The 72084-nt window shown below is 37.5% G+C and overlaps 1 protein-coding gene across 6 annotated transcripts; it reads left to right on the top strand.

Annotated features, from left to right (window-relative positions):
- Positions 1 to 30640: 30640 nt before the first annotated feature.
- Positions 30641 to 61009, top strand: LOC136326088 (membrane cofactor protein-like). 6 transcript variants are annotated; one of them, XM_066261483.1, is made up of 10 exons: positions 30641 to 30702; positions 33661 to 33846; positions 34581 to 34680; positions 39835 to 39920; positions 41926 to 42123; positions 50325 to 50507; positions 54303 to 54353; positions 59014 to 59049; positions 59542 to 59602; positions 60537 to 61009. In XM_066261483.1, exons 2-10 carry the CDS (start codon positions 33693 to 33695, stop codon positions 60892 to 60894), a joined length of 1227 nt encoding a protein of 408 aa, XP_066117580.1. In that variant the 5' UTR covers positions 30641 to 30702; positions 33661 to 33692; the 3' UTR covers positions 60895 to 61009. The 6 variants fall into 6 exon arrangements, with proteins under 6 accessions (XP_066117580.1, XP_066117578.1, XP_066117577.1 ...); XM_066261481.1 differs by lacking the exon at positions 30641 to 30702 and adding an exon at positions 30762 to 30902; XM_066261480.1 differs by lacking the exon at positions 30641 to 30702 and adding an exon at positions 30762 to 30917.
- The last annotated feature ends 11075 nt before the right edge of the window (positions 61010 to 72084 follow it).

The raw sequence follows: 72084 nt of genomic DNA, 5'->3' as shown, positions 1-72084 counted from the left end.
TGTTTTGTTTTGTTCTTTGTATCTGGTTGGAAAACCCCCTTTAGTAACTCCTGGAGTGGGGGTTTTCTGATGATAAATTGCCTCATCTTTTCTGTTTCTGTGAATGTTTTTATTTCTCCTTCGTATTTGAAGGATAGCTTTTATGGGTATAGTATTCTTGGCTGAAAGTTTCTCTCTTTCAGGACTTTAAATATTGGGATCCACTCTCTTCTAGCTTGTAGAGTTTCTGTTGAGAAATCTGATGATAATCTAATAGGCCTTCCTTTATGTGTTGTATTCTTCTTTTCCCTGGCTGCCTTGAGAATTTTTTCTTTGTCGTTGGTTTGTGCCAATTTCATTATGATGTGCCTTGGAGTAGGTTTGTTGGGGTTAAGAAAATTTGGTGTTCTGTTTGCTCCTTGAATTTGAGGCTTTAGTTCTTTCCACAGGCTTGGGAAGTTCTCCTCTATTATTTGTTTGAATATGTTCTCCATTCCATTTTCTCTCTCTTCTCCCTCTGATATACCTATTATTCTTATGTTAGTCTTTTTTATGGAGTCAGACAATACCTGAAGGGCTTTCTCATTTTTTTAAATTTTTGAGTCTCTTTCTTCTTCTCTCTGTTATGCCTCAGGTCGCTTGTCTTCTATTTCACTAATTCTATCTTCTATCTGGCCTGTTCTATTAGCTAAGCTTGTTACCTCGATTTACAGGTTGTGAATTGAGATTTTCATCTCTGTTTTATTTGTTTTTATACTTTCATTTTCCTTGGTGATCTATTCTTTGTGAGAGGTTATCTTCTTGCTTTTTCTTTTTCTCCCTCTTCCTGGTTGGTGACTCTGTACCCCAGGTTCTGCCCCTGTGGCATGCTTAGGTAGAGGTTTGCAGTGTATAAGTCTCTATGGCAATGTCATATATTAGGTTTCAGTCTCGTTAGCAGTCGAGGCTCATTAACATTTGCAGGCTCTGCCAATGAGAGAGTCCGTCTCCCTGGAGCCTCTCTCCTAGTCTTTCCTTCCTGAATTAGCAGCCTGATGATCCAGCTATGGGGTTGCTGCTGCCTCTGCCTGGAGAGTAAGAGGCTCAAAGAGCTGGCAGATCCCCACTCTATCCCCACTCAGTGCAGGGCTCTGGGTAAGGCTTAATCAGTCAGAGCCCCTAGCATAATCAGGAGGGGTGGGAGCCAATTGTTTTCCAGGTGCCTTTCTATGTGCCTCTAGGTGTGTCCCGAATGCCTCAGCACTCTGTGGGACCACTTTCCCCAGGTTTTTGGCACTTTGTAAGCTGTTTTGGCTGGGTACAAGATATCCTAGTCGCTGTTTGCAAAGTAGGAGGACTTACAAGCTGCTGAGTCCCTCTTTTTAACATATAGCCCTGAGTATGAAACCTCTGCCAATCAGAGGTTGCCCCCACCCCTACGTGCATAGCATAACAAGAGGCACTAAAAAAATATCACCCCTCTTGTCTTAGATCACTGACCTGAGAGAGATCTTGTCAGTTAGGGTCACGTATGTCAGTTGGGAGGCGAGCAGACTGTGGGTTAAGCTAATCCTTCACGGGTCTGTTAGCTTGTATGGCTGGGTGAGGCGCCTCACCCACCCAAAGAAGTTTGAGCATAGGGAAGCTTGTTTTTATGGCTGCTCTTCAGGGTGCAAGGATGACACTGAGACACCAGTCTCAGCCCATGCAAAGGCCTCTGACTCTGCTCCAGGAACATGGGCGCCCACTCCCGGGGCACTTGGAGGAATCTCTTGCCCACTATCCATGCTTGCTGACCAGGATATCGGGCCAGCTGCTTCTCACCCTGGGTGAGGTGTCCCACCTGCCCAGAGAAGTTCGACCTTAGGGAATTTCATTCCTGTGCATTCCCCATGTGCCACTCTTCAGGGTACAGGGGTGGCACCAAGACTCTGATTACAACCCATGCAAAGGCCTCAGACTCTGCCCCTCTGCCTGGGAACTCAGGTGCCCACTCCTGGGCTGCTCAGAGGAATCTCTTGTCCACTATCCATGTGTGCCGACCAGGAGATCGGGGCTGATGGCTGCCTCACTTACCTTTCTTTGTTTGGGTTTGGCATGAGTGTTAGCTTGTGTTGACTGGGTTTCCACAAGCACAGTTTTTCCTTGGCTTGGATGTCCATGCCACAGCCTGGCTCAGAAGTTTGTGCCGTAACCTAGTTCTGTTCACACCCTTTGCCTGCCTTAGTTCCTATACTCTCAGTTCCCAATGAAAGCAGCTCTTATATAGGTTAGTGAGGAAGGTGAAGTGTTCCTTTCTCTGTCTTTTCCTTCAGGGTTGATTACATATTTAGTCAATTTTTCACTCAATCATACCTTTGCATTCAGTGTGGGACTTCTGGAGGCTCCAAGAATAGATTTTTCTGTCTCTGGTTGAAGATCTTGTTGAAATTTTGAGATTTATCGGTATCACTCTTTACGGTGCCATTTCTCTCTTAAGTCTATGACATTTCAATGAAATTCTGTCTTTAACATTATAATGGGAAATAAATTAAAAGATTTTATCTTTCAAATCTATTTATGGAATGTCATCTGTAATACATTTTCTTGTGAAAACCATAAAAAGCCAAGACAGAACAAAATGAATATGTGTTTCTTCTGAGAAATGTTTTCCTTTATGCATTTGATTGGATTCAGCATCCCTGAGTTGGTTACAGCATACCACAGTACATATAGCTTTTGCTGGTATAAGACAAATATGAAAGTCAACTGGGTGGTAGGTGTTTACCAGGTGCAAATGGAGAGGCATAGCTCCCAGGGCCAATTTCAAAGAGTGGCTTAACTATCCTCTGCTTAGACCTTCTCACAAATCCTAGTGCATAATTCACCTTTTCTGAGAACATGCACAGGTCCATTCATGCTGCTACCTCCACCTATGAAGAGCTTTATTTAAGATTCAAAGAATCAACTAACATTAAGTTTTATTTTAGAGAAGTTGCACTTGGTTTAGTGACATCCTTCCATACCTAAACCTACCCTACTGGCATTCATAAAGCCTTAAAAGATATCCACCACACAGTTCAAAATCTGGCCCTCAAACATACATATTCTCCAATTACTTCTCATCTTCTCTGTGGCAATTTGACAAAATCTTTAGATAAAGAACCACTAGTTCTGATTCCCTTACCTCACTCAAAGCCTTGACTCTCTTGAGTTCTTTTCCTGTGAGGACCTTAGGGCATTCACTGTCAATACTCTCCTGTGAACCCAGCCACTTAAGTGATGTCAAGGCTAAGGGACAGACATTAGCTCCACTTCAGAGGTCAGCTTGCTTGTCTAATTTAGAAGGGGTTTCAGTGCAGACAGCTGTTGTTCATTCTTTTTTAGAGGCAAATCCAGCTTTGTCCTTAGTGTCTAATTATTATTATAATCAAAATACCTTAGATATTTCCCAGAAATATGTAAATCCAAGCTGGAGTAGAATTGGGATAGACATCTTAAAAGCAATTGACAGTATCATCCTTTTATTTATTGTGTTCTGTACTTAATACATATTTATTATACACCTGTTACACACCTAGAACCATTGGTAGGATTCAATCAGTTTGTACCAGTTCAGCAGAACCAATACCTAATTGTTTGTTGAGTTCAGAGAACTGGCTGTTAACATGGCACTTGTAATCAGGGTTCTCTCTAACATGAGGGTTTTCAAAGATGACCATAATATGTTCAGAGAACAGAAGTTGCCTGTTTCTAATACATCAAACACAATGACTGTTAGTCTAATCGTCCTACTCCTAAAGGAATGGGATCCTAGCAGGCGTCCCCAAACTACGGCCCACGGGCCGCAATGCGGCCCCCTGAGGCCATTTATCCAGCCCCCACTGTACTTCTGGAAGGGGCAACTCTTTCATTGGTGGTCAGTGAGAGGACCACTGTATTTGGCAGCCCTCCAATGGTCTGAGGGACAGTGAACTGGCCCCCTAGGTAAAAAGTTTGGAGACCCCTGTCAGTGAAAAGATGGTTAAGGATAAATCACACAGCTGATGATGCTCAGATAAAAGTGAAGAAAATTGCAAGTGAGGATGCCTATTAAGAAGCCATATGGAAATATCTTAACAGTTTTATTGTTTTTTGTCAGGTATTATTTAATATTTTTTCACTAATTTTTTAAAACTCTTATAACAAAAATCTAGTTTTGAGTACCTTTTTTATTGTTCTTATTCAAGTATTAAATGCATGAAATAATAAACTACCTTTCAGTATATTGGTTTTTTATACTTATAATGGTCATTAGAGCAAAGAACCAATTGTTAAATTATTTAAGTCCCACCACTGCCTAGAACTGTCTGAGCACGGGTGATACAGCAAGAAAACTCTATTCCTCCCCATGAGCTTGTCCAGAAAAGCAGAGAACAAGATTCAGAAAATTTCAAGTGAAGCCTCAGTTGAGTCAAATCAAAATAAGTTAAAGAAACCAACATGAAAATCTTCAATGATATTAAAAATGCCTTAATGACCCTTAGGTGTAAAAATTTCACTGATTGAAAGAAAGTGACAGTAAAGCCCAAATCATTGAATATAATTTAATACCTATAACTAAGAAACCAAACACTAGCCATACCTTTTCCTACCTTTTAAGTTACCTCATAAAAAAAGCTCACTTCCAAGCCTAGAAATAAATTGGAAAGTTTTTTCAGCTTCATTGAGATATAATTGATATGTCACATTTTGTAGAATGCTTGCAGAGAAGAATAAATTCTGTTTTCACAAGTAAGTTCCAACACTGAGACACAGACATTTCTGTTATATCACTTTCATAACTGTAAGAATGAAGAGAAATGATAACTCCCCCTCACTGAGTTTCCCATTCACTATCTCCTTAATTATACCTTCTATAATTAAGTGTCATATGGAGTGCCTGGGTTTCATAATCAAAGATACTGTGGTGTCATTTTGTTGACAGAGATAATCATGACCAAGTCAATGCCAACAGAACTCCCCAGTTTGAGGTGCGGTGAGGGGAAGGAATTTATTCAGTGAAAACTGCTCAATCCTGAAACAGCACAGCTGTGGAACAGCACAGCTGTGAGATAGTTCAATCGTGAAATAGCGGGACTACATAACAGCTCAACTGCTGGACAGCAGGACTGTGGGACAGCAGGACTGGGAGAAGGCCCACAATGTGACCCTGGCAACCTCGATCCAAGTGCTTCAGCTCCAACAGGAAAAAGGAAGTCTTCAGTGGAAACTGAAAATGTCCTTCCCCAAAATAGGGGTGAAGCTGGCTTATGTAGGAAGACTTCACTCCCTGACCTGGATTGCTATGTTCCCAAGAAAATGAGGGCTCCAAATCCACAGTTTGGTTGGTTGAAAACACACTGTCTTGATTAGTCAGAATTTAGCCACTCTGATTGATCAAGAAATGCAAATGAGGATAAACCTGCACAGATCCAATTAGGCTGGGAAAGTCTCAGTTCTATTGAACCTCTCTTATGGTCAAGATGGCAGGCTAAGATAGAATTGACATATAATATGGTGTACAGATATTTGTAGAAAACAGTAAATAGATTCTCTGTTTTCACAAATAAGTCCAACATAGAGCCACTAAATGTTTGTTATGTAACTCTTTCACAACTATAAGAGTGAACAGAAATTATAATTTCTCCTCACTGAATTTCTTATTCACTGCCCCCTTTTTTTTTTGGATCAATTTGGAGATAATTGACATCTTTATAATGTTGCCTCTTTCCATCCATGAACATGACTTATCCCTCCTCTTATTAATAATTATTAATTAGTAATAATATTTTATAGTTTATATGTAGAAAAATTTCTTTCTTTCTTTATTTAATAAATAAATGTTTATTTTAATGAGGTGACATCAATAAATCAGGGTACATATATTCAAAGAAAACATGTCCAGGTTATCTTGTCATTCAATTATGTTGCATACCAATCACCCAAAGTCAGATTGTCCTCCGTCACCTTGTATCTAGTTTTCTTTGTGCCCTTCCCCAACCCCCTCCCCCTCTCCCTTCTTCCCTCCCCCCACCCCCCATAACCACCATACTCTGGTCCATGTCTCTTTGTCTTGTTTTTATGTCCCACCAATGTATGGAATCCTGCAGTTCTTGTTTTTTTCTGATTTCCTTATTTCACTCCATATAATGTTATCAAGATCCCACCATTTTGTTGTAAGTGATCCGATGTCATCATTTCTTATGGCTGAATAGTATACCATGGTGTATATGTGCCACATCTTCTTTATCCAGTCTTCTATTTTTTTTACAGTGATTAAAGCCTTTAAGCAAACTCTTGGCCAATACAGCAAGAATCCATAAAAGAGTAGTGTCCTTAACATGTTCACCAAGTCCAAGTTGGCCCCAACACTGTGCCAAATCCCTGAAAAATGCAACCCAACCCCAGTTCAGTCTGTTATGAGCTGTCAAAAGGAGCAGGAGACCAGGAAAAGTCCACATCCAGGAAAAGTCCGCATGGCACTAGAATTGTTGTCACAGTTCTATACTTTGCAGCTCACATCCAAGTCCCAATGACCGCTGCTTCTAACTGGTAATGATTCAGGTAGACTGGAAAAGCCATCTGCAGCATGTGTGGAGATGGAGCTTCTGTTCTCCTCTGCCTGGAGAGATGAGACCAGGTTGCTTTTCCCTGGAGCTCTGCGACTGTGGCTTGGTAAAGAGAACCTTGGAATACACTAAGCTGGGTGGCAAAGGTAGATTCATAATAGAAGTTGGCAAAAGGGGGAAAGAGAGCTCTAAATTAGGAGTAGGTCCCAGCCTGAAATATGAGTGGGGCATTGAGGTAGGAGGAAAAAAGGAAACACTATATATTAAAAAAAGCCACAGAAAATAGGACTATCAACACCCACAACAGAGATCTTTGAGGGAAGAATAAAAAATCTGACTATTCAGGCAAGACATAGTTAAGTGGCCCTTGTGCAAATGAGATCAGTTTACCTGCTTCTTGGAAGAAATACCCTAGGCTCATCTACAGTGTCATAGATGGGGCCGATGGCCCTGGGCACCTTCAGCCTTCAGTGGCAAACCCCAGCATTCTGGGCAAGGTTAGGTTATAGGTGGCTGGAGCAGGGCTGGAAGAGACTGAACCCTCCCTTAGAGGAGCAAGGGAGAAGCCTACCTTCCAGTGTCCCTGTTTCCTCACAGCAGAGGCATGTAAGTCTGGCAGGCATTAGCTCAATGACCTTCCTTTCCATTATTGAAGCAGGACCCAGATGGCATTCTATGAGACCCCTTTGGGGCATTGGAGCCTTTAAGGGCGTATCCTAAAAGCTGGTAGTTCCCCTGATCTCTATTGGGCTTTTTCTGCCTCTTGGTATCTTAAAGGCCATGCTCAGAAGATCTCGCTGAGGGGTTTAAGGATCCCCATCTGCCTATATAAATCTTTCCCATATATCTGGAGCTATTTGGAAAAAGTCAAAAGTGTTATTAGCTGGATCAAATAAAGAAGGTAGTAGTTTGCAGGAGAAAAAGATTTGGCATCTCCTGTTCATCAGCATTCAAAAGAAATTAAATAAAAATTTAAGTAAAAAGCATGATATAGTAGACCCGTAGGAGTTCCAGGATATGACTCCCCCCTTTTAAGTTTTTTTAAAATTGACCTTAAAATATTTGCTGGGTACACTTTAATAATACCTTGATTTTAAAGATTGTAAGAATGACAAAATACAGTAAATGCTTTTGCTCCATATGCAGGAGCATTTTCAGTTTAACCAGTTTAGGAAATCCAATAATAGAACAGTGCATACAGACAATGAGCTATAACATGCTTAGCAGCCTCTCTTGTTCTGACAGAGGTTACTATAAATCCAGAATATGTATCCACTGTAACGTGGACATAGAACTGTTTGCAAATGAAGGTATATAAGTAACATCCATTTGCCAAAGTTGTCCTGGTATTGATCCTTGAGGGTTAACTCCAAATGAAGGGACAGATTGTAGTATAGGACCCTTTGGACAGGATTTCCCAATCTGCCATGCTGCTTCCCGAGAAAGTTGAAACTGTTTACACAGGGCTGCAGCGTTCTTGTGATGAATAGTATGAGACTGAATTGCTCGTTCTGTCATGGTTGCTCCAAATAATTTTGTTTTGGGTAGCTTGATCAACAAGGGCATTCCTAGGCCCTGGCTGGTTTTCTCAGTGGTAGAGTTTCGGCCTGGCGTGCAGGAGTCCCGGATTCACTTCCTGGCCAGAGCACACAGGAGAAGCACCCATCTGCTTCTCCACCCCTCCCCCTCTCCTTCCCCTCTGTCTCTCTCTTCCCCTCCGGCAGCCAAGGCTCTATTGGAGCAAAGTTGGCCCGGGCACTGAGGATGGCTCTGCCTCTTTTTAATTCTACCTCATTTAATCTGTGTCATCAAGATTTTATAATCCAAGAAATTTAGGTATTTATTTTATACATCATCTCCACACTTAGTGACTTCCATGATCTTCCAAGAATCCAAATATTACACTGGTCTGAGAGGAAGAGGAATTTCCATGGTTAGTTGAACCAAGCAGTCTTTAATATAAATACATCTCAGATGCAGACTTGTTTAAATACATGTGAATTTTGTAATTATAGAAAAAGAATTTGAGGTTTGTTCTGAGAGCTTCCATTTCCTCATTATCCTTTCATTCTTTAACCCTGTGCAATACAGATTCAATCCTCACCACTGTATGAACAAAATAAATATTGATATATGTGTCATATTGCTCATTTTCTTCTTTACTTGACCCAAATGTAACATAAAGTCAGTCAATATAGAAAACTGAAAATCACAAAGAAAATTAAATATAATTGTGCTATATATCTAATTTCTTTTCATGTATATATTTATACTGCTTTTATTTCAATAAAATGAATATCAAAATGTATATACTGATTGGATTCTGCCTTTTCCTCTTACAAATAATTATAGTTTCTCACATTGATTTTTTTACACTGCTTCCTGTATAGAATTCCACCCCACAAAGGTACCTATCATCAATTCCTTATTCCTATTACTAGATACTTATGGTTGACATTTTTTCCAAAAGTATACTCTATGCTCAGAGCTCTGATGATTTCTTTGGGATTAGCCCTAAATGGAACTGGTGGTTTAGAATTAATCTGCATTTATGAACATTTCACTTTTGGAAACGTTATGTTAAAATTAAAAGTTTCAAGGTTTTGATCCCCTCAAAATGTTTACCCACATTGGTTGATGCTTTTATTCTTTGGCAACTAATAGGAATAAAATTTTGTTTGCTCTTTAATACCCATCATGTTACCCCCTTTTTATTTCCGTTTACTAATCATACAGGTTTACTCACAACCCTACAAATAAATCCTTCTCATTCTTAATTATACAACATTGAGACATTGTTTCACCAGAAAAGTTCTCTTTATCTACTTCATCTAACCAAATCCTCCCTTTTCTGACTATAACAACATTCATTACTCCCAAGAACGTGCCAATTAATACACTGTCCTTACCTCGTCCGTGCATGTATACTTTATCTTCAGTGAAACATTTAGTTCTGCATGGGCAAGGGTTAAAATGCTTAATGGCATAGTGTTGCTTAATAATTTTTCTTCCCAGAATCTCTTCAAGAGAGTAGGGGAAAGAATAATTTACATTGCTCCTTGGAAGTGCAAAGCCAGGGTCCTGCCCTTTCTCATTCAGTCTTAAAGCACCACCCCTGTGCGAGGTCCCGCCTTTCAAGAAGCCGATTGGCCCTGCCATGTCCCGTCCTCATTTTCCCCAGCCCATGACACGCCCACCTGCGGGTCTGCACCTGCCCGTTGGAATCTGGGGTTTGCACATCTGAACTGGACTCAGTGAGGTATCTGCTCCTCAGCCCTCCGGTTTCCCGATTATATCTTCGAAAATGTTGGCGTCTGGCGGGACCCAAGCGACAGGTCCCCGCCTCCCCAAGAGTCTCCTTTCTTCTTGGAGCTTCGTTGGGATTCTTTTGGTGGCCCTAATGCTCTAGTTACCCACAGCCTTCGGTAGGAGATTGGAGAAGGTGTGCACTCCAGGAGAACTGGAGCAGGTCGGGGAGCAAGCTGTCCTGAACCCAGGGCGGGCCAACTTCGTTAGGTGGATCGGGTTGGAGGCCGGGACTGGATCCACCCGGTTGGTGCAGAGTGGGCGGTGAAGGCGTGGCCAGAGATGCCCCATACTTTCTTTGAGCAGAGAGGGACGCAGCAATGACGGGGCGAACGTTGTTGCTTCGTGGTCGCACTAAGCCGTGCATGGTGCTGGGCACGGCAGGTGTTTGCCTGGCTAAGTTGTGTCCCTAGCACCGGCTTGCAAGTGTTTTGGAACAGAATCAATCAGAATGAGAAGTGCAGACCCTGTGCTCAAAGTGAGGGCTTACTTTTCAGTGCCCTGGTGCCTGGGGATGTTGCTAGTGCCCGTGGTGCACCTATGGGGAGGGTTTACGCTGTGTTCCCTGGGCGGGGTGACGCGCTGGTGAGTGGGCTGTTGTGCCCTTTTGGATTGGGCTAGGGATTCAGGGTGGGCGTTGCCTGCACTGTGTTTTGTGGAAGTGTCCAGGGCAGCAGTGGGACACTGTATAGAGACATTTGTATGGAGGATAGGGAGTGCATGTTGTGCCCGTAGCGCTTTGGTGAGAGAAGGCTCTGGGGTTTAGAGGGCTTGGGAAGGGCGCACAGTACTGTTGTACATGAAGGTAACAAGCTGCTTGTTGGCCAATATCAGGCTGATTTTGTTTGTTTGTTTTTGCCATGGAGTCACCTTTGTGTTCCTATCCTATATAGGAAGTATCCTATTCTATTACCAAATGTCTTTTTGACATTGTTTCTTTTCTTCAATCTGTTGGGTCCTATCTGAGGGGAGATGCAAAGCAACCTAAAAAAACATTGGCAGCCAAACTTAATAAGAAATGACTATCCATATGATTTCCCCTTACCGCTCAGAAACTAAAGCTAAAGGCCATTCACTACATTTATTTCGTGTTTCACTGAATGGAATATGTACTTTAAAATATATCTGTCACAAGAGGCATGCTTATTTATAAAATGTACACAGTCAAAGAACAACCATTTTTAACACTTGGGTGTATATCTTTCTTTCTGTCTTTATATGTACCCGTGTTTCTATGCCCCAGTTATTTGTAGGATCCTGTTACATACAGTTTGTATGCTGCATTCTGTTCTTAGCAGAATTCATTGCTGTTGTTTATATAAGAAAACTTTTCTTCTTTCCCTGTAGAGTGCCCAGCCCCCCTCAAATCCTCAACAGGCAAAAAGAAGAGAGACACGGGATTCACATTGAGCCCAGACTAGCTATAAAATACAGCTGTGACCCTGGCTGTGTGCTGTGGGAGAAGAATCCGTAAGTTGTACCTCTGAGGGGTGTGGGCACCCACTGCCCCCAAATGCAAAGGTGTGTCTCTTTTTTAATGGCAGAATGTGAACCAATAAGAAAGCATCTCTATAGAAAACTCCAGGATCAATTTATTAGACCAGATGTTAACTCTTCTTGTGACAAAGGTGAGTGCAGCCTCAGCATGAACTAGGTCTGGCTTCTCAGTGCACATTGCAAGCTCTGTGTAAGTTTCCCTCAAAGACCCTTCCTGCCACGTGCTCATGGTATTCAATAGCTTATGCTATTTTTATATATATGTACTATGCTTATTCAAGGGGTGATGTAGATGATGCTGGCTACATTTTTGTCCTGTTGCTTTTTGTTCTGAAAGTGTTGTGTCTGCTTTTGAGTGAATAGCTCTTACTTAGGTTAGAGGTCACTAGATGGCAAAATGCCACAACTCTACCTGTAGGTATGGGTTAGGTGAGAGTGTTTATGAACAATGTCAAGGCACAATTCCTTAGTTTATGGAGATTTGTTTTTGTAAAGTTGAGTAGGAAAATTAACGGAACACCTGAAATAATGTGAGACCTATGCATGTCCTGGGAGATTTCTGTTTCAGGCTATATTGTGTGAGTTAGAATATTAAACTTTGTTTTATTAACTTTTTCAACAGTTTTGCTGTCTTTCTCCTGTCATGTCTATCTACTTCAAAGGATAGAAAACACTTAATTGAAATGTATTCAGTTACTGATCCTCTTTTTTGATTTAGGAGTATAAGATGATGTAAGCGATCCTCTTTTTTGATTTAGGAGTATAAGATGATGTAAGCAGTGACTATATGGTCCACCATGCTTAACTGAGGGTATACTGTGCTTAGTGGGAAGGAGATTGGTGTGGGATCTGAACTTAAATTCTGTATCTACTGCTTCATATGATCTTGGGCACTTTATATAACTTCTAAGAAACTCTCGCTCCTCATTTGTAATGTCAGTAAAAGTCTGCAGACTTCAAAGTTATTTATTACATTTAAGTGGTACTAGCTCTACTTTGTAAATGAAACAATTGCCTGTGAAAAGTAGATTCTCAATCAACAATAAATATTCTTAGCTAAACAATCATATCACCTCAGCATACAGATGGCACTCAGAAAAGCTTAATTTTTCCTGGCCAGATAGCTGAGTTGGTTAGAGCATCATCCCAAAGCACAGAGGTTGTTAGTTTGATCCATGGGTATGTACAGGAACAGAATGATATTCCTCTCTGTCTCTCTCTTTCTCTCCCTCTTCTCTCTCTCAGATCAATAAATTAATAAAAAACATTTGAATAGCTTTATTTTATGCTTCTGTACTTTTTACTCACTTATTGTTTATTAAAGAATTACTCTTTTATTTCTTTTATTTTTTATTAATTTTAATGTGTTTACATAGATTCTTGTGTTGCCCTGAATGCATGCCCCCTCCCCCGTATTCCTCTCAACATCTCCCATACCCCATCCCCATAGCGCCCTCCCCCTTTCGCTTCAGGTTTATCCCATCCTATCATCCCCTTTTCCTCTGTTCTCTTTTCCTCTGGTCCCTTTGATCCCTCCTCTGTCTCAATCCCGTTCCTCAGTTCACATTGTTCATTGGATTCCTCAAATGAGTGAGGTCATATGATATTTTTCTTTCTCTGCCTGGCTTATTTCACTTAACATAATAGTTTCCAGGTCCATCCATGATGTTGCAAAAGGTATTACCCTTTTAATTAATAATGCACTCTGGGTACTTTACTGCCTCACAATATGATATTGCTGTGTATGTTAACTTTTAATGAAGATTTCCATTACAAAATCTGTTTAAACACAGTATGAGCTTTGGTATACCTCATATCATCAAAACTCGCCCATATCCTCCAGGAAATGTGATAACAACAGGTTCATAACCAGCTTCATGTCTCTTCTTTGGTGTCTAACAGTGAAGTAGAATTATGTAATCACGTCTCACCTCTCCAGAAATCACCTGCCCACCGCCCCCTATTATCTGCAATGGGACACACACAGGGAGTTCCTCAGAAGATGTTCCATATGGAACCACAGTCACTTATACATGTAACCCTGGGCCAGAGAAAGGAGTACAATTCAACCTCATTGGGGAGCGCACCATCCGTTGTACAGGCAACAATCAAGAGCGGCCCTGCTCCTCTCTGCAAACTTTCCCTCCCTGCTGTTCAGTGCTCACATGTGCATGTTGAAAATGGATACAAGATATTGGGCAAGGAAGCCCCATATTTCTACAATGACAGTATGACATTCCGGAATTACTTTGCAGAGCAGCAGTCAGATTTACTGCAAAGACAACTGAAATACCAGTTGTGAAAAGGTAAAAGCCCAATGGGGGAAGATGCAGTATTTTCCTTTATCATTCTTATTTCCGTCCCTAAACTAGAGTCATGAAAAAAGTCAATGGGCACAGATTACTAGCCCATTTCTTCCATCTGTAACAGACTATTTTGTGTGTTGCTTATGTTCTTTATGTAAATGTCTCTTGTGTCCAGAATATACTCGTTAGATAATAAAAGCTAGATGCCTAGAATTAGAGCTTTATGATCATTGGCTTAAATGTTAAAGACAGTCTGTTGTCAAATTTTGTACACTTAAGTTCTTGAGTATTAATTCCTCTTTTGTTGGTATTTATGTGGGGAGTTTTCTCTTCAGGCTGTCAGCCACCCTCTGGGCTCCACCACGGTCGGCACACAGGTGGAAATAGGGTCCTCTTTGTCTCTGGGATGACTGTAGACTACACCTGTGACCCTGGCTACTTGCTATTCACTGGCAACCTCCCCCAAAGCTTGACCATTGGAGGCACATGGTGTGATGGCAAAATACTTTCAATATCAAATTGAAATTTCTTATGAATGTGACCAATGATATTAACTTTTCTGGGAAAGGAAAATATATGACACATAAGTGACCCTAAAGGATATGGGTCTTGGAGTGGACCTCTCCCTCAGTGTTTAAAATCTTCTCCTAACATACTCAAACAAATAATACATGAGAACTTCCCAAGCCTGTGGAAAGAACTAAAGCCTCAAATTCAAGAAGCAAACAGAACTCCGAGTTTTTTGAACCCCAACAAACCTACCCCAAGGCATATCATAATGAAATTGGCACAAACCAACAGCAAAGAAAAAATTCTCAACGCAGCCAGGGAAAAGAAGAATACAACATATAAAGGAAGGCCCATTAGATTATCATCAGATTTCTCAGCAGAAACTCTACAAGCTAGAAGAGAGTGGACCCCAATATTTAAAGTCCTGAAAGAGAGGAACTTTCAGCCACGAATACTATACCCATCAAAGCTATCCTTCAAATATGAAGGAGAAATAAAAACATTCACAGATACAGAAAAGATGAGGGAATTTATCATCAGAAAACCCCCACTCCAGGAATTACTAAAGGGGGTTCTCCAATCAGATACAAAGAACAAAAAAAAAACAGAGCCACAAGTAAAAGCTCCAAGAAGAACACAATAAAACCAAATTTAAACTGTGACAACAACAAAAAGAAAGGGGGGGAGAAGATGTAGATTAACAGTAGCAAAGGACGATGGAGTGCAAAAGTACTCACAAAATAGTTCACTACAATGAACAGGGTAGGAACCTTTTTCATTACTTAAAGGTAACCACCATTGAAAGAACCACCACAGAAGCACATGAGATAAAAAAGATAGCAACAGAGGAAAGATGTATGGAATACAACCAAATAAAAACAAAAGATAGAAAAACGAAAGAGAAAGATCAAACAAGACAGAAAACTAACAGAAAGCAAGATATAAAATTGCAATAGGGAACACACAAGTGTCAATAATTACACTAAATATAAATGGATTAAACTCACCAATAAAAAGGCACAGAGTAGCAGAATGGATTAAAAAAGAAAAGCCAACTGTATGCTGCCTACAGGATACTCATCTAAGTAACAAGGACAAAAACAAATTCAAAGTGAAAGGCTGGAAAACAATACTCCAAGCAAATAACATCCAAAAAAAAGCAGGCATAGCAATACTCATATCTGATAATGCTGACTACAAGACAGCAAAAGTACTCAGAGACAAAAATGGCCATTTCATAATGGCTAAGGGGACACTGAATCAAGAAGACATAACAATTCTTAATATATATGCACCAATCCAAGGAGCACCAAAATATATAAGACAGCTACTTATTGACCTTAAAACAGAAACTGACAAAAATACAATCATACTTGGAGACCTCAATACACCGCTGATGGCTCTAGATCGGTCATCCAAACAGAGAATCAACAAAGACATAGAGGCCTTAAACAAAACACTAGAGCACCTGGATATGATAGACATCTACAGGACATTTCATCCCAAAGTGACTGAGTATACATTTTTCTCCAGTGTACATGGATCATTCTCAAGAATTCACCATATGTTGGGCCACAAAAACAACATCAGCAAATTCAGAAAAATCAAAGTTGTACCAAGCATATTTTCTGATCATAAAGCCTTGAAACTAGAATTCAACTGCAAAAAAGAGGAAAAAAAATCCCACAAAAATGTGGAAACTAAACAACATACTTTTAAAAAATGAATGGGTCAAAGAAATAAGTGCAGAGATCAAAAGTTATATACAGACTAATGAAAATGACAATACGACATATCAGAATCTCTGGGATGCAGCAAAAGCAGTGATAAGAGGGAAGTTCATATCACTTCAGGCATATATGAACAAACAAGAGAGAGCCCAAGTGAACAACTTAACTTCACACCTTAAGGAACTAGAAAAAGAAGAACAAAGACAACCCAAAACCAGCCGAAGAAAGGAGATAATAAAAATCAGAGCAGAAATAAATGAATTAGAGAACAGAAAAACTATAGAAAAAATTAATAGAACAAGGAGCTGGTTCTTTGAAAAGATCAACAAAATTGACAAACCCTTGGCAAGACTTACCAAGGAAAAAAGAGAAAGAACTCATATAAACAAAATCCAAGAGAGCAATCCAAGATGGCTGACTTGGAGGATCGTGTGTCGGATGATGAGAAGATGATTCTGGATCGCCTGTAGCTCCAAGAAGGTTGCTGAGGGCCAGTCAAAAGCGGTGACTCCCACTGGTCTTCGCCAGTTTCCGGCCTGTGAGTTCCAGGGCCGGTACATCCAGCGGCCAGATACAGAGCATCAGCTCAAGACCTAACAACCATAGTTAGAGTGGTATCTTAAGGAAAGGCTTTTCACACCTGACCCAGCTAAGGCAAAGAAAATGTTGTCACAGACAAGTAGCCCACAGTGGATTACAAACAGCTGAAGCCATCCCAGGAAGATTTAGAAATTACACAACTGAAAGCTGGAGTCAGACAACACCAACCCTATACTCAACTACACAAACAACATATTTGAAGGAACAGTCTATATTTAGCCAAAATGGGAAGACAGGGAAGTGCAATTCAAATGAATCAACTAGAGGAATTCCCAGAAAAAGAATTGAATGAAATGGAAATAACTAAAATGCCGGATGCAGAGTTTAGAATAATGATTGTGAGGATGCTCAAGGATCTTAGAGGAAACAACATAGATAGACAACACGAGTACCTAAACAATGAGATATCTGGCATCAAAAAGGACATTGAAATCATAAAAAAGGATCAGACAGAGATGATAAACACAATATCAGAAATGAAGACTACACTACAAGGAATGAAAAGCAGGCAGGATGAAAAAGAGGATCGAATCAGCAATTTAGAGGACAAGATAAGCAAAAGCATGGAAGCAGAACAGCAAAAGAAAAAGAGGATCAAAATGTCTGAGAAAACTTGAAGAGAGTTCTGTTACAATAGGAAGAGAAACAACATCTGCATCATAGGAGTTCCTGAAGGAGAAGAGAAAGAACAAGGGATAGAGAACCTGATTGAAGAAATCATAGCTGAAAATGTCCCAGAATTGATGCAGGAAAAAGTCACACAAGTTCAAGAAGCACAGAGAATCCCATTAAAAAGGAACCCAAATAAACCTAAGCGAAGACACATCATAATTAAAAAACCAAAGCTAAGAAATAAAGAAAGAATACTAAAAGCTGCAAGAGAAAAGCAGTCAATCACCTACAAAGGAGACCCCAAAAGGATGACATCCGACTTCTCAACAAAAACACTTGAGGCAAGAAGGGAATGACAAGAGATATTCAAATTAATGCAGAACAGTTTCCTACAACCAAGACTTCTTTATCCATCAAGGCTATCTTTTAAAATAGAAGGAGAAATAAAAAGCTTCCCATACAAAAATAAAAAAAAAACCCTCAAGGAATTTATTACATGCAAACCAATGATGTAAGAAGTGTTAACGGTCCTGTTGTAAACAGAACAAAAGTAAAGAGGAATGTAGATTTAAGATTTTAGAAATGCATCCAAATTGAAAAAGAAGTAAAATTATCATTATTTGCTGATGATATGATATTGTACATAGAAAACACTAAAATCTCAGTAAAATAACTAGTGGACCTAATAAATGAATTCAGCAAGGTGGCAGGATATAAAATTAATATTCAAAAACCAGTGGCATTTTTATACACCAACAATGAACTGTCCAAAAGAGAAATTAAGAAAACAATCCCCTTCACTACTGCAACAACAACAAAGAAAGTACCTAGCTGTAAATTTATCCAAGGAGGTTAAAGACTTGTACTCAGAAAATTATAAAACATTGATAAGAGAAATCAAGGAACATAATCAAATCAAAAATGGGCAAAAGAAATGAATAGACACTTCAAAGAGGACATTCAGATGGCCAATAGGCAAAAGAAAAAATGTTCAACATCACTAATCATTAGAGAAATACAAATTAAAACCACAATGAGATATCACCTCACACCAGTCAGAATGACACATTAACAAAACAATAAGTGCTGATGAGGATGTAGAGTAAAGGGAATCCTCCTGCACTGCTGGTGGGAATGCAGACTGCTGCAACCAATGTGGAAAATGGTATGGAGATTCCTCAAAAAATTAAAAATGGAACTGCCTTTTGACCCAGCCATCCCACTTTTATTATAGGAATATATCCCAAGGACACCAAATCACTGGTTCAAAAGAAGAAATGCATCCCCATGTTTATGGTAGCATTGATTACAATAATGAAGATCTGGATACAGCCCAAGTGTCCTTCAGTGGACGAGTGGATTAAAAAGCTGTACTACATATACACATGGAGTACTATGGGGCCATGTAAAAGAAGAAAATACATTTTGCAACAACAGGGATGGACCTAGAAACTATTATGTTAAGTGACATAAGCCAGACAAGAAATACAAATATTATATGACTTCACTCATATGAGGAATCCAATGAACAATGTGAACTGAGGAACAGAATAGAGGCAGAGGAGGGATCAAAGGGACCAGTGGGCAAGCGGACAGAGGGAAAGGGGATGAGAGGATGAGATCAGAGAAGGGAAAGAGCTTGGTGAAATTATATATACATAACAGCATTATAGAGAGCAGAAGAGCAAATCCTGGAGGAAAGCGGGGAGGGTTTTGGGGGAGGGGGCAAGAAGGATGTTGAGGGGAATTCGGGGGTGCAGGAGGATGTATTCGGTGGGGCACTTGAATCTATGTAAACAATAAATTTAAATCAATAAAAAAATAAGAAATAAAAAAAAATCCAAAATGAGAGAGGAGAAATCACCACGGACACCGTAGATATACAAAAAATTATTGTAGAATACTATGAAAAACTTTATGCCACTAAATTCAACAACCTAGAAGAAATGGATAAATTCCTAGAACAATACAACCTTCCTAGACTGAGTCAAGAAGAAGCAGAAAGCCTAAACAGACCTATTAGTAGAGGAGAAATAGAAAAAACCATTAAAAACCTCCCCAAAAATAAAAGTCCAGGCCCTGACAGCTATACCAGCGAATTTTATCAAACATTCAAAGAAGACTTGGTTCCTATTCTACTCAAAGTCTTCCAAAAAAACGGAAGAAGAAGCAATACTTCCAAACACATTTTATGAGGCCAACATAACCCTCATACCAAAACCAGGCAAGGATGGCACAAAAAAAGAAAACTACAGACCAATATCTAATGAATACAGATGCTAAAATACTAAACAAAATACTAGCAAATCGAATACAACAACATATTAAAAAAATAATACATCATGATCAAGTGGGATTCATCCCAGAATCTCAAGGATGGTTCAACATACGTAAAACGGTTAACACAATACACCATATCAAAAAAACAAAGAACAAAAACCACATGATCTTATCAATAGACGCAGAAAAGGCTTTCAATAAAATACAACACAATTTTATGTTTAAGACTCTCAACAAAATTGGTATAGAAGGAAAATATCTCAACATGATAAAGGCCATATATGATAAACCATCAGCTAACATCATATTAAATGTCACTAAACTGAAGGCTTTCCCCCTTAAATCAGGAACAAGACAGGGTTGTCCACTCTCTCCACTCTTATTTAATGTGGTACTAGAGGTTCTAGCCAGAGCAATCAGACAAGACAAAGAAATAAAAGGCATCCATATCGGAAAAGAAGTAAAGGTATCACTTTTTGCAGATGATATAATCCTATACATCGAAAACCCCAAAGAATCCACAAAAAGACTACTAGAAACAATAAGCCAATACAGTAAGGTCGCAGGATATAAAATTAACATACAGAAATCAATAGCCTTTCTATATGCCAACAATAAAACAATTGAGAGCGAACTCAAAAGAATAATCCCCTTCACGATTGCAACAAAAAAAAATAAAATACTTAGGAATAAACATAACAAAGAATGTAAAGGACTTATATAATGAAAAGTATAAATCATTATTAAGGGAAATCGAAAAAGATATAATGAGATGGAAGAATATACCTTGTTCTTGGTTAGGAAGAATAAATATAATCAAGATGGCTATATTACCCAAAGCAATATACAAATTTAATGCAATTCCCATCAAACTTACAATGACATTTTTTAAAGAAATGGAGCAAAAAATCATCAGATTTATATGGAACTACAAAAAACCCCGAATAGCCAAAGGAATCCTAAAGAAAAAGAATGAAGCTGGGGGCATTACAATACCTGACTTCAAACTATATTATAGGGCCATGACAATCAAAACAGCATGGTATTGGCAGAAAAATAGACACTCAGACCAATGGAACAGAATAGAAAGCCCAGAAATAAAACCACATATATATAGTCAAATAATTTTTGATAAAGGGGCCAACAACACACAATGGAGAAAAGAAAGCCTCTTCAGCAAATGGTGCTGGGAAAACTGAAAAGCCACATGCAGAAGAATGAAACTGGACTACAGTTTGTCCCCCTGTACTAAAATTAACTCAAAATGGATCAAAGATCTAAACATAAGATCTGAAACAATTAAGTACATAGAAGAAGACATAGGTACTCAACTCATGGACCTGGGTTTTAAAGAGCATTTTATGAATTTGACTCCAATGGCAAGAGAAGTGAAGGCAAAAATTAATGAATGGGACTACATCAGACTAAGAAGTTTTTGCTCAGCAAGAGAAACTGATAACAAAATAAACAGAAAGCCAACTAAATGGGAAATGATATTTTCAAACAACAGCTCAGATAAGGGCCTAATATCCAAAATATACAAAGAACTCATAAAACTCAACAACAAACAAACAAACAATCCAATAAAAAAATGGGAAGAGGATATGAACAGACACTTCTCCCAGGAAGAAATACAAATGGCCAACAGATATATGAAAAGATGCTCATCTTCTTTAGCTGTTAGAGAAATGCAAATCAAAACTGCAATGAGATATCACCTCACACCAGTTCGATTAGCTATTATTAGCAAGACAGGTAATAGCAGATGTTGGAGAGGCTGTGGAGAAAAAGGAACCCTCATCCACTGTTGGTGGGAATGTAAAGTAGTACAACCATTATGGAAGAAAGTATGGTGGTTCCTCAAAAATCTGAAAATAGAACTACCTTATGACCCAGTAATCCCTTTACTGGGTATATACCCCAAAAACTCAGAAACATTGATACGTAAAGACACATGCAGCCCCATGTTTATTGCAGCATTGTTCACAGTGGCCAGGACATGGAAACAACCAAAAAGCTCATCAATAGATGACTGGATAAAGAAGATGTGGCACATATACACTATGGAATACTACTCAGCCATAAGAAATGATGACATCGGATCATTTACAGCAAAATGGTGGGATCTTGATAATATAATACGAAGTGAAATAAGTAAATCAGAAAAAACCAGGAACTGCATTATTCCATACGTAGGTGGGACATAAAAGTGAAACTAAGAGACATTGATAAGAGTGTGGTGGTTACTGGGGGAGGAGGGAAAGGGAAAGGGAAAGGGGGAGGGGGAGGGGGAGGGGCACAAAGAAAACTAGATAGAAGGTGACAGAGGACAATCTGACTTTGGGTGATGGGTATGCAACATAATTGAAAGACAAGATATCCTGGACTTGTTATCTTTGAATATATGTATCCTGATTTATTGATGTTGCCCCATTAAAAAAATAAAATTATTTAAAAAAAAAATCTTCTCCTGTGATCCAGTGCTCCAACACAGAAGCCAGACTTGGATACAAGCTAAATAAAACCTGTCCAGCATATTCCCACAGGGACATTGTATATGTTGTTTGCAACCCTGGTTTCATGATGAATGGCAGTGACTTAATTAGTGTCATGCCAGTAACAAACAGGTACCAGGTATACCTGCTTGTATCAAAAAGGGTAAAGTTATTTTCAGAAATTAGCACAGGGATTTTTCTCAGAATAAGAGAAAGTGTTTTTGAATATGCACTTGCCTTGAAAAAGCTAAAGCAACCTCATTGTTTTATAAGATATGTGCTTTATCTTCTCACCAGATTCTTTTCTTTCCCCTTTCCTTTCTAAGTAGGGTGAGCAAAAGTACATGAAAGGGAATTTTTTTTTATTAATGTGGAACAAGAAAATGCACCTACCTTATTTAGGAGCAAATGCTGACAATAGTATTGGTTGGTAATTTGATATTTAAAGCCAAAATATCATCCAGAAGGAGAAGTGGATGTTCTGAAGAGTAAAACTGACTTTTAAACTCATTGAGTAATCTTTTATAATATTAGTTATCATTTGGCACTTTTATAAGTCTTCTAAGTGCTTACCACTTTCACTGGGGCCTCTAAAACTGTTACAGTCTTAGAACATAAAACTGTTATAACAGTTAATATCTGCATTCTAAACTGAGAATTTCCTGATTATACTGAGTATTATTGGGATTTTTTTAGTTGATGAACTACTGCAACTTACTTAAAGTGAAATTTTTTTGAAGGTCCAACGAGTTGTTACATAAGAGAAGAAAGAAGAATTGGTAGATACCAGGGTTCCCATACATCTTTTTGAGTAGACTTTGAGAGATGGGAGCTTGTGTTAACTTCTGGAACACTGCTATGGGACTCCGAGTTACATTGAATCATGTAGCTAGACTTGCTCACTTGTTCCTTTTCTGGGTGGTAAGTTTTACTAAATATTTTAAGTTCAATAAGCTTGAGTGTGTGTGTGTGTGTGTGTGTGTGTGCGCGCGCGCGCGTGTGTGTGTATGTGTGATTTGAGGCCCTATATCACACTCTTCAGTATAACTCATAGGGAATTATCACTTCTCAAGAATGTTTTAATGTGCCTTTCACATTACAAATTGTCACTTTTAGATAATTTAAATAAATGTTCTGAACAGCCAGCCCTTTCTAATTTTTAAATTGAAAGTTTGGATTACATTTACCCTTGGTCTTGTCCATCATTTGGCATTGTCAAAGTAAGCTGGCTTATTATGCAGTAGCAAAATCTTTCACAACTGACAGTGAAATGTTTTTATGCAAAGTCATGTGAGTCTGGTGTCCTGAGATCCTGATTTTACCCCAGTGACTAGAATAATACTAATAAAACTGGGAAGGACAGAAAAGCCCAGCAGAACTTGACTGTAATCCTGTGGTCAAATGCTTGGTGTTTTAGATTAAATGAAGACTAGATTAAATTAGAAAAACCTTAAACCCAAGTATGATTATTTAAGAATTCAATACTAATTTGGCTCAGAAAAGACAAGTATAAAAGTAACATGCCACTTTACCCACCACTAGGAATAGGCTCCAAAATCACTTCAAAACTATATAAGTGATATTTTTCTGGCATTGGATCCTCTCTACTTTCTTTTTAGGTCTTTCTGCAGATTTCATCATTTGTATCTTCTTGGTTAGTGTCACCTTACACATGATATTAAAACACAGAAAACAGTAAGTTTAATTCTTGTTTGAAATTAAACACAGAAACATAAGTTATATTAAAGTAATATAACAATGAGGTAACAGGACCAGGAACATGGTATCTTACATGTCAATTAATGGTCATTGATGCCAAATCAACGCCAACAGGAATCCCTAATTTGGTACCCGTAAAGGAGGAAACTATTCACTGCCGAACAGCTCAATTGTAATAAAGCATGACAGTGAAAATAGCACAGCTGTGAGGCAGCCCTGGAGCCAGTAGGCAGTGGAGCCCTGGAGACCCTCTCCACCTCAATAGCTCAGCTCGGCTCCTTGCTGTTCTGCTCTGCTTCCTGCCAGTCTGCTTTGTGCTGCACTGGTCTTTTCTGACGTGTGTTGGTTTGCTCCATCCTGTTCTGGTGAGACTTCTTTGGTGTTTCAGCTCAGCCAGGTTAATGCAGCCTTCAGCCTTTTGTTAAAAGGGAAAGTAAGCTTGAATCAGAAAGAAGCTGGCTCACATAGGCAGAATTCTCCACCCCTGGTCCTTGACTAGTCCATCCTCATGCAAATGAAAATTCCAAATCCTCACAATTTGAGTGATCCAAAAGGCACTGTCCTGGTTGGCCAGAAATGAGCTGCTCTGATTGGTGGGTGAAGATGTTAATGGGGATATAACTGTACAGGTCTGATTGGATGGAAAAAGCCTTAGTCCTAGAGGATGAAATAGGATTCTAGGAACTTTTTTATAAGGGTTAGCTCAGATAGCAGAAACACAGGGGAGATAACCAAGTCCGATGATTCTAACATGTCAACCACAAACTCCAGCAAAATTTCTTTAAAATACTATATTACCTGGTGCCATCTGAATACATTGTTCACAGTTGTACAATGCCTAATGTAGGTATTCAACATGGAGGGGTTGCACTGAAACTGTGTAATGATGGCATCTATGAACCTGAGTAGCTTCTTTGAAGCCTGAGAGGGCCTGAGCAAGGCAAGTCTGGCAAGGGTCTACAGTTGGGATGTATGTTCGACTGTCATGTTCACCAGAGGATGGTGTTTAAATGACTTGACTTCAGGAAAGAGCATTTTGTGACCAAATGAGATAAGGAAATAGTGCATACTATATTTTTCTCATGAAGATTCATAATCATCATGGGAATAAAATCCTATTATAAAGAACCCAGTTTAATGTTTAAACCAGTGTTTCCCAAACTAATTGGATTACACATTTTTTTTTTCACATAATGCGTTTACCTTCTTTTGGATCTAATGTTCCATTTAACAGACATTTAGGGAATCTAGAAAGATGGTCAGGAGGTAGATCATCAAAAGCTTTCGGGCCATAACAAGGAGTTGGGGCTTATCCTATAGAAACCTAGGCAAGCAAAAAATATGTTCAGATTTGCATTTTCACAAAAGGGCAGGAACGGGCCATCAGCCAATGCAGCTGTGGCGGGATCAAAAGGATGGAACAGATGCAAGAGGTGTCTTCACTATTAAGAATGTAGGATTTTCAGGATTTAATGTCCACTTGAAAGTAGGAAGAAGGAGACACAAAGACAGAGTCAAGTAGAGGTCACTGGGTGGTCCTCATGTTTTACTAAAAGAAGAGAGGGGCAGTTTTGTAAGGAAAGATTATGAGTTCAGTTCTGACTATACCACTTTGTGGCACCTGTGATGTGGGACTCAAGGGAGGGGCCTGGATTCAGGTAGGTTACATTTAAATCACAATTGAAGTTTTTGGACCAAAGAGAACATAACATGTAAAAATAGGGGTTAACAGCTATCCCACTTTTAGGAATATACTCCAAGAACACCATAGCACTGTTTCAAAAGAAGAAATGCACCCCCATGTTTATGGCAGCATTGTTCACAATAGCAAAGATCTGGAAACAGCCCAAGTGTCCGTCAGTGGACAAGTGGATTAAAAAGCTTTGGTACATATATACAATGAAGCACTACTCAGCCATAAGAAATGATGACATCAGATCATTTACAACAACATGGATGGACCTTGATAACATTATACTGAGCGAAATAAGTAAATAAAAAAAAAAACACTGAGAACTATATGATTCCATACATAGGTGGGACATAAAAATGAGACTCAGAGACATGGACAAGAGTGTGGGGGTTACGGGGTGGGGAGGAGGAGAGGGAAGGGGTTGGTGGAGGGGAGGGGCACAAAGAAAACCAGTTAGAAGGTGACGGAAGACAATTTGACTTTGGGTGATGGGAATGCAGCATAATCAAATGTCAAAGTAACCTGGAGATGTTCTCTCTGAACATATGTACCCTGATTTATCAATGTCACCTCATTAAAATTAATTAAAAAAAGAAAAAATATATGAATTAAAACCAATCTCAGAAGGACAGTAAGGCTTAAAAGGCAAGAGGGGAAAGAACAGTCAAGGGTGGAAGAAAGCTAAGAGACAGTAGCTTTGAAGAATTCAACAGAGTAAAAGGTCTCAAGAAGGAAAAATGGGGGGGGGTGTCATTTGTGTGGCTTTCCTCACAGGAAGTTAGAGGATAATTTTAGTAATTATAAAATTAAATTAAAAAAGTGTGGTTTCTGTGTCTTTTCTTCATGCTCCTAAATTTGCTTTCAGAACATTGCATATGTAGGAATATTTACAAACTTTGGGAATGCCTACAAGCTCAAATAATTCAAATTGTTTCTATTAATTATTAAGTTTATTAACATGATTATACCAATACTATATATAAATGCCTATAATGGCATGAACCAAATATATTACATTAAATTGCTTAGCATCACTCTTGTTTTATTTCTATTTTCTATACAGCTCCATTTTATTTTTTGATAGTTGATATAGCAGTTGAACTCCCTTAACTACTTTTTGTAAATAACATAAGTAATCATTTAAAAATGGATATCCAGTAACAAAATTAAATATTTTAAAAGCCATCTAACATTTGAAGAAATAACTATGCTAATTTTTTCTAGTCAACTAAGATATTTTGATGAGATATAAATATTATCATAACTGAAAAACTACCATTTTATACTATTCTTAATGTATCTTTTATAAGCTGACCTCTTAAATATGGTACTTAATGGCATGCTATAAGGAACCTCAGAAGTAATCTTTCTTTCCCAGTAATTTTGTAATACTTTATTTCAGAGTTCTACATGGTTGTATAATCACATTTTCTTGTCCTTTGTTAAGTTCAGCAAAGTAGTTGTAGAAGCACGGTGAGATGTATGTACTTTCAAGAAGGAAATTAAATATGTTCTCTAAAAAGTCATTTAAAGTTTTAGTGCTGTGTGACCATGTAAGGATTTTGAATTAAACATCAAATATAAAAGTTTCTTTCAAGTTAGATTGGAAAATTTTGTTCCAAATAGGTAAATATATATGATCACATTTTAAGATAAATGCTTCTTTTGATTTTTTTTCAAACTGAGGGTCGCATTTATCAGTCATTTAGAGTACTGGATCTGAGGTAAAGCAGCCTAATGTCAACTTCTAACCTGGATCCTTATCAGCCAAACAAATTATTTATTTTTATGGACCTTTCCAAAAACAGGGATTATAGTGATTATTTCATAGGCTACTTCGGATAATAAAATGGAATCATCCATGGAAAGTACTTACCATGTGTTGTGAATTGTGGAAAGAGAACAACTGTTACATCTTTATAGAAATTGTGGCCATGAATAAAACTTTTACTTTTTTCTTTCTTCTTCCACTTGGCAATTATTATACAAATACAAGCCCTACAGAGGGAGATCTTTATTTAGAAACACAGGAAGTATATTCTACAGATCCAAACAACCCAGCAACCTAATTAGGAGATAAACGAGTATTCAATTATATTGAGATATTTTCATTAATTTCTATAGCAGCATTTCCTTCTGTTTCTCAATAAATATAATACTAAATATATATGGTTCTATTGCACAGTTCTTTGAATCATGCAGAGAAATTGTTAACTTACCTATGTCATATTGCCAAATGATGTCCCCATTTTTTTAAACTCATTCATGCATTCAACAAATATTTGAATAAATAGTAAAATGTTAAGAATAAAATAAATAAGATGATAAGTATTATGAAATGAAATAAAGAAGGAATGGGGGATAGAGAGGGCAGGGTGGTGAAAAGAAGTCCTCACTGAGAAAACAGCAAGGAACCAGACCCGTGGGGTAAGATCATTCCAGGAAGAAAGATCAGCAAGTGCAATGACTAGAAGGTGTGTGCATGCTGTGGCCAGTGTGGCTTAGTAGGGACTGACTGAGGGAGAACGTGGTAGAGAAGAAGTCAGAGAGATAAGGGAAGGAGGGTGAGGATGAGTGATCACGTAGAGTATGCCAAGTCACTGAATAAACTTGATGTTTATTCTGAGATGGAAACCATTGGAAGGATTAAGTGGAGGAGTAAATGGTCACCTTAACTACTGTGTTAAGAACAGAGGTTAGAAAGCCAAGGTTGGCAGATGGAGAATCGGTGAGGACTCTCTGACAATGATCCAGGCAAGAAGCTGTGAGGGCTACCACCAAGTTGGTGAGAAGAGGTCAAGTTCCACATGCATTTTAAAAATATTGACAATAGGCTTTTTAAAAAACAGTTTGTATCAGAATATGAGAATATAAAGCACTGTCAATGACAATGTCAGCATATTTTGCCCTGAGAAACTGGAAGGGTAAAATTGCTGTTAAGTAACACTCCTGCGAATGTAAAAACAGGATCAAGGAAATAAACCAGGAGTTCCACTGTGGAGATATGTGAAGTATGAAGTATCAAATAGACATCCAAGTAGAAATGTCAAGAAGGCAGCTGGATTTACAAAATAAGTCCAGCCTTGAGATACAAATTTGGGCCTTGTCAGTGTGTGGGAGTACATAATATCAAGATTAAATAAGGTCACTAAAGGTGAAAAAGAGGCTAGTGGAAAAAAAATGTCCAAGTGCTGAGCCTTGGGTCCTCCAACATTAGGAGTCCTGGTTTGAGAAGGAACCAACAAAGAAGTAAAGACGCACCCTTGACAGAAGGGGGAAGAAAAACACCCTGAGTGTGGTGGTCCAGAAGTCATATGAAGAAAGAAATTTAAGATGAAGAGAGGAATCAACTCTTTCAAATACTGCTGATAGATCAAGAAAGATGAGTAGTAAAAACTGTCCATTGTATTTAGCAGCACAAAACTTGTTAGTGAACTCAACAAGAATAGTTTTGGTGGAGAGTAAGGGAACAAGACCCTGACTGAAGTGAGCTTAAGAGAAAAATTAGAGACATCAACTATACACAACTCTTTCAAGGAGACTTGTTATGAGGAGGAGCAGATAAGTAGAATAATGGCAAAACCAAGAAACAAATCAAAGGAAATATTTTTTTTACCTTATTTCACATATAACATAGGGTCAATATAGAAAACTAAAGGCACAAAGAAAAGAAAATATCCACAATCCTATCAACTATTACTTAGTGGTGGTATATTACCAACTAATCTCTTTTACATGTATCACTATACTATTTTTTTAATAAAAGAAATATCATAAGGTATGTACTGATCTGGAGTCGGCGTTTTCCACTTAGCAAATAGAGCAGTTTCTCACACTGATATTTTTTTATACTGCTTGTTGCATAGAATTCCATCCCATGAAGTTGCCTACCATTGATTCCTTAAGACTTTTACTAGACACTTTGGGTTTATATTTTTTCCAAAATTATACACCTTGGCTCACAGCTCAAATAGTTTCTATGGGATAAACTTTAAATGAAACGGGTAGTTTGAAAGCTATATCCATTTTAAGTCTTTTCACATACAGAATAGTTATGTTAAAACTAAAATTTTGAGGGCTCTGGTCCATCAAAATGTTCACTCACATTGGTTGTCGTTTTCATTGTTTGCCAACTATTGTGAAAAAAAATGTTAGTTCCTTTTGTTTGCTCTTTTATGACTGTCATGTGACTTTTATTCTTTTAACAACTCTACCCCCCCAAAAAAAATAGTCTTGCTCATTCGTAATTTCTTAGTGTTGTTTGAGATCCTTTAACCAGAAACGATCTACTTCTCTTAACTGTTTTCTAACCATCCTATCACTAATGACATTCCTCTCTTTTAAGCATTTGCCATTGCCTGACAGGGCGGTGGCGCAGTGGATAGAGCCTCTGACTGGGATGCAGAGGATCCAGTTTCGAGACCCCGAGGTTGCCAGCTTGAGTGCGGGCTCATCTGGCTTGAGCTAAAAGCTCACCAGCTTGGACCCAAGGTCTCTGGCTCGAGCAAGGGGTTACTCAGTCTGCTGAAGGCCTGCGGTCAAGGCACATATGAGAAAGCAATCAATGAACAACTAAGGTGTCACAACAAAGAGTAATTAATGATTGATGCTTCTCATCTCTCTCCATTCCTGCCTGTCTATCCCTCTCTCTGACTCTCTCTCTCTCTCTTTCTCTCTCTGTCCCTGTAAAAAAAAAAAAAAAAGAATTTGCCATTTAGTAAACCCTTGTCCTTACCTTTCTCAAGTTTATGCATTTTTTTCAATAAAATATTTTATTACTAAAAGGCAAGGGCCCCATAGGTTGAAGCCCAATATGCTTAATGGCACAGTGTTTAATAATTTACCTTCCCAGGGGTCCTCTGGAAGGATTAGGGGGTAGAGTCATTACATTAGGGATTGGGAGTGCAATGGCCAAAGTATCTTGGTGATTTTGAAAGCTAGCCGTCTTTGACAGGATTCTGTGGCAGGCATTCAACCACGGAAATCTCAAACACTGTCCCTAATTATGCCTGATTAATGTCAATTTTGAGCAAGGACTCTGGCACTACTGACAGTCTGGGGCCCCTAGGACAAAAGTGGAACCCGAGGGGGGTATTTGCCCTTCGGTGACCCACTGTCTACTAGGCTCTGGGCTTGTGTTTTCAGGTCAGTGTGCTTTGTTCTTATATCCAGGGTTAGAGGAAAGGCACCGTGAAGACTTGGCCAGCTCTAGTTTCCTGTCCAGAGCTGCCAACAGAACTTGAGGTGTTAGAACCCGGTAAAGACAAGCCAGAGTTGCTACTTTGCCAACTCCCGCGCGGGCCCCGCCTTTCTTCTCTGGGATTGGCCCCGCCCACCCCAGTCGGAGGCGCAGGTCACACCCACCTGCTGTCACTTAACCCTTTGTGAGTCTGGGGATTGTTGCGTCTGGTACCCGCGTTCGAAAAGGTAACATATTTATATAAATGCTCACTGTCCCTTCGGTTTCCGGCTGATGTCCAGAAAAATGACGGCGTCTTGCGGGATGCGCAGGACTCCTCCCCGCCGCCCTGAGAGTGTCTCTTTTTCGTGCTGCTTTGTGGGGATCAGTTTGGTGGCCCTAGTGCTCCAGTTACCAACATCCTTCGGTAGACGGATCGTTGGGGAAGGTGTGCACTTCAGAGGTGGACTGGAGCGGGCGGGGGAGCAGGCAAACCAGAGCCCAGGGCGGGGGATTCGTTCGGCCGGTGGGGTCGGAGGCACGGGGCTTGGTCGACCCGGGCGGTGCGGGGCTGGGGCGCAAGGCTCAGCCACGGATCCTCAGGGCTGTCCTGTGGCGGATCCGGGTCGTGGGGACCCGGTGGTGCCCGCGGTTAGAGCTGCTTGACGGTCCGCACTGAGCCTCGCGGGACGTCGGACGCCGCGGGGTGTTCACCAGGGTGAATCTTTGTCTCCAGCAAAGGCTTGCAGGTTTTAGGGGACTGAGTCAATCAGGATGGGAAGCCCTAAAAGTCAGGGCTGGCTCTGGAGTGCCCTTTGCTTGGGGATGTTGCTAGGGCCAGTGCTGTGCCGGTAGGGAGTGTTCGCGCTGTGTTTCCTGCGCCGGGGATGCCTTGGTGAGCGGGGTGTTTGTGCCCCATTGGGTTTGGTTGGGGGACTGGGGGTCAGGTGTTACGCGGTGTGTGCGCTTTATGGAAGTGTCCAGGCCAGAGGTGTGGAGTGTAGGGCAAGAAAAATCACTATTTGCCTTGTACGGGATGTGGGGAGCGCATTTTGTTCGTGGAACCCTTAAGTGAGAGCTCCTGTCTGGGCGCTGAGATTTAGAAGAATTAGAAAGGTAGCGCAGTGTGTTTTGTACATAAAGGTAACGGGTTGCTTGTTTCCCTCAAATAGTATTGCCAATTCGTTTGCGGGCTGTTGCTTTTTTATTTTTTATTTTTTAAGCCATGGATTTGCCTTTCTATTTCCATACAATATAAACCATATTTTCTTCTATTCCCAAATGTCTTTTGGACAATGTTTTTCTTGTGTTCATTAGGTTGGGTTTTCTTTAAGGGAAGAGCTGAAACGCCCTGAAAGATACTGGTAGCCAAACCAAGTGAGAAATGAGAATCGTAAGAAATTAGTAATAAGTAATAGTAATATGGGTTTTCCCCTACAGCTCATAAATCAAAAGGCTGCATCCACTAAATTTGATATCTGTTTCATTGAATGGAATGAGTAATATATATATATACATTTACCATATATTAAAAGTATGTTATTGTATGGAAAGTCATATTAGCAATCCTCTTTTCTCTGTGCTTTCAGGATAGTTTCTGAGATTGAGTGCATAAAGCAAAGAATACTTACATAATTTAATCACAGACTCTCTGTTATATGATTTCCTTCTTGATGGTTCGAGGAAATTCTAGAATGATGATGTGCATTTGTATCTGAACAGAATTGCATAGAATGTATAGCTCATGTTTGTTTTCCTATTGTAAGTATGAATGTCTAGCTCAAGGTGTTCAGTAAATATAATGTTAATAAAACTCACCTCTATACTAATCCCCTTTTAAACAATGCTGTTAATTACTAGGGCTTTGGGTTGCTTTTTGCTTTTGTTTTGTCTTGGACAGCTGTTTGAGGAACATTTAGATATCAAGGTCAGTATAGTGGGAATGCTGAAAACATTTTGCCAGTAAGTCGATTTTAGGGTATCGTGGAAAAGAAATGTTGGACTGTGTAAAGATAAAAAATTTTCCAATTTAGACTGTCGTGTAAAAGAAGAATAGAATTTTACTTTTTTATAGAGGTCTTATGATTTGTCTCACTATTAAGACTAGTCCAGGGAGTAAGAAATGAAAAATTCCTTGGGAATCAAAATAGATCTATCTCCTTTCTCCTTACTTCTTTAACCATATAGGAAGGGCCTGTGCATTTTTTTTTTACTTGGTGTAGCTCCACCACATTGCTTTACATAATTATTCTAATAGTGTTTGGTTTTGAAATAATTTAAAAGAAGAGGAATTGCTGAAATAAAAATTATACCAGGGAGCACAAGAGCTACAAAAAATAAGTAAAAAAATCTAAAAGCATAACAATGTAGTAGCTTTATTGTAGGGATATATTGGATCTACCTCAGGGAGCTTCTGAGGGAATGCATGATTCATTGATCAGTGAAGGGAGATTATATCAATATTATATTTAAAATAATGTCCAAAAAAGCAGGGTTTTTTTTTCCTGTTGTGCAATTTAATGTAGTTAATTGTGATATTTACATGGCATATATTTACTTATATAAAATGCTCATTTCACTAATACAAAATCTATGAAGTGAATTCTTATATTTCAAAATACTTTAATCTGTATTTATTTCCACCTATGAAATACAGAATGCTTATTTAATCATCACCCCTTACCCTAGCATTTCTTGAGTACTGGGTAGAGTATAGTAGTAGAAGTAGGCATATGACCCCTGACTTCAAGGAATTTGCCTCTTGAGAAGAGATTGAGCCTGAAGTACAAGTGATCATAAATTTGTTTCAAACTGTGAAAGGGTAATTTGAGCAGTGTGCTGTATACTATAGAAGACTTTTGAGGAGAAAAGTAAATTTTGAAATGAATTTAGAACAAGGGACATGGTGCATACATCTATATAAATACTTTCAAGACCTAAGACATTGATTTTGTTTCTTAAATTTACTGTGGAATAAAAATTGAACTTATTCCCCAACAAACCAAATGCTAATAGAATGTTACTCAAAGCACATGTGGCACATTATCCACTACTAAGAACTTGGATAAAAGCAGGGAACAATTATTTAATATCATGCCAAAGACCTTTCTATTTATTCTGTACTACCTGCCTGCTGCCAGGCCACAGTCCCTGCTGGTCAAAAGAGTGCATATTTTATTTTTATGTTTTTGTTTTCTTATTTTTAGGTACATGTTTTACTATACCAACATATAAAACTATGCAACTCAGGGGAAACGCTAAACGTTCATATAATACTGGGGAGAGAATATATTTTGATTGTAAACCAGGATACTATTATACAGTACTTTTGCCCCGCAATACATTTTGTAAGGCAGATGGCACATGGTACCAAATTGAAGAGGCTTGTCAACGTAAGTAATGGAAAACTTTCTATTGTTTATTTATTTATTTATTTATTTTCTTTTTTTTGTATTTCTCTGAAGTTGGAAACGGGGATGCAGTCAGACAGACTCCCACATGTGCCCCACCGGGATCCACCAGGCACGCCCACTAGGGGGCGATGCTCTGCCCATCTGGGGCGTCGCTCTGTTGCAACCAGAGCCACTCTAGCACCTGAGGCAGAGGCCACAGAGCCATCCTCAGCACCCAGGCCAACTTTGCTCCAATGGAGCTTTGGCTGTGGGAGGGGAAGAGAGAGACAGAGAGGAAGGAGAGGGGGAGGGGTGGAGAAGCAGATGGGTGCTTCTCCTGTGTGCCCTGGCCAGGAATCAAACCCAGGACTCCTGCACGCCAGGCCAATGCTCTACCACTGAGCCAACCAGCCAGGGCCAAAAAACTTTCTTTTGTATGCATATATGCTTATTTTAGCATTTAAAAAAAATACATGGTAAGGCAATGATGATTTTCTCATCTGAAAATAGATGTTAGGTAGCCACACAGATTTTCAGGATTTGACAAATCTCCCAGGAGTTTCTTTGTAGGCAGTTGGTTGATTGGGTAAAGGTGAATTTTATATTTTTCCTTATAATAGTTAGCTGAGGAAAATAATGTTGTATGAATTGAAAAAAAAAAGTATAGAATTTTGATTTTGATTTAAAACTGTTTTGAAATTTGTATAAAAAATAAATTTGAAATATCTTTTTAGAAGGTGGATGTGTTGCTCTACTAATCGAAAATGGTCTAGTAACTTACCCACAAGGTGGCACTGAATTTGGTAAAGACATTCACTTTTATTGTGATTATGGGTAAGTTGTTTCTTAAAGAAAAAGAGGTAAATGTTACTAGCTCTATATTGTTTTTCTCTCTTAAGCATGTCCATAATGTCGATTTTATTTTGCTTTCTGTGTGTCAAGTTGTACTTGTAGCCAATCAACTTGGTGCTTTTTATGGAGAGTGAAAAGATATGTACTTAATAGAAAGAAATTTAACGTGATGAAAGCCAAATTATATAAGCCTTTTTATATGTAATAATAAGCTTATTGTAAGCATCACAAATGTAATCATTGTGACTATTCTTGACAACAAAGTATACTTTATTTTTAAAAATAATAATTCTCAGAGTTGAAGGAGGGTTAACAGAAATGTTGTGTTGTTGAAGTTCTCTAATAATTCCTAACATATCTTCTGTCTGGTGTTCTATCCTTTATTGTGAGTAAAGTATTAAAGTCTTATTATTGTAGAAATGAGTGTTATGTATCAATATGTGTTTCTTTAATTTTGTTTGTTGCACATATTTTAATGGTCTGTCATTAGCTGTCATAAATACTTATAACTGTTATATCTCCTTGTTATGTGTACTTTTAATTAATAATATTTAAAGTTCTTTGTCTCTTGTAAACTATTTAGATTTTAAATCTGTTTTATCTGATGTTAGTATAACCACCCTTGCTCTTTTGGGGATAACTGTTTGCATGGGATAGCTCTTTCTAACCATTCATTTCAACTTAATTTTCTCTTTGGATCTCAAATCAGTCTCTTGTAGACAGCATTAGTAGAATCATATGTTTTGATCCATTATGCCAACATTTTTCTTTTTATTGAGAGTTTGTTACTTAAGTGTAAACAAGTTAGTAATAAGGAGGAACATTTGTCTTTGTGCTACTTGCTTTCCATATGCCTGATATCTTTTTTGTCCACTTCCTGCATTGCTATGGTCTTTTTTTGTTGTTGTTTGTCTTTTTGTAATAAAGTATTTGAATTCTTTTCTCATTTTCTTTTGTGTATATTTGATGGCTGTTTTCTTTATGATTACTGTGGGGATTACATTTAAAAGCCTAAAGTTACATCAATGTAAATTAAAATGTATACCAGTTTAAGACACAAAAGGCTAACTCCTTTATAGCTCTGTAACTACCTCATTTCATTGTTACTTCACAAATTACATCTTTTTATGCTTGTTCCAAAGCATAAGAGCATAAGTTGACAGTTCTTTTAAATTCATTAGCTCTTAACTTATATAGAAAACAAGATTTGCAGTTAAAAAAAAAGTTATAGCCCTAACTGTTTTTTGCTCAGTGGTAGAGTGTTGGCCCAGCACGTGGATATCCCGGTTTGAGTCCTAGTCAGGGCACACAGGAGAAGCGACCATTTACTTCTCTACCCATCCCCCTCCCCCTTCTCTCTCTGTATCTCTCTTTCCCTACCACAGCCATGGCTTGATTGGTCCAAGCACATCAGCACCGAGCAGGCGAGCAGGCCCTGATGATGGCTCCTTGGAATCTGCCTCAGGTGCTAAAAGAGAATGGCCCAAGAAGAGCAGCAGGCAGGGCATAGGCCCCAGAAGGGGGTTGTGAGGGTGGATCCCAGTCAGGATGCTGGCAGGAATCTGTCTCTCTCCTCTCCTTTCACTTGGGGAAAAAAAGGTTACAGTAATATGATACTAGTTTTTATGCTCATAATAGTTTTCTTTAAATGTATTTTTTTCTTAAGTTGTACAGAACACAAAAATTAGTTACAAACAATTGTAACAATAATACAACCTTTTATAATTGCCCATGTATTTACCTTTAGTGATGTTTATTTCTCCATATGGGTCAGAATTAATTTTAGTGTCCTTTTATTTGATCTTGGAGGACTCTTAGAAATTCTTGCAGGAAAGTTCTAGTGGCTACACACTCCCTCAGCTTTTGTTTACCTGAGACTGTCTTTTTCTCCCTCACACTTTTGAGGGCAGTTTTACTGGATAGAGTATTTTTGGTTTCAAGTGTAGTTTTTTTTTTTTCTTTTAGTGCTTTTAGTATATCAGCCCACTGTCTCCTGGGTTCCAAAGTTTCTGAGTTTCTGATGATCTACTAATTATCTGATTAAGGGTCTCTTGTGTGTGATGACTCATTTCTCTCTTCCTAGTTTCAAGATTCTCTCTTTGTCTTAGGTTTTTGAAAGTTTAATTACAATAGTTTCTAGGTATCAATGGGGGATTATTCCCAACACTCCCCATACCCACCCTGTGGTTAACAACCTAAGTCTCTTTTATTAAAGGGCATAGTGTTTGCATATAACCTATAGACATCCTCCAATACACTTTGAATCACCTCTACATTACTTGTAATACCTAATATAATGTAAACACTATAGAAATAGTTGTTACACTATTTTATTTATGGAAAAAATGAATTTTTTCTTTTTAAGAATATTTTCAATTCTTGGTTGGTTAAATCCACAGATATGAGACATGCACATTTGGAGAATCAACTGTTCTCCAAATGTTGTGGCTTAGTGTGGATCACTTTGAAATCATTTTACCTGTAGGTCACTTTGCTCTTGGATGTTTATATTCATGTCTTTTATCAAATTTGGGAGTTGTCAGATAAGGTTTCTTCAAATATATATATATATTTTTTTCCCCATTTCTTTCTCCTTTAGATGTTTTCATAATGAAAATGTTGATTTGCTTGATGGAACCCCACAGCTCCCTTAGGCTCTGTTAAGTTTTTTTCACTCTTGCTTCTTTCTGTTCTTTAGACAGAATAATTTTCATTATCCTGACTTCATGTTCACTTATTTTTTCTCCTACCTGATCAAATCTGTTTTTTATCTCTCTAGCGAATTTTTAATTGCAGTTGTACTTTTGAACCGAGAATATCTTCTTTTTTTTCTTTTTTAGGTTTATGTCTCATTGATATTTTAATTCTTTCACACATCATTTTCTTGACTTTCTTCATTTCCTCATTTAGTTCTTTGAGCATCTTTAATATAGTTAATTAAAGTCTTTGTCTAGTAAATCAGCCATGAGGACTTTACCAGGAACAGTTTCTGTTGATTTTTTTTAATGGACCATACATTCCTCTTTCTTTGTATGTCTTGTGATTTTTTTGATAGAATACTGTATTTCAATTTAATAATGTGATCATTCTTTTCCACTACCTTAAACCTTGCTGGGTTTTGTTATTGTTTCTGTGTTTTTTATTGTTGTAGGGTGTCTCTGTGTTGAAGAACAGCCTGAGATGTAAATTGAAGGTCTTCTCAGGTTGTTTCTGAGCCTTTTCTTGAGTACATGCACTCAGTTTCTAATCTTTCATATATTTGCAGTAATTTTGAAGATCTGTGTTTTTAATGTCTGGCTCCTGAGAGAGGAAAGGAAAAACATGAAGTAGGAAAAAAAAGGGTGCAGGATCTTTAAGTCCCCAGAAAGTCATTTCAGCTAGAGAGAAATGGCTGGCTAAAGAGGGAGGAGATGTCACGACAATGGCTGCCCATCTTTTTGTCCATTTCCTTGTGATCAGAAGCAGTTATCAGAGCACAGAGCCCTGAGATTGGTAAGACAGGGCTTTTTTGCCCATCTGGCTGCTATAAGCTGCTCCAAGAACATACATACAGCTTCCTGCTACATTGTCAACAGTGAGAATGTGTAACTGCTGTTTTCCTAAAAGCTGAAATTATATTCACTGTTGGAGTCTTCCTGGAAGTCACAAGCCTTCAATAGTTTCCAGAGTTCCAAAACAGTTACATCAAGCAGATTCTGCCATTGAAATTGTTGTCTACTTGGAGAGTCAGAGTCCTAGTGCTTCCCACTCAACTTTTCAGAAGTCTTTCTTTCAACAATCAAATATGGAGAAAATGAACCTTGATGTAATAACCAATTGGAACTATGTACAAGCAGTTTCACTATTTTTAACTTAATCAAATAAAAATAATGGAACATCTGTTTAATAGTTACAGAGAGAGACTGCTAAAGGATTTTGAGGGATATGATATATTTAAGACATAAATTCTTCTCAAAGAAATTATAACATTATTGAGAAACATAATATGTACAGAGAAATGTCAAAGCAAAATAGTAAATAGAAAGTACCAAATATACTGCTCACAAAACTTAGGAGATATTTCAAAATGAATATGAAGCTATAAAATATCTGCTAATTTTTGTGAGCAGTATAGTTATTCATGATTACTGCAAGGAGAATCCAGAATAAGAAAGAACTGTGAATTTAAACCATCAGAGAAGATTTTATTAAGTAGGATGCATCAGCTATTCCTAAAAATAATCCTGATTTAAAGACTACATGCATACCTCATTTTATTGTTCTTTGCTTTGTTGCACTTCACAGATATTGCATTTTCATCAATATCAAGGCTTAACTCTCCACTAGCAAAAATATTACAACTCAGCTAAAGGCTCAAATGTTCGTTAGCATTTTTTTTTTTGCAATAAAGTATGTTTTAATTAATGTATAAACATTGTTTCTTTAGATGTAATGATATTGTACACTTAATAGACTACAGGATAGTGTACATAAAACTTTGTATGCATGGGTATACCAAAACATTTGTATGACTCGATTTTTTGTGATATTCACTTTATTGTCGTGGTCTAGAATCAAACCCATAACATCTCTTGAGGTATGGCTGTATTAATAAAAACTAAAACTTACCTACACTCTCTATGTGTCAGATACTAACTCATCTAATACTAAAACAACACCATGAGATATATACTGTTATCTTCTTTTTACAGATAAGGAAAGGAAAAAAGAGAAGCATTTAAGGGACTTGCCCAAGCTCAAATAACAAGTCAGTTGTGGAGCTGGGTCTCAAATGCAGTCAGGCAGGCTCTAGGGCCTGGTCTCTGTTTGTTGTCCTGACTAAGCAGAATACAAGGAACAAAGATAGATATATATTGATAAATTAATGTGCATGCAATTACCAGAAATAGCAAGGAGGCCAGACTGTCAGGCATAACAGATTTAGATATCTTTGGTCTTAGCCAGCAAGTGTTCAAATGCAAAAAAGGATCAAATTCTAGATCTAGTTAGAATTTTCATTATATTATGTCAATTAAGAAAATGCCCCTGCAAATTAATGTAGTGTGGAAAAACAACTATGTGAAATTTTCCTCTTTTTATATATATCTGGTTAACTGAGGGAAAAAAAGTAACCTTTTCTTTATTTTTTTCATTTAGTTATCAATTAGTTGGTAAACAAATTCTGAACTGTAAATTTAATGGAACAAAAGTGTTTTGGGATGGTGATGCCCCCAAATGTGAAAGTAAGTAAATTTTCACTTTAGAATTTAGATCAGCAATTCCAAATCATTGTAACCTTGAGACATATTTATGCTAACTTTTTTGAAATTAAAGTATAGTTGACATACAATAGTATATTAGTTTCAGATGTACAACATAGTATTAAATATTTATGGGCCTTACAATGTAATGACTACAATAAGTCTGGGAAACATTTGTCACAATACAAATTTATTCCATTACTATTGAATATATTCCCTGGGCTGTACATTACATCATCCTGGTGACTTATCTCTTATAACTGAAAGTCTGTACCTCTAATTCCCCTTCACCTTATTTACTCACCCTCCCAGCCCCCTTTACTTGAAATCATGATTTTGTTCTCTCTATCTATGAGTTTATTTCTGTTTTGTTTGGTTTCTTATAGTAGATCCCACATAAAAGTGAAATCATATGGTAGTTACTTCTGTGTCTGCTTTACTCTACTTAGCATAATACCTTCTAGGTGCCTCTATGCTGTTGGAAATGACAGTGTTTCGTTTTTATTTATGGCTGAATAATATTCCATTATATGTGTATGTAGTTTTGTATATTATATATGTATACATATATACACATAGATAAATATCTCACATCTTTTTTTATCCATTTATCTATTGATGGAAGCCTTGGTTGCTTCCGTATCTTGGAAATTTTAATAATGCTACCAAGATCCTAGGAGTGTGTCTATCTTTTGAATTCATATTTTTGTTTTTTTCCCATAAATACCCATAAGTGGAATTTCTGGATCATATGATACTTCTATATTTAATATTTTGAAGACCCTCACAACCGTTTTTCATAGTGGCTGCATCAATTTACATTCTCACCAACAGTGCAGGAGGGCTCCTTTTTCTCCACATTCTTACCAACATTTGTTTGCCCTTAATGTTTTTGAATTAACAAAGACCCCAAAGAGCTTTGCTTTATGTGGATTATGCCAATTGACATTCATTATACTAGAATTAAAACTGAGAAATTTCTAAAGTAATTATTTGTCAATTTATTTTTTAAAATAGTAAACTCAATACATTGTAAAATATTCCAAGGGTTTTCTACACAAAATAAAAAAAATCCCAAAACAAATACGGAGAATAGTGGCATTGTTTTACATTTTTATAAATCTCTTCATAATCTGGCTAAAGGAAGACATATAGATTCAATCTGTTCTGAAGTAACACAATTTATAGCTTCTGGTAAATTGCACTGTACTTTACAAGGATAAAAGTGAAGGCAATTTCTTAATATTATTGTGAACCAATGTGTTAGTAAATGGATATATTTATAAATTATAAAGCATTTCTTAATTAGCAGTGAATTTTATCTTTAATCACAAGCATATTTTCTCATTAAATTTCCAGCAACTTTTTTTTTTTTTTTTTTTTTTTTTTGGCAGAGACAGAGAGAGTCAGAGAGAGGGACAGATGGGGACAAACAGACAGGAAGGGAGAGAGATGAGAAACATCAATCCTTTGTTGCGGTTCCTTAGTTATTCATTGATTGATTTCTCATATGTGCCTTGCCTGGGGGGCTACAACAGACCAAGTGACCCTTTGCTCGAGCCAGCAACCTTGGGCTCAAGCTGGTGGGCCTTGCTCAAACCAGATGAGCCCGCGCTCAAGCTGGCGACCTCGGGATCTCAAACCTGGGTCCTCCGCATCCCAGTCCGACGCTCCTCCATGGCGCCACTGCCTGTTCAGGCTCCAGCAACTTTTATAATGACTAGAACAAAACTTAGCATGACCTTATAGGTAAATATAGGTATTTCATATAGATAGTAAAGAAAATGAGTTTTCTTTTGAACATTTATTTCTACATGGTTTGACGTTGGGGTGATATATAGAAACTTAAATGATTGGATTCACAAGTAGACCATAGAAATCATATGTCAATAATTTTATTGAAGGTGGTTCATAGGATTTTACTAATGTTGTCTTAATCTTTCATCTTTCCTTTTTCCTCTTATTTCTTCTTTGATCTCTTTTTAAGAGGTTTTCTGTAAAACACCTGAAAAAATAAAAAATGGAAACTACACCAATGGCCACAAGGATACATTTGTATTTAATGAAGAAATAACTTATAGTTGTGATTCTCCAAATGGAACAGAGAAATATATGCTTATTGGAGAGAGCACACTTACTTGTATGGCAACTGGCCTTTGGAGTTCTATGCCTCCTCAATGTAAAGGTATTTTCATTTATTTCCTTCTTCATTTGTAAATACTGTGGGAATACTTTGTAAATAGTTTTACCTATATAACTAAACAAATAGTTGTATGTTCTTCTTCCTCCTGTTAAATTGACTTCTTAGTTAATTTAGTATATGTCAACTTGAATCAAAAATAGTTCTAGCCTGACCAGGCAGTGGCGCAATGGAGAGAGCATCGGACTGGGATGCAGAGGACCCAGGTTCGAGACCCCAAGGTCGCCAGCTTGAGCACGGGCTCATCTGGTTTGAGCAAGGCTCAACAGCTTGGACCCAAGGTTGCTGACTTGAGCAAGGGGTTACTCGGTCTGCTGAAGGCCCACGATCAAGGCACATATGAGAAAGCAATCAATGAACAATTAAGGTCTTGCAACGTGCAACAAAAAACTAATAATTGATGCTTCTCATCTCTCCGTTCCTGTCTGTCTGTCCCTGTCTATCCCTCTCTCTGACTCTCTGTAAAAAAAGAAAAAATAGTTCTAGTTGTAGAATTCCCCACCACCAACGTAGTCTTGACATTCCAGTTTATACAACATGAACCACTGTGTGTACATGTATAAGTTATCACTTTTTGCTTTAAAGAAACAAAAACTCAACATACACTGGCTAAAAAATAAAGTTGTTTTTATAAAACATCTGAGAGACATAGCTATAGCTAATGCTGAAGTGAGTTGTAAAAGACTACCTCTCTTACCAATAACAATAATTAACTCTGGACATACATATTTAAAAAACAATGTTTAAGGCACTAGAGAATAACCAAAAGCAGGGATACACTGAAGGATATTTGATTCTTGGGAGAAAGGAATCACTCAATAACAACAAAATATTTTCTTTTTACATGTGCATATGGAATGTTCTATATGATAGACCATATTCTGAACAATAAAATAACTTTTTTTAATTTCAAAGAATTGAAATCAGGGTACATTATATAGTCATAATGGAATGAATTTAGAAATCAAAAGCAGATAATTTTTAAATCTTCAAATTCTGCCTTGCATCTCATAGTGATGTTTCAGTCAGTGATGGATTGTATATACGATGGTGGTCCCATAAGATTATTATGGAGCTGCTATCACCTAGAAATTTCCTATCATAGCTATCATAATGCTATAACACAATGCAGTACTCATGAGTTTGTGATGATACTGGTGTAAACAAACCTACTGTGTTGTCAGTTATATAAAAATACAGCACAGCACTTACAGTTACAATAGTATGCTATACCATCAAGGGATCTATAAATATACTCTATTATGTTCACACAATGATGCAACCGCCTAATGACACATTCCTCAGAATGTATCCCTGCTGTCAAGCAGCTCATGATCGGTATTTAACAACCATGTAAGACACTTCTCACTACCCAATAAATCAAAAAAGAAGTCACAAGATACAGTAGAAATGTTTTGAATTCAAAAAGAATGAAAATGCAATGTATGAAAGAATCAAAATTTGTGTAATACAATAAAAGCACTGCTTAGAGAAAAATTTATAGCATAAAATACATCATAAAAAATTGTAAGTCAATAATCTGGAACTTTCACCTTAAGAAAGTAAAAAGGAAGAGCAAATTAAACTCAAAACATAGAGGTGATAATAAAGATAGAAATCAATGAAACTGAAGAGATAATAATAGAGAAAAATCAATAAAATTAGCACCTGGTTCTTGGAGAAGATTGATAAAATTGATAAACCTATAGCTAGAATGACAAGTAAAAAAGATGATATTTATTACCAATATCAAGAATGAAAAGAAGATGACACTAAATATCCTGCAGATGTAAGGAATAATAAGGGAACATTACAAGAAAAAAATTTATGCCTAAAAATTAAACAACTTAAATGAAATTGACAAGTTCCTTGAAAGAAACAAATTACTTGTGTCTATTGATAGATGACTGGATAAAGAAAGTGTGATATATATATGTATATATATATATATATAGAGAGAGAGAGAGAGAGAGAGACTTTATACATACATAAACACATACACACACAAAATGTAATATCACTTAGCAATAAACAGGTATAAAATCTTGCCATTTGTGACAACATGGTTGAGACCAGACAGTATTATGCTAAGTGAAATAAAAATGAAAGACAAATATTGCATGATTTCACTTACATGTGAAATCAAAAACAACAAAACAAATTAACAAACCAAACAGAAAAAGACCCATGGCTACAGAAAAGAAGCTGATGGTTGCCAAAGGGGAAGGGAGTGGAGAGGTGGATGAAAAGAAAATATTGAGTGCAATGACATCGACCTTAAACCTTCACCCAACATTTTAATAAAACACTTTTTTAAATTATTTTTTTTATTTATTCACTTTTAGAGAGGAGAGAGAGAGAGAGACAGAGAGGGATAGAGAGGAGAGAGAGACAGAGAGAGAGAGAAGGGGGGAGGAGCTGGAAGCATCAACTCCCATATGTGCCTTGACCAGGCAAGCCCAGGGTTTCGAACCGGCAACCTCAGCATTTCCAGGTCGACGCTTTATCCACTGCGCCACCACAGGTCAATAAAACACTTTTAACCATGGGAGCATATTTAAAAACAACAAACAGCCAAAAACCTCTTTAACTTCCAAACCGTGCTTTGCCACTTAGTTGGGTTACCTTGGCTAAGTTTATTAATCTCTCTAAGGCTCATTTTTCTTGTTAGTAAAATGGTAGTAGCCCATCAAGGTAGTCATACAATCAAAAAGAAAAAAATTTTAAAACATACAAAATACCAAAACTATTTTAAAAAGTAGGTGACCTATATAGTCCTATATTTATTAAACAGACTTAAAACCTTCCCACAATAAGAACTACAGATCCAGATGGCCTACCTGGGGAATTCTACCAAACATTTTACAAATAAATAATAGCATCTTTACAAAAACTCTTCAAGAAATAAAAATGGAGGGAATATTTCTCAACTTGTTTTATGAAGACATTTATGTGATATCAAAACCAGAGACAAAAATATTGCAAGACTATTATAAACAATACTTTAATATTATAGAAACTTCTAACCAAAAGATCAACAAATTAAATCCCACCATATATAATAATGCATTATAACTAATTAGGATTTATTGCATAAATGTAAAGTTGTTTCAAATTCAAAATCTAATCAATATAATTTACAATATCAAGAGACTATAGCCTGACCAGTTGGTGGCACAGTGGATGGAGAGTCGGACTGGAATGAGGAAGACCCAGGTTTGAAACCCCGAAGTCACCAATGTGAGCGGGGTCTCATCTGGTTTGAGCAAAGCTCACCAGCTTGGACCCAAGGTCACTGGCTTGAGCTAAGGGTTACTTGGTCTGCTGAAGGCCTACAGTCAAGGCACATATGAGAGGGCAATCGGTGAACAGCTAAGGTGTTGCCACGAAAAACTGATGATTGATGCTTCTCATCTCTCTCCACTCCTGCCTGTCTGTTCCTCTCTGACTCTGTCTCTGTAAAAAAAAAAAAAAAAGAGAGAGAGAGAGAGAGAGAGAGAGAGAGACTATAAAAAAAGAAAACAATGTGAGATCTTACTAGATGTTTCCCAAAAGCAATTGATAGAACTCATCATCTTGTCATAACACTTAAGAGCAAACTAGGAATAAAAGGAAAAAAACATCTCAACCTGATAAAAGGCATTTACAAAAATCTTACAGCTTACATTATTCTTAATGGTGTAAAAACTTACTTGTTTTCTGCCAAAGTAGGAGCAAGGAAAGTGTCATTCCCTCTTACCACTCTGTTCAACATTGTACTGGAGCTCCTACAACAAGGCAACTAAAGAAATGGGCGTATAAATCAAAATGAAAAGAAGCAATAAGATAATTTCTTCGCTTATGACACGATCATCTGTGTAGAAATTTTCAAAGATTTTAGTTTTATCAAGGTTGCAAAAAATAAGATCAACCTATGGAAATCAAATGTATGTTTATATACTAGCAGCAAACCACTAGAAATTGACATTTTAAAATTACTGTTACTCCAAAACATCTCCAAACATAAAATACTTTCATATAAATCTGTGTGAAAAATTTGAATCCTAAAAAAAATACTAAGTATTAATAAAGGAAATTCAGGAAGACCTCAATACAGGGTGAGGCAAAAATAGGTTTACAGTTGTTCATATAGAAAATAATATAATAATTAATAAATAATATGACAAGAATAAAGTCTATGTTTTATGCACTCAACAAGAAACCTACTTTTGCCCCACACTGCACATGAAGGGATATATATTGGTCATCAAATGGAAGACTCGGTATAATAAAGACATCAATTCTATGTATTTGACCTATAAATTCAGGACAATCCCAATAAAAATTCCAACAAAACATTTTGTAAATTGATAAACTGACTCTAAAAGTTATGTAGAATGACAAAAGAACTAGAATAGTTATATAGTTGGATGCACTCTACCTGATGCCAAGTTTATAAAAAGCATAATATAAGGCATATAATTAAGACAGTGTGACATTTATAAAAGGATAACAATATAGAGCAATGGAACTAAATACTGAATCCAGATTTAAACCTTTGTATATATACCTCATTGATTTTCACCTCAGGTTTACAATCAATTTAGTGGGAAAAAATGATTATTTTGTCAAAAATGGTGCAGGGAAAAAAAAATCAGAACTATGTTAGTTCCATACACAAACATTTACTCAGAATGGGTCATAGACTTATCATGTAAAACTAAAACTGTAAGACCTTTTTTTTTACAAAAAGTCAAGAAATATCTTTGACCTAACCAAAGACTTTTTAAATACAACCCATAAATCATGATTCTTCAAAACATGTTAATAAATTGGATATTCCAGACTCAAAACCTCTGGTCTGCAAAACTGTTAAGAAAATGAAAATAAAACAATAGGGAGAAAACATTTGCAAAGCACCACATCTTATAATGGACTTTTATGTACAATAAATAAAGAACTCTCAAAGCTCAACAATAAGAGAATAATCCAAAACTTTTAAATAGGCAAAAGATTTTAATATACCTATTCACCAAACATAATATACAGATGACAAAAAAGTAAATGAAAATGAAAATTTGCTCAATAACATTAGTAATTACAAACATGTCATTAAAACCACAAAGAGATGCCACTAAAAATCTTCTAAAATGTCTGCCATGAACAAAAACAAAAGTCTAGCAATGGCATATACTTGCAAGGATATGGAACAAATAAAACTATTATACATTGCTGGTAAGAATGCAAAGTGGTATGACCACTGGAACTCAGTTTTACAATCTCTTACAAAGTTTGACATACACTCACTGCACACTTGGAAATCCAAATAAAGTGAAAACATATTCACCTATAAGCCTGTATGAAAATATGTACATTCACTTTAGTTGTAATCATACCCCTCTGGAAACTACCCACATGTTCTTTAACTGGTGAATAGAGGAACAAATCTGATACATCTATACAATGGTAAAATACATAGCAATAAAAAGAAAAGAGCTCCTGAATGATGCAGCCACAGAAATAAAACCAAATGTATTTTTCTTAGTGAAAAAAGCCATTCTCAGAAGAATAAGATCCCATTCATGATATTCTGGAAAAATAATACAATAGAGATTGAAAACAGAGCCGTGGTTGGCTGATTAGTGCAGGACTAGAGTTTGATCACACAGTGGCATGAGGAAATGTTAGGAGATAATGGCACTTTTACATGTCTTTATTTATTTATTTATTTATTTATTTATTTTTATTTTATTTTTTTTTTTTTCATTTTTCTGAAGCTGGAAACAGGGAGAGACAGTCAGACAGACTCCCGCATGCGCCCGACCGGGATCCACCCCGCACGCCCACCAGGGGCGGTGCTCTGCCCCCCAGGGGGCGATGCTCTGCCCATCCTGGGCGTCGCCATATTGCGACCAGAGCCACTCTAGCGCCTGAGGCAGAGGCCACAGAGCCATGCCCAGCGCCTGGGCCATCTTTGCTCCAATGGAGCCTTGGCTGCGGGAGGGGAAGAGAGAGACAGAGAGGAAAGCGCGGCAGAGGGGTGGAGAAGCAAATGGGCGCTTCTCCTATGTGCCCTGGCCGGGAATCGAACCCGGGTTCTCCGCACGCTAGGCCGACGCTCTACCGCTGAGCCAACCGGCCAGGGCTATTTATTTATTTTTTAATAAATCATCTTGTGTGGTAGTTAAACTTTTTTTTAAGACTTTATTTATTCATTTTAGAGAGGGGAGAGAAAGAGAAAGAAGGGGGGAGGAGCAGAAAGCATCAATTTCCATAGGTTCCTTGACCAGGCAAGCCCAGGGTTTTGAACCGGTGACCTTAGCCATTCCAGGTCAACGCTTTATCCACTGAGCCACCACAGGTCAATCTACATGTCTTTATTATTGTGGTAATTTCACAGTTACTTGTATTTATCAAAACTAATACAGCTGTGCAATTAAAAGGGTGAATTCTACTGGATGTAAATTATATCCTGTAAACCCAATTTCAAAGCAAATACTTGGTGGAATTGACAGCAGACGGGCACAACAGTGAAAAGGTCATGATAAAGCAGATCTAACACGATTTGAAAAGAGAGGTTGTAATGAGAAAATCCCAGAACTGTGGGAGAGTAGCAAGCAGTTAAACATACTTTTAATTGGAGTTTCAGAAAAAAAAGAAAGAGAAACATGTAGAAAATTATTTGAAGAAATACAGGCCAAAAATATTGAAATTTTATCTAAAACAACAACCCCACTAGTCCAGGAAATTTAATAAACCTAGCAAGATAAATATATTTTTTAACTGAAAAAAAATAACCCCACTGAACTAAACAGATCATGGAAAAACTATTGAAAACAAAATATGAAAGAAAAAGCAGCTAATGTGACAGAAATCTCTATTGTATTACTATTCCAGAATATCATGAATGGGATCATATTGTTCTGAGTATGGCTTATTTTACTAAGCAAAGTACATTTGAATTTCATTCCTGTGGCTGCATAATTCAGCAGCTTGGTTTTCTTTATTGCTGTGTTTTTATACCATTCTGTGGGCGTACCATACATTGCTCCACCCCTTGAAGTAAAAATGACTGCTGATTTACCTTAAGGAACTGTGGAGACTAAAAGACAATACTATTGCTAATATGCTGAAAGGAAAATAAAACACTTAACCAAGATATAGCTGTCAAGGCAAAATCTTCAAAACTGAAGGTGAAATAAAAACACTTTCAGGAAAAAAGTAAATCTGAGAGAATTGTCATTACCTAACCTGCACTGCGAGAATTGCAAAAGGAAGTACTTCAGGCTGAAGGGAAAGACACCTGATGGAAATTCAGATCCAAATGCAGGGAGGAAGAGCACTCTCCTGGTTTAAAGCTCGGTGCATTGTGGGCCCTTATCTTTGCTCAGATTTAATCTCATAAGAAGCTCTCTTGTGCTTTCTACCCTCACCAGTGTTTTTTGTTTTTTCCCAAATTCTTCCAAACCCATTACTGGATTCTGAAATCAATCTAGAAGGTCATAACCAGGATTTTACTTCTTGAGAAGAAGAGTAGATTGGGAAATACCAGAGTTTGATGTCTAAATATTAACTTGCAACAACAATATCAGCCTTGTGTGTTTATGTAATGGTTTACAATCTAAACTTTGTTCTTTTTTTTTTAATCTCTGGGTTGCAGTCTAAAATGGTTGGAAAACAAGACCTTAACTTTGTTGGCCTTTCTGTTTCTTGAAGAGCCCAGTTCATATGTGTTGCTGATACCTAAAACTTTTTCTTTGCATGTCTTTGCATGGCTACCTTCTTGTCAACGGTTAAGTTTCAGCCTTCCCACAAGAGTCTTCTGCCTTTCTAAAAGGGCAGCATATTGTGATCAGTGTGGGCATGAAATTTTAAAACTCTCTAGAGCCAAAAAGTATCAAAAGTTGCATTTGAACTTACCCAGAAATTGTATCTGGTAGACTTTTCTTAAAATTTGCAATAAAATAAAAAATGTATGAAACCAATAAATTATAATAACTGTTTGTTCTATGTGGAAAAGAAGTTATCAGATTTCTCTAAATCTGTTTAACTAGAATTAAAATGCACAAAAAATGTATTTTTCTTTTTTTAAAATAAACATCATTCCTCGTCTCTTTCCACTGGAAATGGCTACTTTGCACTATTTTTTTTCTGGTACTATGTTAAAGCAACTTTCTATTAATTCTGGGTATTTCTCTGCTTCTTAGAGATCACATGTGACATTCCAGTACTCAAACATGGAAGATCAGTATCAGAAAGGAAAGAGAAATATTTCTACCAAGATGTGATTGAATTTGAATGCCTCGAAGGTTTCCTCCTTAATGGCAGCAAGTCAATATCATGTGGTAGAAACAATACTTGGGAGCCTAAGATGCCAACATGTATTAAAGGTACATACTCTATCATTTTCCTCCTTGTGTTTTAAGTTTTTATTTCTTTGTCATTAACTATCAATGATACAGACCATTGAAAAGAAGCAATTTGTCTGTTGTGATTTTGTATGTGTTCATAGAGCACTTTATAAATGTCACATAGCAACAATTTTTTGGGATAAATTGAATTCTGGGAATATTTACCTTCATAAGTAAAGAATGAAAGGCACCATTTATAGAAATGAAAAAATGATAATACCCAAGGGATTTACCCTACATTACTATATTTTTCAATGTTAGTTCTTGTCGATACAAAAGCTCTTATTTTGAGTCATTCAAATTTAGTAACATCCTACTTACATTTTACAAAATTCCTTTAAATTCATGATATTGACAATCATTCATCACTGTTAGTAATAAAAGGAGGAAGAATCTATGTACAGCTATTTTAGTTTATTCTTAGTGATTCTAAAATTATTTGCCATAGTCAGATATAAACAAGTATGTAAACTTGGGCAAGTTAAACTTCCAATGTATTTACTTACAAGGAAAATGGTTTAATGCCTTTCTCACTGGGTGATTAAGAAAGATTAAATTGTTTGAACTTACACCACTTAGCACAATTCCTGACATATAGTAACCTCTGAAAGGAAGCTCACATATGACTTATAGAAGCGCTCCAATTGATGTTAGTGAAAGCAAGGTCTATGATGTTTGTTTTCCAATATGCATGCTTTTGTTTTGTTTTGTTTTGTCACCAATTTTGCTATTTATATTTATTTCAAAAGTGATTTTTTTTTGGCCCTGGTCCATTGCCTAGTGGTAGAGCGTCAACCTGGCATGTGGAAGTCCCAGGTTCAATTCCCAGTCAGGCCACACAGGAGAAGCAACCATCTGCTTCTCCAACCTTCCCCCTTCCCTCTCTCTTCTTCTCCTGCAGCCATGGCTCAATTGGTTTGAGTGCATTGGCCCCTGGCACTGAGGATGGCTCCATGGCCTTGCTTCAGGTGATAAAGTAGCTCCATTGCCAAGCAATGGACCCAGAGCATTGCCTGGTAGGAGCTTGCTGGGTGGATTCCGGTTGGGGCACATGTGGGAGTATGTCTCTCTGCCTCCCCGCCTCTCACTTAATTTTTAAAAAGTGATTTGTTGACACATTTAAAGGCATCATCCCAGCCCAGAATTGTGTTTCAATTCCCAGACTGCCAGTTCAATTCTTTGTATATAGTACAATTTGAACTGGCAAATTCCTGTCTCTAGAACAAGACTTGTATTTCTACAACCCCCACTGCAATTACCCCTCATCATACAATTATTCTTTTCCTCTTTTCTGAGCATTTCTATTTGGCAACAGGAACTAAATTTCATACCAATTGAAAGGCAAAAAAAGTTGTTATTTATTGCAATGAAATGGAGGACTTTTTGCATGGACTACTCATCAGCTGCTCTGCTGAAGTCTTGAGAGATTATTTTGGTATAGTGGAAGGAATTGTTGAGGGTTTTGAACTTAAATCTTAATTATTGTCTTCTAATCTGCTTGTATATTTTCTGTTGTCCTAATACTTTATGGGACTGAGGGGAGTTGTGCATGTTGACATGGTAATTAAAACACCTTTTTAATAATTTCTGTACGCCAGGTCCTGGTAGCCTCCTTGATTATCTTAGTTGAGTGCTCTGAGGTTTGAGGGGGAAGAGATGGTTTTTTGTTGAACTGATATGTAAAATTGCATGTGAAGCTTGTACTCGTTGACCCATCCGTATTTACTCACATGATCCTAGTGGATATATGCACTGTGGAATACTATGTTTGTTGATATCCTCTTTTGACTATGAAAATTTATAAAGGATATATAAAACACTGATACAATTTACTGTTTAAAAGTAGAGGTGAGAATTGATTGTGAGGAAAAGCTTAGGAAGAAGAAAAATGACAAGGATACTTTATTTTTTTAATTTTTATTTAGTTATTTATTTGTTTATTCATTTTAGAGAGGAGAGAGAGTGAGAGAGAGAGGGAGAAAGGGAGGAGGAGCAGAAAGCATCAACTTCCATATATGCCTTGACCAGACAAGTGCAGGGTTTTGAATCGGTGACCTCAGCGTTCCAGGTAGTCGCTTTTTCCACTGCGTCACCACAGGTTAGGCCAACAGGGATACCTTTTAAAAATCAGAACTCCTCATGGTATTATTAATCAATTTTTTATTATTAGTTTGAAAAAACTATACAAAGGACCAATAGCAACATATAATAGTGATAAAGTAGATCTGATTGTGCTAATATAAAAAATGCTTATGAAATACTAGAAAGCCCGGCTGTCATACAAAATGACTGCTGTTCTAGATATTATAAATTGTAATTAAAATGATTTGTGCAAAGGTGTCTGCTAATTCAAACTGAATTACCCAGGGCAGGCAGCGAGGATGCCCCTTTGCTTAGTGCCCCATGGGGTTTCCCCCTTCTACTTGCTTAATTGCTTAAAGTAGAATGCAATGAAGGAAACCACTGGTGGTACATTTCTTAAGAGCCACTGATAGCTCAATAAATAAAGGTGATTTAAATAAGAAAATGTTAATTCACATGTCAAAGAAAACTGTTTTAATCCTTTTTGCGTTTCGGTCAGCATTACTCTTTTTTTTGCATTTCTCTCCTGCCTTTGTTCAAGGGATTCATTTTGTCAAGACAGGCTTTTTTGTCTTGCATCTGAGGCAAGCATTGTTTCTCTATATGCTCATCAGTCTCATTTTGCCGAGAAGGACACATTTGCTCTGTGACTGAAGCAAGCCTTGTCTTTCTCTGCTCAGTGGTTTCTTTTTGTGGAGAAAGCCATTTTTGTGCAGCTTTAGCTCCTTTTCTCTCCTCTTCAGTGCTGTATTTTCTAGGAGGCATTCTTAAAAGAAATTACGTTAAGACGTAGTTTTTATGTAAAACAGATGATTGCCAATGCAAACAAATGTTCACCTTCCCCCTGACCTGCTCAATTTGCGTTCAGCCGTGGCAACTTCACCCCATTGGCTAGTACAGTTATGCAAGCAACCAATAAGCTATCAGCAACAAACAGACACTTATGCCGCATATAATAAAGATTAAGCTGAAAAGGATACAAATTATTTGATATAATACTACTTGGATGTTATATTTTAAATATATATATTTACTCTGATCATATTATTATTATTATTTAACTTCTAGGGTTTCCATTATAAAATATAAAATTGTAGTGAACATTCTTATGTATAAGAATGCACATATATCCTGTGCACCTGTGTAAACATATATTTAAGTCATATTCTCAGAAGTAGAAATGCAAGTTCAGAAAGTATGCCTATTTTTAATTTTTTTCTTTTTTTTCTGAAGCTGGAAATGGGGAGGCAGTCAGACAGACTCCCACATGCACCCAACCGGGATCCACCCAGCACGCCCACCAGGGGGGATGCTCTGCCCATGTGGGGCGTCACTCTGTTGCGACCAGAGCCAGTCTAGTGCCTGAGGCAGAGGCCATGGAGCCATCCCCAGCGCCCTGGCCATCTTTGCTCCAATGGAGCCTTGGCCACGGGAGGGGAAGAGAGAGATAGAGAGGAAGGAGAAGGGGAGGAGAGGAGAAGCAGATGGGCGCTTCTCCTGTGTGCCCTGGCCGGGAATCAAACCCAGGACTCCTGCACTCCAGGCCGACGCTCTACCACTGAGCCAACCGGCCAGGGCTGCCTATTTTCAATTTTGAGGAATAATTAATCTTTCTAAAAAATAAAAATTCAAATTAAGTCCATAATTTTTTATTGATAACACTGATGAAAGGAATCTAATTTATTTTTTCAGATATCAGGCCTACTACTCATCCCACCATGCCTCCAGCTTCAAAATATCCAGGTACAGTAACTCTTTATCCTACTTATATTCAAAATTTTGTAAGCTGATGGATGAAAAGGCATTTCTTGTTTTAATCTTAATTTCTTTCATTATAAATGAGGCTGAACCTTTTTTTGTTTATTTATTTATTTGTACATTTATTTATGTCCTTTGCTCTGTTTTCTGTTAGATTTCTAAAATATTATTTTTCATGATTGTGCAAGCTTATTATAAATTAAAAACCTTTTAATATATAATGAACATTCTGTCCAGAGTTTCTGTTTTCTTTTCTTTTGTTTTGCCTTAATTTTACTAGTTCATTTTCTTTTAAATTTTTGTATTATATCATTGGATGTAGATTTGTTTCTATAACTTTTGCTACATGAGTAGTATACAAATGTATTTTTTTAAATTTTCAAACATTACAAAAGTATACAGATAAATTATTAGTTCTTCATTTCTTTCTCTGTTCATTATCTGAATTTGTCACTTTTAGGTGTCCTTTTATTCGTTTCTGATGTAAAAGATACATCAATATCCTTATATAGGTAGTTATGCATATTTTGTCATTGCAGCTTGGACCCTAAGACTCACTACTGTAGACCCAAAACCTCCCTCTTTCTATGCGACTCTGCTCTGAGTGCCGCGGGGGAGCTTGTTTGGCTGCTCTCCTGCTTCCCTTTGCTGGTATTGCTATTTCCGGGGGAAATATTCACTTCAGCTTTGGGAAGTGACTCGTCTCAGGGGTTAGGGTGGCTATCTCCCAAAATTTTTCTCCCTGTGCCTCCTAGATTACACTCTCTCTTCCTGTCACTCTGGTCCTCTCCTCTCTCCCCCCACCCCCAGGAGCCCCGGATGAGAGATGTTCTGTGCGGTCCCTTTAAGAAGGATCCTGGGTCTGAGAAATCAGACTCTTTCTCACAAACAGTATCCTGACTTGTTTCCAGATAAATATTGTCCTTATGCCTCTTCTGGGCTCTGGGGCTGCAGGCTGGGGCTTTGTTCCTGGGGCTCAGGACCCTTTCCCCTCTGCTAAACTCACTTCCTGCCATGCAAGTCTCTCCCTGCTGCGTTCGCTCTGGGGAGCTGGGCAGCCCTCTCCGTGTTTCCACTTTTCCTACCAGTCTCGGTGTGGCTTCTTCAGTGTTCCTTGGTTTTAGTCCAAAGTTTGTTTTTCCAGATGATAGTTCTTAAAATTAGTTTGTAATCCACTTTGGTTCTGGGAGGTAGATGTTGGTACGTCGCCTACTCCAGCGTCATCTTTAAACTGTTGATGCACAAAAGTTTTTAATATTGATGAAATCCGGTTTATCTATTTTTCTTTGTTGCCTGTGTTTTTTGGTGTTACATCCAAGAAATCATTGCCAGAGCCAACATCATGAAGCTTTTCTTCTATGCATTCTTCTAAGACTTTAATAGTTTTAACTTTTATATTTAGAGTTTTTTATCTCTTTTGAAATAATTTTTGTATATGATGTAAGGTAAGTATCAAATTTCATTCTTTTGCTTATGGATTTACAGTTTTCCAGGAATCATTTGTTGAAAATACTACACTTTTCCCACTGACTGTTCTTAGAAACATATTGTGGACAATCATTTGACCATATATGTTAGGCTCTCTATTCTATTCTATTGGTCTGTATTTCTTTAATGTGAGTTCCATTCAGTTTTAATTATTATAGCTTTGTAATCAGTTTTGAAATCAGAAAGCATGAGTCCTCTCAACTTCACTCTTCTTCCTCAAGATTGCCTTGAATATTCCAAGGACTTTACAGTCCATATAAATTTTAGGCTGGATTTTTTTTTTAATTCCTGCAAAAATCACCCTCAGGATTTTGGTAGAGCTGATAGTTCATCTGTAGGTTTGATTTTGCAGTATCTACATCTTAACAATGTTAGGTCTTCTAATCCATAAATAAGGATGTGTTTTTATTTATTTAGGTGTTCTTTAATTTTTTTTCCAAAATATTTTCTTGTTTTGTTGTTGTATGAGTCTTTTACCTCCTTGGTTATTCTAATGTTTTTTATTCTTTCTGACATTATAAGTGAAATCGTTTTTAAAATTTTATTTTTGGATTATTTATTTGGATGTATATAAATGCACCTGATGGCCCTGGCCACTTGTCGCAGTTGTAGAGTGTTGGCTGGCATGTGGATGTCCCAGGTTTGATTCCCAGTCAAGGCACACAGGAGAAGAAGCCATCTGCTTCTCCATCCCTCCGCCTCTCACATTTCTCTCTCTCTCTCTCTCTCTCTCTCTCTCTCTCTCTTTTTCTTTTTTCCTCCCTCCCTCCTGCAGTCATGGCTCAGTTGGAGCAAGTTGGCCACAGGTGCTGAGGATGGCTCCTGGGCTTCTGCCTCAGATGCTGCTGAGGAGAGCTCAGTTGCTGAGCAATGGAGTGATGCCCCAGATGGGCAGAGCATCGCCCCTAGAGAGCTTGCCGGGTGGATCTATGTTGGAGTGCATTTGGGACTTCGTCTCTCTGCCTCCTCTCCTCTCACTGAAATAAATAAATAAATGCAATTGATTTTTGCGTGTTGATTTTATAGTTTATACTTTTGCCAAATTCATTTGTTCATTCTATCAGGTTTGTGTGTGTGTGTCTGTGTGTGTGTTTGTGTATGTGTGTGAGTATGTGTGTAATCTTTAGAGTTTTCTACATAAAAGATCCTGTCATTTGTCAAGAGAGATAATTTTATTTTTTCATGCCAAGTTTGATGCTTTTTATTTTGTTTTACCTAATTACTTGATCCAAACTTCTAATATTATATTGAATAGGAGTGGCAAATGTGGGCATCCTATCTTGTCCCAGATCTTAAGGGAAAAACTTTCAGTGTTTCACCATTGACTGTGATGTGGGATATATATATATATATATATGGCATGTGCATGAGAGACACAGAGAGAGAGAGATGGACACAGGAAGGAAGAGAGATAAAAAGCATCATCTCATAGCTACATCACCTTAGTTCTTCACTGATTGCTTCTCACATAGACCTTGACCCTGAGGGGCTCAAACTGACTCAGTGACCCTTTGCTAAAACCAGAAATCTTGGCCTTCAAGCCAGCAATGTTTGGGCTCAAGCTAGTGACCATGGGATCATTTCAATGATCCCACACTCAAGCTGACAACCCAGTGCTCCAGCCTGCAACCTTGGGGTTTCAACATGAGACCTCAGCATCCCAGGTCAATGCTCTATCCATTGTGCTACCACTGGTCAGGCTGTGGGTTTTTTATAAACGGACTTTATTATATTAAAGAGGGTTTCTATACCAGATCAACTTCTAATCATTTTTAACCCCTCCTCTTTTTTTTAATTTTAAGTAGAATCATGTTGAATTCAAGGCTAATTTTGAGAACATAGTAATGATAAATTTGCTCACAGTACTACCACACAGTGTGTTAGTGCACAGGAAGAAGAATGTTGTTGACATACAATTTGTTGTTGATAATAAATTTTGAATATTTTATTATTTTATCTTTAATAAAAACACTAATATAATTTATAAGAAAATTAAATTATAAGTAATTTTATACAAATGCAAAAAATCAAAAGCAATGAAGTTATAGGTCTTTAAGCTTTATTTAGTCTTTCTTTCTATTAAGTTTATCTAGAATATCTCAATCCCCATGTATTACCATCAGCTGAAGAGATTGTGGAATTAGGTATTAGTTAATTTTTAATAATTCTCTATTATGAGACATTAGAGTTCTACATGAATAGATTATGTTCCAATTATTTGTCATTATTTTATTGATTTTGACTAAGAGAGTGACAGGGAGAAAGAAAGAGGAGGGGAAGGGGTAGAGAGAGAGAGAGAAGCATCATCTTGTTCCACTTAGTTGTTGCATTTAGTTTTGCACTTATTGATTGCTTCTCATATGTGCCTTAACTAGAGATGGAACCTGGGGTCCCTGCATGCTGGGATGATGCTCTATCCACTGAGAAACCCGGCCAGGGCCCAATCATTTGTAGTTAGGGAAAAATAAAGATGTCACAAGTTATTAATAATTGACATTTATAGTTATTTTATTTTATTTTCATTTTTCTGAAGCTGGAAACAGGAAGAGACAGTCAGAGAGACTCCCGCATGCGCCCGACCAGGATCCACCTGGCACACCCACCATGGGGCGACGCTCTGCCCACCAGGGGGCGTCGCCATGTTCCGACCAGAGCCACTCTAGCGCCTGAGGCAGAGGCCACAGAGCCATCCCCAGCGCCCGGGCCATCTTTGCTCCAATGGAGCCTTGGCTGCGGGAGGGGAAGAGAGAGACAGAGAGGAAAGCGCGGTGGAGGGGTGGAGAAGCAAATGGGCGCTTCTCCTGTGTGCCCTGGCCGGGAATCGAACCCGGGTCGTCCGCATGCTAGGCCGATGCTCTACCGCTGAGCCAACCGGCCAGGGCTTATAGTTATTTTAGTATTGCAGATACCATAACAAATGTGATAGTACGTGTGGACATGTGTAAGTAATTTTTCTAATCTTATAAATTCTAATTAGTCTATTTAATTTTACTAAATAACTGGATATGGTAACTACACGTACTAGCAGTCATGCTAAAACTAGATTGATACTTTTTTTGTGGTAGTTTTTGGATGAGCTCATCAAAAGTTAAATTCAGCTGCTATCTGGGACCCATACATGTTCAATATCTTTAAAAATAGTTTCATTTATTTTCAGATCCAGGAGTCAGTGTTCTAATGCTTCTTACTCTATGTAAGTATCTCAAACTTGAGTACCACTTAAATAAAAATATCACTGTGAAGAAGTGCATTATTTCTAAATTATTTTTTAGATTCTATAGCTTTTATAGTTTGAAATTAAGTAAACCAATGTAAAAGAAAAACCTGACCTTTTATACTGTATACTACCTTTTGTTGGTGATTGTATATTCATTTATATTTTATATGTCTACTTAGTAACAAACCCTAAATAATAGATATTTTATATAATTAGTTATATGACTTTTTCATCCCCAAAATGCTTTAGGTAATTTTTTAAACTAAACAAGGAATCTTGTCTGACTTATTATGGACTATTAAAGTGATTCCAGTGAATTGCATTTAGACAGTGAAGTTTCCAGATAGAATATAAGTATATGTGCTTAAACAAAATAACACTTATGACTACTGAAATATAACTGACATTAATTTCTTCTGGCAGTTTTTAAGTCTTGTTACATGTCATTTGTTTTCTTGTTTCTTATAGTTATTATCATTTTAGTAGCTTGTATCTGCTTGTGCCAATTTCTTCGCAGAAGGAAAAAACGGTAAATTACACATATTTCTTCTAATTTATTGGTCCTTCTCACTCTTGACATACTTTTGTGTCATTATTTTATGTGTTCTGTATTGCATGCCATCTGTTTTTAAAATGTGCTACTTTAGTGTGTCATCTAAATTACATTTCTTTACTAAAATTATTTCATCTGCTTTTACTATCATTGCAACAAGAGTAATCTGTGCAGAGTTGCTTTAGCTATTATAACTGTAATAAAAAAGTTTGTGATATGTTAGGTTTAAGTTCTGCAGCTTACCATGGACCATGATGGGCCCTTTCCAACCCTAAGTATACCATATTTTCTAAAGTGGACTAGTGGCAAGAGTTCAACTTGAAATAGTTCACTGTGGCGACTTCGAGGTATATTCACTGGAATTTTTAGGATAAAGACTTCCATTTGTCTATATACCTTAGGAAGTTGTAAGAAGCTATGTAAGTGTCTTATTCAAATACCCAATTTGATTTCTTTTGTTTTAGTTTTTACTTATACAAGTTAAACTGGGAAATTAGAAGCAACACTGTTTGATTTCGCTCTTATATTTTCTTAATTTACTAGGAGGTAGTAAACTGATAGAGTTAAACTTAAAAATTACTAAGAAGGGTAATATTTACAAAACATATCAGTAACTTTATCTGTTTTTTTATTTATAAAACTGAAAAAGGGTAGGTTTAGAAGAGTATACAAGTGTACTAATACATATCTTCTCAGAATAATAGCGTTTTTCAACATCAAACTTAAATTTTAATAAAGTAATTAACAACTTAATGAAAGACTTACAGTAAATCCTGGAGCATAAACCAAGATTATGCTTTGAAATTTCTGATTTTGAGTAACGTTTTTGTAGCTTTTGAAATACCTTTGAAACTAAACAATAATTTTTAAAATGTTGGTATTTATGATTTTATAATGTTTACTTCAATAGATTGGAGCATCCTCCCAGTGTGCCAGGGTTGCCAGATCAACCCTCATTCAGTGTTGGGCCATCTTCAGGACCACCTCCAACAGAACCTACAGAACCTCCTCCAAGTTTATCTTCAGGACCACCTCCAGAAGCACCTGCAGGACCACCTCCAACAGAACCTGCAGAACCTCCTCCAAGTTTACCTTCAGGACCACCTCCAGAAGCACCTGCAGGACCACCTCCAGGAGCACCTATAAAACCACCTCCAGGAGCACCTATAAAACCACCTCCAGGAGCACCTATAAAACCACCTCCAGGAGCACCTATAAAACCACCTCCAGGAGCACCTGCAAAACCACCTTCAAGAGTCAGCAAGTAAATGCAGGGATGAGTGGAGAAATGAGTCAGTGTTGTTGTTTTTCTCTCTTTCTCTCCCCGCTCCCCCATCCTCTCTAAAATAAATAAATAAAAATAAAATAAAAACCAAAAGGAGACCCAACAATCTTTTATTTGAAATCAAAGAATTACAATTCACACAGCACAGATTCAGGAAGAAATCCATACTATGTCCCAATTATAGGGACAAGGATAGAAAAGCTTTATAAGAAAAGAAGAAAAAACAATTCCTATTGGCTCTGAAAAGCTGAGGTACTCTTTACCTGTGCATGATTGGTTACTGATGGTATCTTCAAATAGAAAGTTCATAATTATCAGTTCTTGAGATGAGGATTTGTATTCCTGATGGCTTTACAAACATTTGTTTATAAGACAACGTTGCTTTGGCTTAGTCCAAAAGTTGTTTTGTCCAGTTCAAACATTCCAAAGGTTCAAGAAGCAAGACATGCAAGGTCATTCCTCTTAAACAGCTTGCTCAAGCTTCACTTTAAAATGGCTTCCCTTAGTCAGCTTTCACAATGTATCTTTTCCTTTTATATTAATCATCTGTTTTTGGCTATGTAACAAAAAATGTTTTCTACTCATAAGGAGTTCCAACTTTTTTTATGTTATTGGCTGTCCTTTATAAATACTCAAAGAAGATGAACTCAAAGAGGCACACAGCAAGACACATCATAATTAAAATGCAAAAGGTTAAAAACAGAGAGATGCAAAAGGTTAAAGACAAAGAATCTTAAAAACAAGAGAAAAGCAATTAGTTACTTCGAAAAGAGCTCCTATTAGACGTCAGCTGATTTCTTTCTTTCTTTTTTTTTTTTTTTTTTTGTATTTTTTTTTTCTGAAGCTGGAAATGGGGAGAGACAGTCAGACAGACTCCCGCATGCACCCGACTGGGATCTACCCAGCACGCGCTCTGCCCACCAGGGGGCGATGCTCTGCCCCTCCGGGGCTTCGCTCTGCTGTGACCAGAGCCACTCTAGCATCTGGGGCAGAGGCCAAGGAGCCATCCCCAGCGCCCGGGCCATCTTTGCTCCAATGGGGCCTTGGCTGCGGGAGGGGAAGAGAGAGACAGAGAGGAAGGAGGGGGTTGGGGGGTGGAGAAGCAAATGGGCGCATCTCCTATGTGCCCTGGCCGGGAATCGAACCTGGGTCCCCCGCATGCCAGGCCGATGCTCTACCGCTGAGCCAACCGGCCAGGGCCAGATGTCAGCTGATTTCTTAAGAAGAAATTTTGTAGGTCAGAAGGGATTGGCAAGAAATATTCCAAGTGATGAAAAGCAAGGACCTACAACCAAGAGTACTCGACCTAGCAATGCTCTCATTTAGAATTGAGGGGCGCATAAAGAGCTGCCCAGACAAGAAACAACTAACAGTTTATCACCACCAAACCAGTATTACATGAAATGTTAAAGGGTCTTCTTTAAGAAGAAGAAAAGATTTTTCAAAATGTGAATGGTAAAATGACAATAAACACATATCTATCAACAACTGAATCTAAAATAAATGAACAAGCAGAACAGAGACTCACAGATGGCTGCCAGATGGGAAGGGAGTTAGAGAAATGGGTGAAGAAGGTAAAGGAAATAAGAAATACAAATTGGTAATTACAGAATAGTCATGGGAATATAAATTACAGCACAAGAAATATAATCAATAATATTACAATAACTATATAAGATATCAAAGCAGTAGGTAGGAATGGGGGGTATATATGCTATTTCTCACATCTGCTCCATCAAGTAAGGTTCTACATGCTGTAAATAACAATGAAAGAAAGAGAAAAGTTGTTTATTAATAAAGACATATATTATCTCCCATATCAAGAAAGTGGTCCTAGGGTTGGTACATTTAGCAGCTCAATATCAGTGCTTTGTGTCAGCATCTCTGTAGTTTTCTTGTCTCCCCTCTCATACATTACAGATGGCTTCAGAAACTCTTAGATCCTGTCCTCACACAAAGTTCAAAGACAAAAAGGGATATGCCTCAGTGATTCTTTTTCCAAGTGAGGAGTATGTCCCCGAAAACCCACCAGTCTCTCCTTCATCGGCCAGGACAGCATCACTTGTCCATGCCTTCACTGATCACTGGCAATGGGGACTGGAATTGACATAAACAAATCAGCATTCACCTCCGGGACCTGGGGAAGCGCTCCAGAAGCCCTGGGTGGCCAGATGCTGGCATAGTGGGCATCTGCAGTCACAAAGAAGAGGGAGGTTCTGCCCCGACATGTTTGCTTTCTCACATCTTTGTAAGCCTTTCCACAAACACCTCCTTCTACTGGGGTGCCATATTGAACTTTGACCTGCCTACTAAGAGTTCCCAAAGTGCTGTACATGCCCCAAACCACACTGAGTTATAGCAGTTATTTTATTGTTTGCAGCACCACTGGATTCTCGGCATGTTAAGAGCAGCTCAATATCAGAGACCATTTTTTTTTCTACTATGTATGCCTAGCAAGGTGCCTGGCTTACACCAGCTGTGCAATATATGTTTGTTGAAAAGTATAAATGTTTGGTGAGGAAATAAGGCTAGGCAATGTAGGTTAAAGGGTACCATTTCAGGGTAGTGTTATAGATTTTTTAAAGAATTTATTTATTCATTTTAGAGAGGAGAGAGAGAGAGAGAGAGAGAGAGAAGGTGGAGGAGCAGGAAGCATCAACTCCTATATGTGCCTTAACCAGGCAAGCCCAGGGTTTCAAACCAGCAACCTCAGTGTTCCAGGTTGATGCTTTTTCCACTGCGCCACCACAGGTCAGGATAGTCCTATAGATTTTATAGGTAGTTTTAATGTGTTCTTCCTTTGTCTTTATGTGTACCCATTGGCCAAACACCACAGCAGATGATAGACAATTGGTACCAGGCAGTAAGTTTATGTAACAGAGACAGGTAAGCAATTTCCAGCTTGTAACTTGATAGAATGTGAATAAGCAAACCCAGGAAAGGAAAGATGAGTGAAGGATAAGTCCTCCCTGAAGAAACTGATGAAATATTCATACTACTTAGCAGAATCTCAGAGGTACTCTACTCACCCTCATCTGATAAGTCACAGTTTTTGATTCCAGGTGAAAAGTCATAATAAATTGATCACAGTTGCAGACCTGATGAGATTAAATATCTTTGTGCTTTCTCTTGATAAACAGAAGAAAGAATTAGCAAACTTGAAGATATCATAATGGAAATTAATGAGTTTGAGGAACAGAGTGAAAAAAGATTGAGGTGAATAGAGCCTAAGGGACCTGTGCAACCTGAAAGACACCAATAAACAGATGGATAGACACACACTATGGGAATCTCAGAAGAAAACAAAGAGAAAGGAGCAGGAAAGATCTTTGAAGAGGGCTAAAACTTCTGAAATTTGATAAAAGACATGAATATAAATAACTTCCAAACTCAATAAACTCCAAGTAACATGAACTCAAAAAGACCCACATTAAGACACATAATAATCAAACTTTTAAAAGCCAACAGCTAAGAGAGATCTTGAAAGCTGCAGGAGAGAAGAAAATTATCATATAGAAGATCCTAAATAAGATAATAGCAGATTTCTCATCAGAAACTTGGATGCCAAAAACTCAAAGTGATTAAAAAAAAACATACTGTCAAGAAAAAAATTCTCTATATAGCAAAGCTGAGATTCAAAAGTAAGGGACATATTAAGACTTTCCAAGAAGTAAAAGCTGAGGGAGTTTGTTACTACTAGACCTGGCTGACAAAAAAAAAAAAAAAAAAAAAAAGCTTAAAAGAGTTCTGAAAGACTCTTATAAAGATGCTAGAAACTTAAAGTTATATGAACAAATAAACATTTCACTAAAAGTAAATAAATATTGGAGCAATAATACAATCTAGTATTTTTATAACAATTGTTTGTATTGGAATTTTTTGATTTGTATGTGATTAAAGAGAGTAATGCTTTTTTAAAAAATAAAAAAATAGAAGTTAGTATTTCAATCAGTAGTGTAGAAGCAAGTACAACATTACCAACCAAAAAGGGTAGGAATGGAGCTATAAAAACACTGTTTTGGTAATTTATGGAGGTTAAATTTGTATAGTCTCAAATTGGACTGTTATAAATGTAGGATAAATGTAATCCTAATTGGAACTACAGATAAAATCACTATAGAATATGCACAGAAGGGAATGAGGAAGAAATTTTAATATTTCATTATAAAAATCAACTAAACACAAAAGAAAACTGTAATGCACAAAAAGAGTGATCAAGAAAAAGATAACTTAAAGGCAACAAATAGCACAATGACAGAAGTATGTCCCTCTTTGTCAGTAATTATTTTAGATTTAAATGGATTAAACCCTACAATAAAAAACAGAGATTGACATAATGTATAAAAACAAAAGATCCTACTATACACTGTCTAGAAAGACTCACTGAGATTCAAACTCAGACAAACTGAAAGTGAAGAATGGAAAAATATATTCCATAAAAATAGGAACCAAAAGAGGGCAGGGATGACTACAGTAATTTGGAGAAAATAAACTTTAAATAAAGAAGTTTACAAGAGACAAAGAAGTACATGATATTTTTATAAGCGTTCAATACTGCAAAAAGTATTGCAATGAAAACCATTTACACACCTAGTGACAGGCTTTCAAAATATACAAAGCAGCCCTGGCCAATTGGCTCAGTGGTAGAGCATCAGCCCAGCATGTAGAAGTCCCGGGTTCGATTCCCTTTCAGGGCACACAGGAGAAACACTCATCTGCTTCTCCACCCTTTCCCCTCTACTTTCTCTCTATCGCTCTCTTCCCACAGCCAAGGCTCCATTGGAGCAAAGTTGGCCTGGGTGCTGAGGATGGCTCCATGGCCTCACCTCAGGCACTAGAATGGCTCTGGTTGCAATGGAGCAATGCTCCAGATGGGCAGAGCATCACCCCCTAGGTGGCTTGCTGGGTGGATCCCAGTGGGACCCATGCGGGAGTCTGTCTCTCTGCCTCCCCACTTCTCATTCCAGAAAAATACAAAACAAAACAAAAAATATATATATACACACACAAAGCAAAATGTGACAGAATTGAGGGCAGAAATACATAGTTCTACATAATAGACATTTCTCCAATAAAAGTTGGAGACTTCAATACCCCACTCACAATAACAGAAGGAACAACACGATGGAAGCTATTTAAGGAAATAGAGGAACTGAACAAGACAATTACTAACTAGCTATCACAGACACAGAGTACCATACCCTACAACAGAACATACATTCTCTTCTCCACCTGCAGCCTTGGCTCAATTGGCTTCAGCCTGAGTTGGCCTCAGGTGCTGAGGATGGCTCCATGGCCTCCACCTCAGGTACTAAAATGTGGGGCTCTGTTGCTGAGCAATGGAGCAATGGCCCCGGCTGGGCAGAGCATTGGCCTTTACTGTGCTGGCCAGGTGGATCCGGGTCTGGGTACATGCAGGAGTTTGTCTCTTTGCCTTCCCTCCTCTTACCAATAAAAAAAAAATTGCCATCACAATTAGACATCCATACATAAAACATTTTTTAAAAACCCTCAATCCATGTTAGGACCATATTACCATATCTCCCCATGTATAAGATGCTCTAATGTATAAGATGCACCTTAATTTGGGGACCTGAAATTTAAAAAAAAATGTATTACATAAAGTTATTGAACTCAAGTTTTATTCATAAAATTCATACAACTCATTGCTGTCAAAACTGCCATTAATTAGCTTGTTCTCATCTGTGTCTTCAAGAATAAACACAAAAACAAGCCAAAAAGGTGGGAAATGCAAATAAAGAAATCTACAACCACTATATAAGATGCATCCAGTTTTTAGACCCCTAATTTTTCGAAAAAAGTTGCATGTTAAACATGGGGAAATATGGTACATATTTACTCAAAATAGATCTCAAAAAAATACAGATCTCATACTTAAATTGAAACTTGGTAACACTTTCACTGGAAAATGTAAAAAATATTCATGACTTTCAAAGATTCCTTAAATACAATCTAAAAAGCATGATTCTTTAAAAAAATAATTGAACTTCAAAACTCAAAACTTCTGCTATCAAAAGTCATTGTTATGAGAATAAAAATACATGAGCCACAGACAGAGAAAATGTTTGCAAAGCACATATTTAATAATGGACTTATATTTATAATATTTAAAGAATTCTCAAAATAAAATAATAAGGAAACAACCAAGTTATAAAAAATAGATAAAAGATTTGAATAGAAGTATTTCAAGTTGTTATATGGGTGACAAAAGAAGTGTACATGAAAAGTTGCTCAACATGATTAATAAATATAGATATGTAATTAAGAACCACAATGAGATACCACTAAACACCTACTAGAATGACTGAAATTAAAAACAAAACCTGAAAAATACCATCTACTGTCAAGAATATGAAGCAGCTGAAACTCTAATATGTTATTGTTAAGAATGCAAAATGGTACCATTTTGAAACAGTTTGAAGTTCTTTTTTAGGTAACATACACTTACCATACTACTCAGCAATACAAGTAAAATGAAAGCATGTTCAAATGGAAACATGTGGGAGAATAAGGTGGCCAATTATTCTCCTTTAGGGAGGACAGTCCTTCTTTTGTAAGTTCCATCCTCCCTAGAAAAGTGTCCTCCTACATATTCTCCTCTTTGATATTGGAAAACTAATCTGTAAATGCCTATATTCAATCAATGCAGAGTTGATCTATTGCATGTGATGTGACGTATTTGTATTTGACATGATGATTCATCAAGGATCAGTACAGTGTGGAGAGTCGCGATTATGAGATGCACGCACTCCGCATGGGAGACCTTCAGAGAGCGCATGATATACCGAGCACACAAATGGCTTTGTGTACTTCTTACTGAAACACGACATGGCACATATGACATTGTAGACTCACGATTCTTTCTTTCTCAGTGAATATTCAATCTTAGTAAAGCACAATTCACGTTTTATTAGTTCATTATCTATTTAATAATTTCCAAATACATATAATTTTATTTCAAACTATTTTCCCAAAATTCAAGCTTTAAAGTGGAAATCTAACCTCAAGCCATATTTATTATTAATGCATTTTGATTAAATAGTTGCATAAAACAGACATTTTTAATTAGAAAATGATAAATACACCCAAATATCACTCCAAATTAGTGGTTTTGTTTGATATTTAGTTTTATTAATTTAGCTTCCTGAAAATTCACCTACCATGATGTAATGTTTTCAGTTCCTAATGTGCTTGCATTATTTTTAATTTTTAATTTTAATTATTTTATTTTTAATTTTTAATTTTAATTTTTATTTTTAATTTTTAAATTTCATTTAAAAATTATTTTTTAATTTTATTTTTAATTTTAAATTTCATTTAAGGGATAGAAAAATCAAAAAAGAGAAAATGCCATTTCAATGATAAATTGAAAAAGGAATTTACATTCTCAAATCAAAGAAAGATACCATTGTTTTCTGCAATATTTGCAGTGGAGAATTTTGTATTGCAGTTGGGGGCAGAGCAGCAATAATGAAACACTTGACCACCAACAAACATAAGCAATCATTAGATGCATCAGCTTCCAGTTGTGAAGTAACAAGTTTTTTAAAACTTCAAATTATTCTGAAGATGAAAAACAGCTGGCTGCAATGGAGGGAACATTTGCATTTCTTACCATAATTCACAATCAAAGTTTCATAGTATGGATTATACAACTAAGTTGTTGAAAAAGTTTCACAATGCAAAATTTTTATGTGCCAGGACAAAATGTGAGGCTCTTTTGAAATCAGTATTTAAAAATTACTGTGACAGAATACTTACAGAGGACTGGAAACAGAGGACTTGGAAACGGTTTTATGTGATGCATCAAATCATAATGAAATTAAATTGTATCCAATAATAGTAAGATACTTTAATGTTCCGAGGGAATTCAAGTAAAAATCTTAAATTTAGAATCCATTGAGGGCGAATCTTCTGAAATTTTGTCAAATTGTCTGTACAGAGTAATAAAAACAATTTGAAACCCAAAGTTGTTGCACTAATGGCTGATAATACAAATACAAATTTTGGTGGGTGGAGACACAAAGGGGTGAATAATGTGTATGTAAAATTACAAGTTATTCCAAAAGAAAATACTAGGAATAGGTTGTAATGCACATATTTTGTCAAATGCAATCAACATAGTGTCATGTGCCATGCCAATCGATGTAGAAGTAACAATAACTACAATTTATTTGAATTTTAGCCATTTTACCATTTGTGTTGCTACTTTAAAACAATTTTGTGAAGAAGCAAATGTTGAATACAAGAAACTTTTAGAATATTCAAAAGTTAGATTGCTTGCTCTAACACCAGCTATAGAGCAAGTTCTACAATTATTTGAGCCTCTCTGTTTGTAAAGCCAGTAGGCAGGGCCACTATCAAAGCAGCCCAGCCCATGCAGGTTCGCATTGGATTCGGACAGTCGGTAAAGAAACAACAGAGCCAAAAGCTGGTGGGCCATAGTCTTTAATTCTAGCTTGCACTCGGCGGGCAAGCAAAAAACACACACTGGGCTCCAAAACCCACTCACATTCAGTGCTCACAAAGCTACTGACTTATCCGAGTTTCCTAGAATCAAAGGTTTCTAGCTCACCAGACTTACTCACCTCTGTTCTCCATCTCCTTCCTTCTCCAGCGTCAAACTGCACAAACTGGCCTCTCACTCAATACTCCGCCATCTTGGCTGCTTCTCCTGGCCACATGGCCTCTTTCTGCTCTCCTTTCTGCTCTCTCCTCTAATGATAATCTCAGGAACCAAGAGAGCAAGCTCCCGTTCTGCCCCATTTTATAGTGTAGATTCAAAACCTTTAATCCAATATACAAAATAGGGAAGTCTCTAATACAAAGTCACTTCTCTGAGGCATGATTGGATTGTACCGCCCCACATCAAAAAGGGTGGGAAAGGCTTAATCCCAAAACCAAGCCCCAGACTACAAGGATTCTCAACACACATTAATATCACCTGGGTGACGGCCTCCTCGTGGGCAGCGTAATCTTTAACAAAGTCAGCATAATACATTTTATCTGCCCAACAAAATGCCAGACATCAAAACAGATTACAACTGTCTTTTTGAAGAAATTAGAAGACTGAATGTATATTTAAATCTGAAAAAATAATACAATGGGAAAATGAACACATTGAAATTGATAAAAGATGGGTGGAAATATTCAGCCATTTCAAAAATGAACATATTCCATGTGAAAATTTATTTATTCTTGTTCAATTTACATTGTGCTGCCCTGGAATTAATGCAGCAGTTGAAAGAGTGTTTTCAATTGCTAACGATTTTTGGACAAGTGAGAAATGGAGTTCGAATGTTGATACTCTAGCTGCAGCACTTGCCGTAAAATTCAATATGAAGGATATTTCTTGTTCAGATTTTTCCAATATTGTAGGAGAGTATAAAGCCAGAAGCCATGGCTACCATCTTAGCAGCCGGCTGGCCCATGCAGGTTCGCATTGGATTCAGACAGTCGGTAAAGAAACAATGGAGCCACAAACTGGTGGCCATAGTCTTTAATTCTAGCTTGCACCCGGCGGGCATGTAAAAACACACACTGGGCTCCAAAACCCACTCACATTCAGTGCTCACAAAGCCACTGACTTATCCGAGTTTCCCAGAATCAAAGGTTTCTAGCTCACCAGCCTTATTCTCCTCAGTTCTCCATCTCCTTCCTTATCCCAGATATAAACTCTGCACAAACTGGCTTCTCACTCAACACTCTGCCATCTTGGCTGCTTCTCCTGGCCACATAGCCTCTTTCTGCTCTCTTCTCTCTGCTCTCTCCTCTAATGATAATCTCAGGAATCAAGAGCGCAAGCTCCTAATCTGCCCCTATTTTATAGTGTAGAAATCCAAACCTTTAATCAAATATACAAAATAGGGAAGTCTCTAATACAAACTCACTTCTCTGAGGCATGATTGGATTGTACCACCCCACATCAAAAAGGGTGGGAAAGACTTAATCCCAAAACCAAGCCCCAGGCTACAAGGATTCTCAACACACATTAATATCACCTGGGCGATGGCCTCACGTGGGCAGCACCATCTTTAACAAAGTGAGCATAATACATTTTATCTGCCCAACAGAGAGCAAAACCTCAGAGAATTGGCACTCAGACAACTTATAAGAGGACAAAAGAAAATTTATTAAGCCAGCAGAGCATATGGGGCTATAGCTTCAAAGACACACGCTTTCCAAAATTAGATTTCTTACATCTTATATACCCTTTACAGAACGTAAGTTCATGTTCTTGGGTCACATGATTCCTTTGTCATTATTTACATAATTTCAGGATGGTAGGGGGCTTACAGAATGCGAGAGGATAATCATTTGTAAATCGCCCACTAAGGAGATAGAAAGGGGAAGAGAAAAGGGCTACTCAAGTCTCCCTTCCCCCTCCTATATTCCTGGCTGTTTTACCCTCTTCCACCCAGGTGTATAGAAGGAAGGGGGCCTCCTCCTTCCTTCTATGCACCTTCTAAGTATGAAAACCTCTTTATTTACAATATAACAGCCCTTCCTAAGCAGGAATATTATCGGCCATCTTGAGATTTTGTAAATTCCAAAAATAAATCATATTTACAAACTCTCTCTGAATGCTTGGCCTAAATTATAAAATATTCTTGAAGCCTCCTATTTAAAAGGGGGTTCTTCTTCCTCAATATATTGTTACAAGATGATACATTAACAGAAAATATTCATTCAATGGAAAAGTACTCATTTAGATAATATTATTTTCTTACAATTATTATTAACAAGTAATATACATGTAAGCATAATTACAATATAAAATATTACAAATGTTTTTATTATGCATTTATCATATGTAGGGCCAGTAGGCGCAGCCACCTGACCCATCACAGCCACTTGACCCATGCAGGTTCGCATTAGATTCGGACAGATGGTAATGAAACAACAGAGCCAAGAACTGGTGGGCCATTAGCTTTAATCCTAGCTCACACCCTGCGGGTGAGAAATACACACAGTGAGGAAACACTTCTCTTTCCATTCAGGGTTCCCAAAGCCACTGACTTATCTGAGTTTCCTAGAATCAAAGATTTCTACCTCACCAGACTTATTCACCTCTGTTCCCCATCTCCTTCTCTCTGCACAAACTCTGCACAAACTGGCTTCTCCCTCAGCACTCCACCATCTTGGCTGCCTC

This window comes from Saccopteryx bilineata, chromosome 2 (genome assembly GCF_036850765.1).
Source record: "Saccopteryx bilineata isolate mSacBil1 chromosome 2, mSacBil1_pri_phased_curated, whole genome shotgun sequence".
Lineage (NCBI taxonomy): Eukaryota > Metazoa > Chordata > Mammalia > Chiroptera > Emballonuridae > Saccopteryx > Saccopteryx bilineata.
This window is presented reverse-complemented; position numbering and strand designations above follow the sequence as displayed.

What these genes read in the sequence shown, in the direction of transcription:
- LOC136326088 (XM_066261480.1), top strand. Translation starts at nt 30,779, where the DNA reads ATGCGCAGGACTCCTCCCCGCCGCCCTGAGAGTGTCTCTTTTTCGTGC. An exon ending in GGAAGGTGTGCACTTCAGAG is followed by an intron (nt 30,918 to 33,660) that starts GTGGACTGGAGC and finishes TCTTATTTTTAG; the next exon opens with GTACATGTTTTACTATACCA. An exon ending in TCCAGCTTCAAAATATCCAG is followed by an intron (nt 54,354 to 59,013) that starts GTACAGTAACTC and finishes ATTTATTTTCAG; the next exon opens with ATCCAGGAGTCAGTGTTCTA.